A 72,089-nucleotide genomic window follows, 5' to 3' on the forward strand; every position below is an offset into this window, starting at 1 on the left:
ACTTTATAATATTCCTAATATAATAGCCACCTTAAGGTAAGAAAGTTTATATCACATACTGTATTAAGTACATTATACGTATTGCTTGATTTAAATATGCTCCAGTTGTCTTTTGCTTCATACCAAAATTTAGTGACTTAAATCAATAAAAATCATTTATTTCTCTCATGAATCTGCAGTTTGGGCTGGGTCCTACCCTACCCAATTCCAACTAAATTGAGGTGTGCAGGATCTGCTTTTAAGATGGGTCACTCACATGCTGAGCAGTTATTATGGGCCCCAGGGTGAGTTTTTCCCACCTAGACTTCTGGGCCTGTGATGGGAGAGACTGCCATGAAGGTCTCTGACTTAACTGGGGACATTTTCCCCATTGTCTTGGTGATTAACATTTGGCTCCTTGTTACTTATGCCAATTTCTGCAGCTAACTTCAACTTTTCCCCAAAAAACAGGTTTTTCTTTTCCATCACATCGTCAGTCTGCAATTTTTGCAAGCCTTTATGCTCTGCTTCCTCTTGAATGTTTTGCCACTTAGAATTTTTTTCTGCCAGATAACATAAATCATCTCTCTCAAGTTCAAATTTCCACTGATCTCTAGGGCAGAGGGGAAGGATGCCAGTATTTGCTAAAGCATAGCAACAGTAACCTTTACTCCAGTTCCTAACCAGTTTCTCATCTCCATCTGAGACTTCCTCAGCCTGGACTTCATTGTCCATATCACTATCAGCAATTTGGTCAAAGCCATTCAACAAGTCTCTAGGTGGTTGCAAACTTTCCCACATTTTTCTGTCCTCTTCTGAGTCCCCCAAACTCTTCCAACCTCTGCCTATATTACCCAGTTCCAAAATTGCTTCCACATTTTTGGGTATCTTTTACAGCAGCATCCTACTCTCTGCAGTACGAATTTCCTGTACTAGTTTCTTCTCACTCTGCTCTGAAGAAATACTGGAGACTGGGTAATTTATAAAGGAAAGAGGTTTAATTGACCCACAGTTCTGCAGGGATGGGAGGCCACAAGAAATTTAGAATCATGGTGGAAGGAGAAGCAAATAAATCCTTCTTCACATGGCAGCAGGAAGGAGAAGAATAAGAAATGAGCAAATGGTGAAGCTCCTTATAAAACCATCAGATCTCGTGACTATTTACTATCATGAGAATAGCATGGGGGAAACTGCCCCCATGATTCAATTACCTCCCACTGGGTGCCTCCCACCACACATAGGGGTTATGGGAATTACAATTCAAGATGAGATTTGGGTGGGCACATAGCTAAACTGTATCAATGGGGGTGGTTTCTAATGGTTTAGCACCATCCCCCTAGTGCTGTCTCATGACAGAATTCTCATTAGATCTGGTTGTTTAGAGGTATGTAGCACATCCCTTGTCCCTCTCTCTCCTGCTCAACAATGGTAAGATCTGCTTGCTTCCCCAGTGCCTTCTGCAATGATTGTAAGTTTTCTGATGCCTCCCTAACCATGCTACCCATACAGCCTGTTGAACTGTGAGTCAATTAAACCTCTTCATGAATTACCCAGTATCAGGTATGTCTTTATAGCAGTGTGAGAACAAACTAATACAGAAAATTGGTGTGAAATGAGGTATTGCTATAAAGATACATGAAAACGTAGATGCAACTTTGGAACTGGGTAATGGGCAGAGGTTGGAACAGTTTGGAGGGCTCAGAAGAAGAAAGAAAGATACAGGAAGGTTTGGAACTTCCTGGAGACTTGTTGAATGGTTGTAACCAAAATGCTTATAGTGATATGGACAACGAAGTTCTGGCTGAGATGATCTCAGATGGAGATGAGAAACTTGTTGCGAACTGGAGTAAAAGTCACTCTTGCTATGCTTTAGCAAAGAGACTGGCAGCATTTTGCCTCTGCTCTAGAGATCTGTGGAACTTTGAACTTGAGAGAGATGGTTTATAGTATCTGGCAGAATAAATTTCTAAGGCACTGTGTTCAAGATGGGACCTATTGCTTCTAAAAGCCTATGTACATTTACATAAAGAAAGAAATGATCTGAAACAGAAACATATTTAAAAGGGAAGCAGAGCATAAAAATGTAAAAATTTGCAACCTGACCATGCAGTAGAAAAGAAAAACCCATTTTCTGGGGAGAAATTAAAAGCTGCAGAAATTTGCATAAGTAAAGAAGAGCTGAATGTTAACTGCTAAGATAACGGGGAAAATGTCTCCAGGGCATTTCAGATACATTCACAGCAGCCCCTCCCATCACAGGCCCAGAGGCCTAGGAGGGAAAAATGGTTTTGTGGGTCCCCACTGCTCTGTGCAACCTTGAGACATGGCATCCTGCATCGCAGCTGCTCCGGCTCTAGCTGTGGCTAAAAGGGGCCAAGGTACAGCTTAGGCCACTGCTTCAGAGTTTGCAAGCCTAAGCCTTGGCAGCCTCCACATGGTGTCAGGCTTGCAGGTGTGCAGAAGACAAGAGTTAAGCTTTGGTAACCTCCACCTAGATTTCAGAGGATATATGGAAATGCCAGGATGTTCAGGCAGAAGTCTGCTGTAGAGGTGCAGCCCTCATGGAGAACCTCTACTAGCAGTGTGGAGGAGAATTGTGGGGTTGGAACGCCCACACAGGTCCCCACTGCAACACTGCCTAGTGGAGCTGTGAGTAGAAGGCCATCATCCTCCAGCCTCCGGAATGATAGATCCACTGACAGCTTGCACCATGCACCTGGAAAAGCCACTGTCAGTCAACACCAGCCTGTGAAAGCAGCTGAAGGGGCTGTACCCTACAGAGTTACAGGAGCAGAATTGCCCAAGACCATGGGATGGGCCATGGGATGTTCCAGCACTACCTGGTTGTGAGACATGGAGTCAAAGGAGATTATTTCAGAGCTTTAAGATTTAATGACTTTTCTGCTGGGTTTTGGACTTGCATGGGGCCTGTAGTCCCTTTTGTTTGGCCAATTTCTCCCTTTTGGAATGGTAGCATTTACCCAATGCCTGTAACCCCATTGTATCTCGGAAGTTACTAACTTGTTTTTGATCTTACAGGCTCATAGGCAGAAATGACTAGCCTTGTCTCAGTTGGGACTTTGGGCTTGGACATTTGGGTTAATGCTGGAATGAGTTAAGATGCGGTGGGACTGTTGGAAAGTCATGATTGGTTTTAAAACAGAAAATTACAGAGATTTGGGAGGGGCCATGTTGAATTGTAATCCCCAGTGTCAGGGGAGCAACCTGGTGGGAAGTGATTGGATCATGGGAGTAGTTTTGAATAGTTTAGCACCATCTCCCTACTCCTGTCTCATGAGTGAGTTCTCATGACATCTGGTTATTCAAAAGTGTGTATCACTTCCTCCTACCCTCTCTTTCTCTCCTTCTCCACCATTGAAAGATGGGCTTGCTTCCCCTTCACCTTGCACCATAATTGTAAGTTTCCTGAGGCCTCCCCAGCAATGTTACCTGTACAGCCTATGGAACTGTGTGTCAATAAAACCTCTTTTCTTCATAAATTACCAACTCTCAGGTATGTCTTCATAGCAGTGTGAGAACAGACTAATACAGATGATCATGACAGTTGCAAACAAAGAGAGTTTTGCTTATTCCTTTCGAATCTGTATACACTTCATTTTCTTTCCTTGTTACATTAGCTAGCACTTCCAGTAAAATATTGAAAAGTAGTAGTGAAAGGGGACATTCTTGCTTTCCTTTTGATGTTAGTGGAAAACCTCAAATTTCTCATTGTCAAATGTAATGTTAGTTGTAGAGCTTTTGTAAATATTCTTTATAGATTAAGGAATTTTTGCTTTAGACCAAATTTACTGAAAGTTATTAACACGAATGAGTGTTGAGTTTTGTCAAATGCTTTCTTTGCATTTATTGATATAATCATGTGACTTTTCTTGTTTAGCTTGTTAATGTGAATCAATTATATTGATTGATTTTCAGAAGTTGAACCAGCCTTATATACCTGTGATAAATCACCTTGGTAGTGAGATACACTTTGTTTTATACATTGCTGGACTTGATTTGCTATTTTGTTGAGAATTTTTGTATCTATGTTAATTAGAGATATTGATTTCTAGTTTTCTTTTCTTGTAATGCCTTTCTGATTTTGTATGAGGATAGTGCTGGGCCTCAGAGAATGAATTAGAAAGTATTCATTCACTTTCTGTCGTCTAAAAAACATTGCAGAAAATTAGCATGATTTCTTTCTCAAATGTTTGGTCAAATTCATGGTGAACCCATCTGCACCTGATCCTTTTTGTTTTGGAATGTTATCAACTATTGATTCAATTTTTTAAATAAATATGAGTCTATTCAGATGGTCTATTTTTTCTTGTGTGAGTTTTGGCAGATTATGTCTTTCAGGACATGGGTTCATTTCACCTAGGCTAGCATGTGAGATTAGAATTGTTTGTAGTATTTCTTTTTAACTTTTTAAAAACTTTTCAAAGAGTGTCTTGCTCTGTTGCTCAGACCGATGTGCTGTGGCATGATTGTATCTCATTGCAGCCTCAAACTCTTGGGCTCGAGGAATCTTCCCACGTCAGTCACCTGAGTAGCTAGGATTTCAAGTGTGCACCATCATACCCAGATATTTCATTAAATTATTTTTTTAGAGATAAGTTCTATTTTGCCTAGGTTAGTCTCAAATCCTGGTCTTAATTTATCCTCCTGCCTTGACCTCCCAAAGGGCTGGGGTTGCAGGCATAAGCCATCAAGCCGGGACCATAGCATTCCTTTGTTATCATTTTAACATCCATGGGAGCTGTAGTAATTTCTTTTCTTTCCTTTCTGATATGAGTAACTTGTGTTCTCTCTCTTTTGCTTTTTTTTTCCAGTTACCCTGACTAGAAGCTTATGGATTGAACTTTTCATTAGTTTCATTAATTTTCTCTACTGACTTTTTGTTTTCAGTTTCATTTATTTGTGTCCCAGCTTTTCTTTCTTTTTTTTTTTTTTTTCTACTTACTTTGTATTTTATTTGCTTTTTCTTTTTCAGTGTTGTAAACTGGTTGATCTATAATTGATTTTAGACATTTCTTTTTTTCTATTATACACATTTAGTGCTATAAAATTCCCTCTAATCACTGCATTTACTGCATTCTACAAGTTTTAATAAGCCATGTTTTAAATTTCACTTAGTTTAATTTCTCATGAGCTTTTTTTTCTTGGACCCATGAGTATATTGCTTAATCTCCACATAGTTTGGTATTTTTCAGCTTTCTACCTTTCTACTATTCCTCTCTAGTTTAATTCCATTGTTGCCTGACAGCAGATATTGTATGTGTTGTGTTTTTAAAAATTTGTCAAGGTGTATTTTATTGTCAAGAACATGGTCTGTCTTGGTCAGTGTTCCATGTGAGGTGGAGAAAAACGTGTATTCTGTTGATGTTGCATAAAGTAGTCTATCGATGTCCATTATGTCCAATTGTTTGGTGATGTTATGGAGTTCAACTATGTCCATATTGATTTTCTGCCTGCTGAATCTGTTCATTTCTGACAGAGGGCATTGAAGTCTCCAACTATAATAGTATATTCATCTATTTCTCATTGCAGTTCTATCAGTTTTTGCTTCATATATTTTGATTCTCTATTATTAGTTACATACAAATTAAGAATTATGTCTTCTTGAAGAATTAATCCCTTTGTCATTATGTAATGCCCTTCTGATATTTTTTTTTAACTCTGTGTCTGTGCTTACCCATGTAATGCACTTCTTTATCCCTGATGACATTCCTTGCTCTGAAGCCTGCTCTGCCTGAAATTGATATTATCAATTTCCACTTTCATTTGGTTAGTATTAGAATGGTATAACTTTCTTCATCCATTTACTTTTAATCTACATCTTTTTATATTTAAAGTAGATTTCTTGTAGACAACATATAGTTGGGTTTTAATTTTTTATCCACTATGACAATCTTTGTCTTTTAATTGGTGCATTTAGACAATAAACATTCAAAGTGATTATCGATACAGTTTTATTAGAATCTACCATATTTGTTACTGGTTTTTATTTTCTATGTTTGTTATTTGATTCAATTTTTGTCCTCCACTTATTTTTGCCTTTTGTGGTTTTAACTGAGCATTTGATGTAATTTTATTTTCTCTCCTTTCTTAACATATCACTTATACCTTTTTCAAAAACAAAACATTTTTAGTGGTTATCTCAGAATTTACAGTGTACTTTTACCATTACTCCAAGTGCACTTTCAAATAATGCTATACCACTTCACAGGTAGTATAAATACCTTATAATGACAAAATAGTTCTAAGCCCTCCCTCAAGTCTCTTGTATCATTGCTGTCATTTATTTCACTTATATATAAGCATATATAAGTGTGTGTGTGTATATATACACATATATATATACTTCATATATATATCCTTGTATGTGTGTGTGTAACACACACACAGAGACACATGTATACATACAATTGAATACAATTATGCTATTGTTATTTTTAACAAACTGTTATCTGTTAGATCAATTAGGTATGAGAAAAATAAGAGGTTTTTTTATTTTACCTTCACTTATTCCTTCTCCAATGCTCTTCCTCATGTAGATCCAAGTTTGTGACCTACATCACTTTTCTTCTTGCTGAAGAGCTTTTTAAAACATTTCTTGTAAGGCACAACAAATTCTAATTTTTGTTTTGCTGAGGAAGTCTTCATTTCTCGTTCATTTTTAGAGGACAGTTTTACAGGGTATAAGATTATAGGTCGATAGGTCAGTGGGGTTTTTAATCTCTCAAAACTTTAAATATTTCACTGTTCTCTCTTCTTGCTTTCCTTGTTTCTTTTTTTCTTTCTTTCTTTTTTGTTTTCTTTTGAGATGGAATTTTGCTCTTGTCACCCAGGCTGGAGTGAAATGGTGTGATCTCGGCTCACTGAAATCTCCACCTCCTGTGTTCAAATGATTCTCCTGTCTCAGCCTCCTGAGTAGCTGGGATTACAGGTGCACACAACCATGCCCAACTAATTGTTTTTTGTATTTTTTTAGTAGACATGGGTTTTTGCTATGTTGGCCAGGCTAGTCTTGGACTCCTGATATCAGGTGATCTACCCACCTCGGTCTCCCAAAGTGCTGGGATTACAGCTGTCAGCCACCACACCCCGCCTGCTTTTCTTGTTTCTAGGGAGAATTCAGATGCAAATGAAATTCTTATTTTTCTCCTCTATAGATAAGGTGAGATTTTTCACCTCTGTCTTCTCATGTTGTTGTTGTTGTTCCACCCCTACCCAACCCCCCAACTTCTTTCAAAATTTTATCTTTGATTTTCTGTATCTGTAGTTTGAAGATGATATGCCTAGGTATAGAAATTTTTTCACATTCATCCTGCCCAGTGTTCTCTGTACTTCCTGGATTTGTGATTTGGTGTCAGACATTAATTTGGGGGAAATCCTCAATCATTATTGTTTCAAGTATTTCCTCTGTTTTTCTTTATCTTTATTCTCCTCCTGATATCCCCATTATGTGTATTTATGCTTCTGGAATTGTTCTACAGTTTTTGGATATTATGTCCTTTCTTTCTTTTCCAGTCTTTGTTCTCTTTGCTTTTCAGTTAGATGTCTGTTGACATGTTCTCAAGCTCAGAGACTCTTTCCTTAGCTTTGTCCAGTCTACTAAAGCCATTGAAGGAATTATTCATTTCTGTTGTTGTTTTTTGTTTGTTTGTTTGTTTTTGTTTTTGTTGATCTCTAGCATTTTGGGGGTTCTTCCTTAGAAAATCCCTATTTCTCTACTTATATTGCCCATCTATTCTTGCATGCTGTCTACTTCATTCACTACAGCCCTTAACATATTAATGAAAGTGGTTTTAAATTCTCAGTCTGATAATTGCAACATTCCTGCCATATCTTAAGTCTGATTTTGATTCTTGGTCTGTCTCTGCAAACTGTAGTTTTTGCCTTTAGTATGCCTTGTAATTTTTTCTTGATAGCTGAACATGATGCCTTGAGTAAAAGAAACTGCTATAAATAGGCCTTTATGAATGTGGTGGTAAGGTGTGGGGGAAAATAAGTGTTTTGTAATCTTATGAATAGGTCTCAGTCTTTACTAAGCCTATGTCTCTGGGCTGTGAACTTCACACATGCTTCTCAGTCACATCCCCTCAACTCAGATGGGACAAGATAACTAGACTGAGCTGAAGTTGGGTGTTTTCCTTCTTCTACATGGAAGACCAGATAGGGTTGGGTACACCTCTTTCCCCAGGTCAGTTAGTTTCTGATAAAACTCTAGCAATTTTAATTTTCAGCAACTAGTTAAATGGTTTCCCCTGGGGACAGAACTTATTAAGAACAGAATGTACTGGTATATTTCAAAAAAGTTCCTTCCCTTTCCTCTGTCACAAGCACAAAGGAATCTTTTCTCCTGTAATCACTGTGAGAACTTGATAAGGATCTAGGAAGTAAAACCCATAAAAGCATGAGGTCTTTCCTAAGACTGAGTCCCCCAGAAGCCGTTAGCTCTCAGACCCATCCACATGAAACTTCTGGCAATTCATCAATTATACTTTAGGTTTTCTTCATTAGTTTCTGCTCAGGTAAGTTGTGATTCTCTATATGTGTTCGGGTAGCAGTTTGACCTGTAACCTTACTTCTCTATGAATCTAAGAAAGGTTATTGATTTTTCATTTTTTTTCAGCCTCTTATTTGTTGTTAGGAAGGAGTGGAAACTTCTAAGCTTTTTACATGCCAAACTATAAACTAGGAGTCCTTATTATTTTTTTTAATCCAGGGGGTTAGTCCAGAATTTCAGTGTATATGAATTGTACTAAATTGAGGGAGTTTTGCTATCTGACATTTTTTTTGTTTAGTGAATCCTCAAATTCCAACTAATTAATATATTTCCAAATTTTCTTTTAGGAGAAAAAGCATTTTAAAATTAAACCAAGTACTATTAGAAATTTATTTGTGAAAGCTTAAGTTCACCACATATTTTGAATTGGTCTTATATCTTACACTTTTTACATTTTCTATTTTAATTACAATTCTTAAGTACCAAGAAGAAATTTCAGAAATCATCACTGACCCCCTCCTTGTTTTATAAATAAAGAAACTAAATCTCAGAGAGTTTACCATTTTTTCTTTGGTCACTTAATGACAAAGCTTCAACTAAATCCAGGACACACGTTATTCACATTGAGAGCGAAGAATATAAAGAGGCAAAGGCCATGCCATGTCTAATGCTCTGAGGTGTGATCTGCTGCATATAAAGATGATCTTGGGTTGAACATAAACAATGGGGATGGACGTTACTGAAGCTGGCACTAGAGAGACAAGTGGGGCCAGTTCATGGAAGACTTTGGGGGCAACATCAATGAAGGCATTGTAGGATTGAAAAAGAGAGAGAAGTGGAATCATGAAATTTGTAGTCTGAAAAACCACTCTGACTATGGGAAAAGCCACAAGGATGAGAAAGACACAAAATACTCAGCAAATGAAGATAATTTATAAGGCTAGAGCTTAGAGCCTGCTGTGAGGAGTCACAGGAAATGTAGGCTAGAGTCAGATCCTGAAGGAAGCCCCATCTGTCTTGGAGTAAGACTTGTATAGTTAATCCACCAGGGAATGAGGTCACTTTGATAGATTATATGTTCAGAACGTAAGAATCATGCTAAAAAGATTCATTTGTAGTCGTAATATTGTAGTTATGAATGTAGATAATGGATTGACAGATTTTACAAATATTTCATAAAAAGTTGGAAAGAAAAAAAAACTATGCCTTTCAATTAACCAGACCTGCCTATTTTCGTTTTCTGTTTTCCAGTTGTTTGAGATTGATTGAAGACCTCAACTGTAACAAAAAACAAACTCAGAGAGGGCAGAGAAAAGCAACTGAGACCTCGCCATACAATGCCTTGGTGAGATGGACTTTCTGGTAAACCTTATGTTAACTCCTCAAGGAAATGCCTGGGCATATACCAGAATAGTGCCTGCCTGTGTGATGCAACCTAATGCTGCCTCTACTTGCTGGAATTTTACTTTGTGCCTCTGGGTGGTAATTAGGGATTGTTTGATCTTAGTCAATAAAATACTATTCAATTTCCCCTGCAGACATCAGAGATGCATTTATTATAGTAAAAATATTTTCCCATGCCACTATTTGAATTTAAAGCATACATGTCTGCTCATTTAATTTCTAGCTACTTACACAAGCTTTTTAACATATAGACTAAGTGCAAATTAAAAACCGAAGGACATTACTCATGTTTCTGGAAGTAAAGATGGATGGATGTTCAGTAAATTACACCTACTCCTATGGAAGCTGCTGTTGATGAAGCTTATGAAGTTTAATTTCTTTATTTATCTACACTGGCTGACTCCCATGACCGTCTATATTCTGAAGCTTAGATTAAACAGATGATGCAAGAAACACCTACATTCAGAATTTGAGAAGTTCCTTTGAAAATTCAATGGAATCCTTTGTAATAAATTTCTAAATCACACATGTCAGACATACTGTGGTCCAAATCCTGCCATTTCATTCATTATAAACGTTCACCTTAAAGCAGAATTTCTCTGTAAAGCTGGTAGCAATCCTTTTTCACATTTCCTGTGTTATTACAAAGAGGTGTTATTCTGTGTAAGAACTTATGAGGCTGCTAGTGGTAAATTCATTTGTTGCAGCAGTAGACTCCGGAGACAGACAAAAGATCTTGCATTTGTCTGATGATTAAGTGATAAGCACCATCAATATGTTCACAAAGAATAGGGGAGGAAATAACACCCTGACTCAGTACTGTTGCCACCTTGGGTGTGTGAATTCATTGGTATCCTTATTAATTTGGTGAAATACAAACTCTAAATTTAGAAACTGAATATTTTCTGTTTACTTCATTACATTGTATTATATGACATTAAAGAGCAGATTAAGCAAGTATGATGTTTAATATAAAAACTACTAATATTATATTTCCAGTTAAAAAAGTCTTCCAAACAAGTGAAGGAATTTATATGTTGTATTAAATGTCTCCAAACACCATAACTTCTTGATATTGTTGTGATTCTTATTAGTATGAAAAAGGATACAATTGACATAGTTTATAATAAATGTTAAAGTAATATTCTGAAAATGCATTAGTAATAGGATTTGAATTCACTGATAAATAAAAAGCATTAAAATATTTTGTTTTGTTTTTGAGAAATAAGGACTAGCACCAAGTCAAGAGTTATACGATACAGAGAAAAATAGCAGCCCCCCTTCAAAGGGCATATAACCTTAAGGAGATTAGATAATACGTGCATTAACAGTTAAATAATCGAGTGGTTGAATAAGGAGTTATAGGACATATAAAACCACAGAAAATGGATGTCAAGGTGCAAATGTATGATTAAATTAAAATCTAATTAGTAGTAAAGACATTAAATGCTATGAGGTCATAGGCTACAGAGTGCATGTGTGTTGGTGTGGTCAAGAAGGCTTCATGGGGAAATGAGAAATTAAGTGGCATTAAAGTAGAAGGTGGAAATGGGCAGAGGGAGAAGGAAGGGATGGGTTTTCAGAAGGGGAGAGGGAGACGTGGAGGGAGGTTACAGTAAGACTCCAGGGCAAGGAGGAGGCGGAATCCACCAGTAATACCAGGCAGTGACTATATCAATCTGGATATAATCAAACATTTATGAGGGAGAATAGTGGAAAATGGGCTGGAATGATAGGCTGAAGAAAGCTTCGGACTCCTTCAGTTGGACCTTTATTGAAAATTTCCCCTGAATGGTAGTCTTCCACTTCTTCTCCAGGTTTCTGATGGTATACTGACTTTGGTAGAATGTGCTGCATGTCATCAATGCCCTTGTTTGATTCATTGCCTCATATTCAGAATCAAAATGTAGAGATTGGTACAAACTGGCTTTTACAAAAGATGCAGATGACTGCAAAATCACAGTTTCTGGAATGTTCATCTGCTTGTCATTTTTTTCAACTGTCTGTTGGGCACTTACACTGAAACCCTGCTACTCTTCCCCCTAATCAGGTCTACAATGAAATTCTACTTCATTCTGAATGCCTATCTTCTGTATATTTGTTGGAGGCACTTCAAGGCAGTTCCATCATCACAGCTGCCTGAGCTGAAAGTATTCTCCAATACATATAAGATGACTAAATAATTTATCATCCAAGTGAAAGGAGTGTTATCAATAATTCTTCTGGGACAACAGATATAAATTGGATGATCCTAGGGAAACAGGACTAACAGTTACGCTATTTGATTTCTCCGACATTGTATCCTGTCAATTCCTTTTTTAAATTATCTGAATTTTTCTCCTTTTTCTCTCATCGCTTCTGTATCAGTCCCCACACTGAGTTCAATTGCACCCTCTGTTCTTTCTTGCTAGTCATCCGTCCCTCTCCTTTCATTTCATCCTGACACAGGAAAATGTACCTAAAACTCTATTTTGAGTGTTACTCTCTTGTTAAAGAACCTACAATGAGTCTTCTATATTTTTCCCTAAAACAATGAACTTTTCAGCTGGGCGCATTTGGCTCACACCGGTAATCCCAGCACGTTGGGAGGCCAAGGTGGGGGGACTGCTTGAGTCCAAAAGTTTGAGACTAGCCTAGGCAATCTAGTGAGATCTTGTCTTTACAAAAAAAATTTTTTTTTAATTAGCCAGGTATGGTGGTGTGTACTTGTAGTCCCAGCTACTTGAGAGGCTGAGGCGGGAGGATCGCTTGAGCTCAGGATGTCAAAGCTGTGTTGAACCAGGATTGCACCACTGCACTCCAGCCTGGGCAACAGAATGAGACCCTGTCTCAAAAAAAGTAAAAATAAATAAATAAATAAACTTTTCTTTCTGGCTCTTTAGGACCAGCTTGATCTGCATCTACCTACCTGTTGTTATTTTCTCCTGTTCTCAACTACAGCACTGGATTTTCAGGATTTTCCATAAATACTCTTCCTTCCTTCCTTCCTTCCTTCCTTCCTTCCTTCCTTCCTTTTTATTTATTTATTATTGCTTTTGCAAGTACTGATTATCCACATCTATACCATGCCCTTTTATTTTATTTTTTCCTAATCTAGTTACTGTATAATCTTTAGAGCCTTCCCTGATACTGAACCCTTCTTTGAACTTCTTAATAACCTTACATTGAATCTTTGACAAGCCACTAAGCTTTTGAGTTCCTGTTTTCTTTTGCTACCATGATTTCAGGTTTATTTTCTTAAACAATTTCTCTTTAAACTAGATTGTTAATTCCTTGAGGAGACAGAATAGGGGTGTCATATGTCATTCACATAAAGGTGTTTTGAATATATGATGAGAGATGTGTCTTTCCCATCAAAATCTCTTCTCTTTTTTTGAGACGGGCTGTGGCTCTGTTGCCCACGCTGAAGTGCAGTGGGGTAATTTCAGCTCACTGCGACCTCCACCTCCCAGACTCAATCAGTCTTCCCACCTCAGCCTACCCAGTAGCTGACATCACAGATGCCTGAATCTCTTCTTATTCCACTCCTGCCTAATTTGCCCTTGACCAGTTCTAAAAAGCAAAAGAAGACAAAAAAATTAAGCATCTGTTTTCATTTCACAAGTATCTACTCTATAAATCATAAAGTAATGGTATCCTCCCCTTACTAAGTGAAACAAATACATTCCAAGATGTGAGGTATTACTGTTCTGAGTCTTCAAAGTCTTTACCCAATTCAGCAGAATCATTCTCAGATGGCCACAGAGTTTTCTTTCCTATGCATAATGGATTCATATACAAAAATTTCCTGACCAGGATTATTCCTGGTAAAATGTAAATCTGGTGTTGTTCCCTGTGCTTTTATATGTTTCTATCTTTAAGCTTGAATGTGATGCCTTATGTAAACCTGTATGTTTAGGGTGGAGGGGATGGTGAATTTAATTCAAATGTAATGCAAATGTAATTCCCACTACAACATAGATCTTCAGAGGCCATGAGTAATATTCCTCCTGAAGCCCTCTTGCTGATTAATTCGGGGAGGGGGATTAAGGATTCAAACTGGTGTACTTAATGTGATTCAAAAATGTAAACAGTGCACTGAATGAGTGTTCTGTCTCTTGATTGGTTACCTGATATACTTCATTAGCTAGTGTCCTCTTAAAAGAGGAGATGGGAGGTGAGGGGTTTATAGGTGGTATAAAATAGCAGTACTTGGATGTGATGTTCTCTGCCTCTTCCTTTGTCCCCTTCCATGGTCCTCTTGGCCCAGTGAACACACATGGCCAATGCTGGAAACTGAGTCTACTGGGTTCTCCACTTGGTTTACTGGCCTGGCTGTTTACCCTCAGCCTTTCTTGCCTGGTCACGTTGGTCCTTGATTCATCATCTGTGATCCATGGAACTTGTGATACATGGTGATACATGGTGGGTCAGAAGTTTTAAACCTGAGGAAAGTGGGAGCCACAATCCCATGTCATTACAAGGCCATCACAACCTGGCTCTGTTCCAGTATACCTATGTGGGTTACAGGGAAAGTCACACTGCCTTGCTGTTTCCCTCAACTTCTAGGACCTGCCTTTTTCTTTGATTTCTATTCAAGAAAGAAAGGAAACCTTGATTTTCTACTTCTGACTACCATTTTCTTTTCTCTATTAACCTCTGAACAGGAGAAAAATAAAGTAAGCTTTTTTTTCTCTATCTATACTCCTTCTTCCTGGTTTAGCAGTGGACTAGGCACTCTAGGAGCTGGAGTCCCCAGGTCTGGGGCCTGGATGTGTTTAAAGAGAACGTAACCTCCCTGCACATAAAGCCAGCCTTTCATTGCAATTGTCTTACAAGGAGACCAAGTCCCAGCATCCTCCTGCCCCAAACCAGATTTAACAGCGCAAATTAACACCATAATGTTATTTTAAAAATAAATATCTTGATTATACACAAAGTCAATGGAATACCTCTTCTTTTTCATTGATGGAAAAAATTTCTCACAAAATATACTCCTGAGTGAAGGCATTGGCTTTCATAATTAGATCCTAATAGTATGTATTTATAAAATTATTTCTTACAATTCTACAGTCATATATTATATGTATGGCTATAAAAATGCAAAGCTTAAGCATCAATGATCATCGCAGATACCCCACATATCTTAAAATAAGTTAAAAATACCAGCTTCCTACATAACATCATTCTGAGCAATAATTATTACTACACTTTATTACTTATCTATTGTACCTTAAGATTATTTACTCACAACCATGACATTAATAGTATACTGCTTGGAATTTTACCAGATAAAGACAGCCTGCTAATTCTTTCGTACTCTCTCTTTTCTTTTTAATACAATATTCATTCAGTATTTATTAAAAAGCTGCTTTGAACCAAGCCTTTCATGGATAAAGCAACAGAAATAGTAAATATGGGTCCTCAACCAGAGGAGCTCACGTACTTTTGTATACCAAGTATTTTCTGTACTATCTTCCTCCTTACTTTTGTTTAATTTCATAATATAATAGTTTCCCAAATCTGTGGCAGATATTTCTCTGAAGTGATGATTAGAAATGAATAGCAGAGTCTAAGTCTCATAGTTACCTTTTGGATAACTATTTTATCCAAAAGAGTAATGGTTCCACTTTTCATTTATGTGCTTAGCTGTTCATTCTAATTTTTACATATTCATTTATTCATTCATTCATTCCATAAACATTTATTAAGCAATGACTGAGTCCACTGCTATAGTTGGCCTCTAGACATAAACCATCTATATTGGCCTTCAAAGTGATCTGCCTACTGAGTCATACATATGATAATGCTCTAATAGGGTAATACAATATGAAATAAGGGAAGGAGATTGAGTCTGCCCAGGGTCGGATGGAAATACTTTTCAGATAAGTAAATAACTTGCACTGAATGATGAAGGAGTAGAAGCACATGAAATAGTTAAGTGGGAAAAGGCAGTCTTGTCCAAACGAACTGTACAAAGGAGTGGAGGCTTGAGCAAGCAAAGTTTCTTAAAACTTGAAATAGAGTATGCCAAAGAGCCTACTTCAGTTTTGTTGGGCATACAAATGTGCCCAGCTACAAGACGGCAATTCCTGTCCTTCCTTACAGATAAGGGTGAACAGTGGCAATGTGCCCCAGGCTTGGTTAATGAATTATAATTGGTAGTTGTATAGTGAGGCTTCCCAGCAAACTCCTTAAAAAAGGAGGAGGCTCACCTGGACTGAACCTTTTGCCCTTTGTGCTTTGGCCTTCTGTTCTTCCTGCATGTGATATAAACACGATGCCCAGAGAAAGAACAATGCCCTGTGACCATATAGCAACAAGCACACTCTCAGAAGTGTCGAGCAGAAAGACGCAAGGAGACTGCAGCCCTGAGATAACATGGAGTAGCTCTGCCTACCAGCCCTACACTGTCCATCTGAGACTTCTCATGACCAGAGGAAAGGTTCCTTAGTTAAGCCACTTGTTTTCAGATGTGTTACTTGGGAAAACTGATGGAGTGAACCTGAACAGTCTGGAAGAAGCAGACATTTCTGAACAACACCCTCATACGTTCTGATTCTGATTCTAGTAATCTAAATGGCACCTAAGAATTCCAACTTTACTTTCTGATGTATGTGGTCCCAAGATAACCTGCATTTAAACAAACAAACCAAATTTAACAAATGTGAAAAATAAAAAACTCTCTCAAATTTGTGGATATGGAGCAATTGATGTGTTTGCTATAGTAGGCAGAACAAGTATTCTTTCTTTCTCTCTTTCTTTTCCTTTCCATCTTCATACAACACGTGGGGAGAGAGGATGGGTATTCACAGTCAACAAAATCCAAATCTATGACATCTATGTTATGGCATAAGACTGATGGAGAAAACATTGTATATTTAATTTAGCAACACTTAAGTAGTGCTTACTCTATGACAGGGACTGTTCCAATAACTTAACAAGCATCAATCCATTTACATATTATGAAAACTCTACAAGGTAGGAACTACCATTATCCCAAATTGTAGATGTGGAAACTGAGTCACGGAGATGTTAAATAACTAGGTCATAGAGCTATTTAGACACTATACTATATCTTGAATTTTTAACCATCATAGATTTATCATTTGTTTCAATTACTTATCAGTGACCATAAAAAATCCATAATAGTCAATTATAATGAGAACAAAGATATTATTGCCATATGTTGAGATATAAACATCTGTAGAAATAAAAATATTATAATGAGGGAATCTAGCATGAATGAATCTTATGGGTTGTGATCTTGGTTTTGAAAAAGCAAGTAACTTAGCGAGCCTAGTTAATCTCCAAACATCTGTTTCTTAGTTTAATTTCTGGGTTTTATAAATTTGGGAATTCTCAAAGGTCTAGAGTTGTAATCGATGTGAATATTATGGATCTACAGTAGCATTTTCTCAAATATATTATTTTTTCCTTAAACAGTAGTTCTACAAGATGTTAAATTTAAAAAGGGCTTCCTGTTTAAACAAATTTGAAAAATGTTAGGTTATACAAAGTCTTTATTGCCAGATTTATGGGAATCTTTGCTGCCAGATTTTTGGAAACCTTAATAAGAAAAATCCAATTGTAAATCTCTAAGAGTAAAATACATGTAGCATTTTCTGAAAAATTGACCATGCAATCCTTTTTTTCTCAGAGTATTTAATGACAGCATTGTTCCATAGAATACTGTGTATTCCAAATTTAAAATTGTATTTTGTACAACTTGAAGTAATATTTTAAGCAGAACTACTCATAAAAGGTTTTTTTGCAAGCTGCAGGTATCTTTGGTATGTGTAGTCATGTAGATCAGAGAGAGGAGGAATAAAAAACTGCTAAATGTAACTCTCCTTACCAGCAAAAAAGCACTATTTTATGAATAATTTGTAAATATTTACAATATTTTTTAAATTGCTTACAATTTATTTTAGCATTTTGTTCTAAAATTTTTCTGTTCCTGGCTTTGAAGAGTTCTGCTGTTTCCCCTTTGAGTTCTGCAAGATCTAGTGTTTTGGGTATTTTTGTGTTTCTTTTTCTTTCTCTAATCATAAAATTGTAACTATAAAGCATAACAATGGAAAATTCACCTTGTTCATCCAGCCAGTAAACATCTTTCATCATCTGAAATAAGTGGGAGAAACAATCTTAATGTATGCAGGATAAAAATCAAATTATATTTTTCTTAATGAGCTAAATAAGCAGATTAATGTTTGTTATGGATAAACATCTTGATACATAGTAAATAAATATGCCTGAACTTCTCTGCTAAGGAGAGTGCTCTCATTAATGTTGATGTTGTACTATTTTGGTTTCACAAAACATGAAACAAAACTTTAATGACTTATTTGATTGTGTTAAACTCAAGGCTCAGAAAAGATTGCTTTGCATTTAATAAGAGGTGTATTTATTTAGATAGTTTTCAATTTTTTAAAATCTTATTTAAAGATAGTAAAGGACTGCCTAAGTCAACCAATTCAGTCTGGCTCCTCTGTAGATTTTTTAATATCAGAACACTGACTTCTTGCATAGCTTGATTTAAAACATTTCTCAATTGAACTGTTTTTCTTCTCTCTGGAGAATATGTGTTTCTTAGGGAAGGAATATTTTGAAGCATTATTCTCATGTTGCTTACTCTTCCCTGTGTTTGAATGTGTATTTGTGTCTCTCTCTGTTTTAAAAATTTTTAATTCTTGGAAGTCAGATCATTTTTTTACTGTGTGATATTTGTGTCCATTATTTTATTTTTCAAGAAAGAAGATGGCTACATATTAATATTAATTACTACTGTTATTTATTTATTTCCAAATATACTACGTAAAGAGGATACGAAGATAAGTTAAAGGCATGCTTTAAGAATGTCCCATCATTTTGGTAGATAAGTGGTAAAAAAAAAAAAGATAAATTCTATCAAAGCAATCATAAGATCTATAATAAAGCAGAATTTTCACTTCCCCATTACCCTCCAACTAAAATTCCCAGTCTTCTGTTTTTTGTGCTGGAATAAAAATTAAGTGAATTCTGGATACTGGCATATTCTCCAAGTTTTTTTATATCCTTCTGCCTCATATCTTTGTATAGTTATCACCAAGCTGTGGTTTCTCTTTCACCTGAAAGAAACGAATAAAGAATTAGATATATATTCACCAAACTGTAAGCAAGCCTTTCATTGAGATATGTTATATTTATTATAATTAATTATTTTTTTGTAATGAGCAAATATTCTATACTCAGAAACAAATAATTTTTAAAAGTAGTAAATTAAGGGGCACTTGATATAAAATTCAATTAACGTAACAGCTTTTAAAAATCCAAATATGCATAATAATGAAGATGCCTGCTTGCAGAAATGGAAAGATGATAAAATGCAAGATAAAAAGCAGTTTTATAATATAATATCCCTTATTAATATGTTCAGTAAAATAGGAGTAACTCCATGTCACATAAATATTGCAAATGCCAATAATGATTATTTCTGGGTAGTAGAATTACGATTCAAGCATTTCTCTTTGTTTTACTTTATTGGCAGTTTTTTGTTTTTCTGTATTTACTAATTTCTTTTACAGTGGATATACAATGAATACATGACTTAAAAAAATTAACACGAATTGTAATAGACCTTATAACAAGAAAAGTGGCAGGAGATTGTGCGAGTAGGGAAGGCATGCAGGTGGAGAATAAGGGGAGAGGCTAACATTAGTGATAGGAGCCTGAGAATGAGAATGCTGACAGGAGAACCAATGTGTTCCCTGACATTTGGAAACAGTAGAACTGTGTTCAAATTCAAGTTCCATATGACAAATATGGACAAGTTCCTCGACATCTCCAAGGCTGTCTAATTGTAAAATTGAGATATCCCCAAGGCATATTACAGAAACTGGATGAGATAGTTATGAAAAACAAGTAGCACCATGTTTCTCACAAAAGTAATGGCAAACAAACGATAAGTAGGCTGATATAGCTTTTTATGATGTGATAAATCCTTCACTTTTCATCAACACCAGTGCCTTCCTATACTCAGTCTGAAGTAACTGCCACCACTATTAGCCCAGGGAACGAAGCCCTAAATTATCTAGAGTCAGCGGTAGAGAATGCATCCATTCTCCCCGGGGTGCTATCCAAATCCAGAACTCTAGATTAGTGTCTGCAAATAATTCCCATTTTCAATATTTATTTACATGAACCATTGTCCCATTTATTTTAGAAAACAATTCATCTAACTAGTTAATATATATTGGTTTTGTGTGTGCTACTTTTACAGTGGGCCAGAATTAACTAACAGAATCGACGGCACATTGGTACCTTGGATCCCGGGGGGAATGGTTAACTTATGAGGCAAAAATTGAAGGTGCTAAAAATATATTTTGGATACTTCCGAAAAGAAATTATTATGATGTATGAAGGAGAAGGTAGACGAGATGCCCTTGGAGTTCTTCCTAACTCTAAACATCCATGATTTCATTATTTTTGTCTTAAAACATAATTAAGATTTTGTTTGTTTGTTTTTGTTTTTGTGTTTTTTTTTTTTTTTTTTTTTTTGAGACGGAGTCTCACGCTGTTGCCCAGGCTGGAGTGCAGTGGCGCGATCTCGGCTCACTGCAAGCTCCGCCTCCTGGGTTCCCGCCATTCTCCTGCCTCAGCCTCCTGAGTAGCTAGGACTACAGGCGCCCGCCACCGCGCCCGGCTAATTTTTTTTTTGTATTTTTAGTAGAGACGGGGTTTCACCGTGGTCTCGATCTCCTGACCTTGTGATCCGCCCGCCTCGGCCTCCCAAAGTGCTGGGATTACAGGCTTGAGCCACCGCGCCCGGCCTGTTTTTGTTTTTGAGACGGAGTCTCACTGTGTTACCAGGCTGGAGTGCAATGGGCGATCTCGGCTCACTGCAACCTCCACCTCCCGGTTCAAGCGATTCTCCTGCCTCAGCTTCCCGCGTAGCTGGGACTACAGTCACGCGCCAGTCATGTCCGGCTAATTTTTATATTGTTAGTAGAGACAGAGTTTCACCATGCTGACCATGACGGTCTTGATCTCTTGACCTTGTGATCCGCCCACCTCGGCCTCCCAAAGTGCTGAGATTACAGACATGAGCCACTGCGTCCAACCATGACTAAGATTTTTAAACCGTATGTCATAGATTTTAGTCGTCAAGTATATGTGTGTTAAATACGTCCTATTCATCATTAATTTTTGTGTTTCTCTTTCATTATGTGCTAATGTGTGCCTTTGAGAGTCTCCTTTTTCTATGCTTTTGTACCTGACCAGCTCCCAGTTGACATGTCCTTTTTACTATGCTAACGTCTTCAATAATTGTCAAATTTTGCAGATGTATAAGTCATTTTTTCTTCTTTGCAGTGTCTTCATATCCTCCTGATGTGTTTCTAACTGCTTGACTCTGAGCAATCTCATTTCCCTTATTTTCAGGTGCTTACGGGACTGAGTCAGAAATAACTGATAAATTATTGATGAACAAATTCTATTCAGATATTCACTTACTGTGTTGTTCACTGTTAAATTTAAAATACTTAAATATGGTCTATATAGTTATGATTTTTTTCTTAGATATGAACAACATCCAAACAATAGAAATTAATGTTTCTTGCTTGATAAACTTCTTCACATTTAACATTTGGAGCCTTAAAATTTATTTTTGAAATACAAGAGTTACTACTTTGGAGGTAGGGAAGTGAGAAGCATTGAATTTAGTAGCCAAATGCCAAAACATTATGTGAAAATCAAATTAGAAATAGGAGGATTTTGTTGTCTTTCAACAGCTGGTAGAGCCTCACCCCGAAGAAGTCTTGGCAAATTTTTATGCCAAGTCTACAATTAAGGAGGAAGAAATAATAAATACTGCCACAGCTCCAACACACACTATACACACATTCATGCACAGCTCTCACACACATATACACACATTCATCCCCCAAACTTCCTCTGCCTTCTAAGTGATTCAAATTTTCAAAAGGAAAAATGAATATGATAAGAGAGATCACATTATCTTCAAAGATACTAAGGAAAATTCTCATAACAACAAATTTAAGTATATAAATAAATTTATAAAAGAACATAATTTTAAATGCAATTAAATTAATGAGTGCTAGAGTGGCAGAGTCCAAAGATATAGTCCACTAACTGATTTAAGAAAGGAATTACCATGCTTTTTTTTCTTATTTTTTTCTTTCCCTCCACACGAACGCTCTGAAATCCATAGAATATAATTGGTATTATAATTGATATATACAAGCCCCTCTAGCTTTATATTATCTTATTTTCTTCTGTGTCCTCTAACCTCAATATTTTTCCTTCATATTTATAGGCTTCCACCCTAGTGCATCTAATATGTGGCCTTGGACATATGTGTACTATTGAAACACACATACGCTGGGGAAGTTTTTGTAATACAGACCTTCTCTCTTCCTTAATCAACATTGTGTGTCTTAGCTGATGTGTGGCAGATCAAAAGTGGCCACAAATTCATGGACACTTCTCCCACAAAGAGATAGATGCAAGTTCCACACCTCAGTTCTGAGTGGGCTCTGTGAGAGCTTTGGCTAACAGAATATGGCAGAACTGACACTGTGTGTGTTTCAGAACCTGGGCCTTAAGAAACTGGCATTTTCTATTGCCTTAGATTGTCCTCTCTGGGAGTCCTGAAATACCATTTACGTAAGAAGTTTACCTAACCTGAAATGGCAATGCTGGGGAGGTCACATGTAGGCATTCCAGTTGACAGCCCCAGTTGGGTCTAATCTTGTAGCCATCTCTGCCAAGGCACCAGGCATGTGAGTGAAGCTGTCTTGTGTGCTGCAGACCAACCTTTCCACTATTAAATACCAGGTAGTGACCCCATTTAATACTATGTTGAGTAAAGGCATCATCCAGGGGGGTCCTTCCCAAATCCCTAACCCACAAAACTGTGAGATAATAAATCGTTGTTTTAAGTCACTAAGCTTTGGGGGTAGTTTGCTACTCAGCAACAGATAACCATGACAACATGATACTTCAAGTATTGCTAGCTTATATTTTCTGACTGCTATATAAGGTAGTTGTATATGTCTACTTTTATCCATGAGTTCTTTTTAATTTGCATCAATATAGGTATTACTCTTTAGGTCTACTTTTTTAAAAATTCTACTCCCTTGTAAAGATACATCCATGTTGCTCTTGGAAAATCTAGTTCTTTGGTTCCAAGAATCTAATTCATTGTGCTAAAATTACAGTCACCACATATTTCCATATCTTTAGAACCACAAACCATACCGTTACACATGCTTCTCTGTCACTCAATGTGAAAATTTATTTGGGATATATTCCAAGAAGTAGGACTGCTAGTGACAAGGTGCATGCACAATTCTTTTCACTTAATATTGCTACACAGCTCTTCATAATGATACAAGTTTATATTCATCATATTTACTGTTATTTAAAGAGTGCTATGTTTCTTTTATTTTGTGTTTTCTATTTTCAATCTTTTTCTCATTTTCTGCCTTTCATTGGGTAGATTAACTCTTCTTATGCTAATCTTAAAGTTATGTATTATCTTGTATTCTACTGGCAGTTATCATAATGTTATCCAGCATTTGTTTACTAAGAACAAAATTCTCTTTAGCTAGTTTCAGTTAATGACAGAGTTCTAAATGTTTTATGGATCACTAGGAGGACTGAGGAAACATTTGAATTACATTTTTAGAAATAATTCAGGGAAATTCTTATTCATTGTTTCTTCAAACACTTATTCCCTTCTATTTATACATTTTTCCTCCTGTGATTCCTATTATTCAAGTATGAATACTTTTTTAACCTATCAAGTCTTCTCTTATATTTTCCATTTCTGTCATTCCATAATGCCATTTGGATAGGTATGCCCATCAATTCGTGAAGCCTATACATTCATTTTCAGCTGTATCCATTTTGATATAAATCCCATATATTGGATTCTTTCAAATCTCATATTTTTCCAAACCAATTGATCATTTTTATAAATGTTTGTTTCCTGCTTCATATTTACCAATGTCTACTCTTAGTCATTTAAAGATATTAAGTTTATTTTAAATCCTTGTTTTCTCTGATCTATTGCTTTTCTTGTGATATAAGCTCTTCAGTTTGTTGGCTTTCTCTTCCGTTGAACTCCTCAGATTGTTCTTATTTTCTCTGTATGCTTATATTTCCCTAGGGGTAGAAGCTTACAATAGCAAGTGTGGTAGGCAGACTGTAAGATGGCTGCCAGTGATTGACATCTGCCTCCAGTATTCTCACATTTGTGTAACCTCCTCTCCTTGAGTGTGGGCTAGACCTAGCAACTTGTTTCTAGTGAGAATATGGCATGGGATATTCTCAGAATTGGATTATTTAGAAACTAAGTTGTGTCCTTTGTTGCTCTCTCACTTGCCCAATCTGATGGAAGTCATTTTTCAAGAGCTGAGCTTCCTTTTGGGGAGGCCACATGGCAGTGGACTGAGGAAGGCCTCTGGCCAACAGCCCATGAGAAACTGAATTCTGCCAACAAACATGTGAAGGAGTTGGGAAGCACATCATTGCCTAGCTGAGCCTTCTCGTAAGCCCACAGCTGTTGCTGACACATTGATTACATACCTATGAGGGGCGTTAAAAAAGAGCACTCAGCAAAGCCACACCCAAATTTATGATCCACAGAAACTGTGAGATAGTAAAAGTTTATTGTTTTCAGACACTAGGTTTTGGGGGTAATTTGTTACACAACAATAAATTACTGTTACAGCAGATGAAATATATCTCGTGAGAAGGTGCAAACCTACACGCTATTTCCTACATGCCTGAGGGGAGACAGTCTCTGGGCTACACATACATATACATGCTAAAATATAGCCTCAGCTTCCTACCTTGCCATCCCTCTACTAAGTTACCTTTCCCTTTAGGAGGCCATCCAGTATTAATGCCTAGGGGAATACTTTTCCCTCATTCTTCTTCCTCAAGTACAATCATCTACTTATTGGGGTGTGAGAGGTAAAAGGGGAACAGAGAACACTCACGTCTGAACTTATTGTTTTTCTGTCCTACCTCTGTCTTTTCTGTTTTCCACCTCATAGTGGTAGTAGGGCAGGCACTGACCCACCCTCAGAAATGTGAGCAAGAGAAATTCCCTTTTGTTCTTGCATTGGAATGATAGTTTGGCTAAGCATAGAACTCTAAGATCTAAATAGTTTTTCTTTAGCACCTTGGAGACTTTGTTTTCTAGCAACCTACATCACAGCCAAGAAGTCAGATGTGGGGTAGTTCTCCTTACTTTTAAGCAATCTCTTTTTCCCCTTGGAATCACAAAGATAAGTTTATTGTATCTTTTATTATTTATTCTTCTATATTTTCTCTATTCTCTCCTTCAAAAACTCTTAATATGAGAGAAATGTTCTTTTGGATCTATCCTCCGTGGCTCTTAGACCATATAGTTGGTATTAGGTCAGAATTGTTACTTATGTGGCAAGGTTGTAAAAGATAGGAGTTGGTACAATTTTTATGGAAATATCCATGTAATAACTAATAAAATTTAAAATAAGCTTACAAGTAGCTCAAAAAATCACCCAAAAAAGCTAGTACGTAAGAACACATATACAGATAATGAAGGATTTTGTTTGCAATAGCAAAGCCCATGAATTTTCACTAATGCAAGGATGGTTGAAAAAATTATGGCATCTACTATATATTCTATAGAATAATAGGCACCTATAGAATGAATTACATTTAAATATTTACTAAATGATTTTATTTAATATCTGTAAATATATTCAGTGAAATGTTATTGCTTTTAATTATTTTCAGGGAAGAAAAAATGGAAAGAACAAAGACTGTAGAGATGAATGTTCAAATAATAGACTTTGAGCTTTTCTGATGGAAAGCTCTTTATCTGGTGCTTTTGTGTCCCATTCTTGGAGGGATAAGGTTTTGGGCTATTTTCATAGATCTACAGAGCTGGGAGAAAAAAGTCCCTCCCAGATACTTATTAAAAATCCTGTTTCTACACCCTTCCTCAACAAACACATTCAGTAGGTAATTCTTTCCCTGAGTTGACAATCCTCATTTCCCCAGCAGCCAGTTTCACAAATCGCTGCAGAAACCTATGATATCTAGGTTTCTGAGAAGTGCTGAGAAGATTAAACAATATTTAAATTTTGTTAGACTGTCAAACACCTTCTTTTCACTGTCATTTTCCATATCAACTTGCTGAAATAGTTAGGACTGTTATTTTTTAGTATTCTGGAAACAACCAAAATGAGTGATTGAGGTGTAAGCTTCTAATCATTGAGGTTTATTGAGTCCACCTGAGAGCACACCAGGGAAAAATGCAAGCCTCAGAAGCATCTGTGGCTGTTTTTTCCAAAGACGTTTCCAGGAGGTTTCATATTCATACACTTTCCTTAAAAAAGAAAAGGTAGCACTGAGACTTTGGCTAGTGCCCAGTAAATCTACATTTTATATAGAATAAGGTGAATATTTGAAGAGAAAGGGAGTAGAGGAAGGGGTGAAGAAAGATGAATCTCATTGTGTCTTTGTTCTGTACCTGAGAGGGTAAGTTTACTTGAAGGATGCTGGCTTCTTTTTAGCGCTTGGGGAAGAAAACCTAACGACTATTAGTAAGAGAGGGGATATAATGAAGCTTATCTGATCTCCCATCCCGTCACAGACCTGAAATCAGCTTCCAAGATTTCTCTGGTGTTCTCTTGGCTAAGAGTGTATCCATTCTGTCAGTTGGGAAGCTTAGAATTTTGTTTTTATTTCCCACTGGTAAGCCCTGTCAAACTGGGGCTTAACATGAGTCTTACAAAGAACAAACAAGACAGTTTCAGAATGTCAATTTCTTGAAAAGTGACTCAAAAAGCATAAGAATGGAGATTTAGGAACTCTGCAGACTGTAAAAAAGCCATTTTAAATTTGGAGAACCTTTTATAACAACTCAGTTATATTTAACACTCTAATTTCAGAGAACAGAATGAGAAAAAAAATAGTCATATCTAGGATTGTGCTAATGTCAGAGGGATACTAAATATTGGCAGGGGTGGGAAATCATAAAATGCCAATGTGAGTTCATTTTAACTCTTTGGGTCAATCTAAGGGGAAAAAATGTATTTGAACAGAAACATTCCACTTAGAAGAATAACCCTTGTGGAAACAATCCCCTTACTTGAAAACGAGTCCAGGAAAGGCTTTGATAATGCTGATGAAAAGAGTCAAACTATAAAATATTTTAAAAGATTTATCTGTAGTCAAATGTGAGTGACCATGGTCCGAGGCATAGTCTCAACAGGTCCTGAGAAACTGTGTCCAAGGCTGTTGGATTATAGCTTGATTTTATATGTTTTAGAAAGATATTGGACATCAATTAGTATTCGTGAGGTATATGTTGGTTCAGTCCAGAAAAAGGAGACAACTTTAAGTGGGAGTGGGGAGGGGGTCAGTGTAGGTGGGGTGGGACTTACAGGTCACTGGTGGATTGAAAGATTTTCTGATTGGCAATTGGTTAAAAGAGTTTAGTTATTCTTTAAAAACCTGGAATTGGTAGAAAGGAATGTCTGGGTTAAGACAGAGGTTATAGAGACCAAGGTTCTTATTATGTAGATGAAGTCTCATATGTGTACACCTTTAGAGACAATAGATGGCAAATATTTCCTATTCAGACCTTTAAAACATGCTAGACTATCAGTTAATTTCTTCAGGATTGGGAGGGCCTGGAAGGGGAAAGATTTAGTTATATTAATAGAGAGTCTTTACAGATGCAAGTTTTCCCCTACAAAAGATGGCTTTTCAGGGCCATTTCAAAATATGGCAAAGCAGAATATGTTGGGGTAAAATATTTTGATTTCCTTCTTTATCCCTTATGTGATGTTATGCTAGAGTCAGCTTGGAATGTAAACCACATTATATAGGGTTACATAAAACCCATCTGATGAGATTTTATGGTTTGTAGGGCATGACTCTCCAGGCCCCTTAGATAGGAATTTGAGCAAGAGAAGAAAAAAGGTCGGAGTTTAGTCCTTAAAACCCTACTATTCTCCCTGGCATTCAAGTCCACAACAATATTTATTTCATCTGTCGGATACTTGGACTAAATGGAATTCACAAGATTGTTGAATTGTAGCCATATTTCTAAACAAACAACTGGTACCTTGGCAGGAAGATATAAACATTATGGAATTTTACATCCATCTTATTTGGGAGTTCCATTGAGACAAGAAGGGGTATCGTCTGCACCTGAGCTGATAGGCTTTCACATTTTTCCATTCTCCCAATAAAATGCAGCTGTTAGGTACTGATGAAGCTGAATAAGACACAGTTCCTAATCACATGGAATGCCCAGTTTAAAAAAAAAAAATAAGAAGAATAAGAATAACTAGCTGGGCTGGGCTTGGGCACACTTGTGGAGGGCATTTTAGATAATCCTTAGCTTGCCCATTTCACAACTGTCATTTCCTATAATCCTGTTCTTTCTGCCGCCCACATGAAAACCTGTACTTAGTTTGACCATCATCATCTTCTAGCATGGAGTAGAGCAGCAGCACAGGACAGACTGAAAATATTGGATCAACTCCAGAAATTTCTCCAGCTTTCTCTGGAAAATGGCATTCAGTGTCTTCCTGTGGAGGACCAATCTTAACTTCTGAAACTGCAGCTTCGGAGGTAGTATATGGTGTCTCAGAAGTGTAGACCTAGAGCTGGATCCTAGCCTTTCACAGAGCAGCGATTGTATCTGGAACTTCTTCCTGCATCTGTTCTTCAATCCTAGTGGCTCTTGGAGTGATCAAAGCCACCAGAGCTCACATGTAAGAACCAGCTGATGACCATTTTTCACCCACTTAGATTAGAGTGATGACCCTAAACAAAAGAAGCTTCCAGAAGGCGAGAGGGGGATCATGACTTTACTGTGGTAAATCAAGCTTTCTGGCCTGGCCACCACTCTTTCTTGTTAAAATGATTCTAGTGTCCAGCTTTAAAGGGAGCTGCATAAGGCAGAAAGCAAAGGCCTCTGAAGCCAAGACATAGGAAACAAAAAGCTGAAGCAAATGCAGAGCAAAATTGTCTCTCCTTGCTTGCCAGTCATCCTTTTAAGTGTTGTTGCCACCCTTTATCTGTAAAGGCATCATCATTTTACAGCAATCTTGGTCTTTTCCCTTAGGCCCTTGCCTAGCTGCACAGCTTGAAGGATGTGATTCATCCAGAGTAGAAGGAGAAGCTAAAGCTCAGAGGTGTGTAGAGCAGTGTCCCTGGGCACATACCAAGGTCATATAGGGCTGGAACTTTGTTCTCATCCTCAGTCAACATTGCCTACCAAGATGAAAGAATACTTTTGTCATGTGGCCAGTGCCTGCTGTTTGGGCATAGCTTTACCTAAATTTTGCTCCTGAGGTGTGAGGAGATGAATCCTGTTCAATAAAGCCTCTGCCTTCCCCCTCAGTGGTGCTTTTCATCCAACAGAAATACAACTTGTCTCTTAACTAGTCTCTGTGCTTCTCATCTTTCCCCCAGCACATTGATCTCACTTCTATACAGCAGCAGCCAGAATAATTTTTGTAAAGCACTGATCTGCTACTGCTTTTACTTCCTGCTTCTCCCCAAATGTTTAGCATACGATTTACATGGCCCTTTATAATCTGGGTCCCACTGACCTCTCTCCCCTCACATCATTTATTTCCCCACACTCCGTGGTTGATATGGTTTGGCTCTGTATCTCCACCCAAATCTCATCTTGAATTGTAATCCCCATCATCACCATGTGGCAAGGGAGAGATGGGTTGGGGGAGGTGATTGGATCATGGGGGCAGTCTCCCCCATGCTATTCTCATGATAGTGAGTGAGTTATCACAAGAGCTGATGGTTTTAAAGTGTGACACTTCCCTGTTCTCACTCATACTCTCTTCTGCTGCCTTGTGAAGAAGGTGCCTGCTTTCCCTTCTGCCATGACTGTAAGTTTTCTGAGGCCTCTCCAGCATGTGGAACTGTGAGGCACTTAAATGTCTTTCCTTTATAAATTACCCAGTCTCATGTATTTCTGTATAGCAGTGTGAGAACGGACTAATACAGTAAATTGTTTCTGGGAGTGGGGCACTGCTGTAAACCTGCCCGAAAATGTGGAAGCAACTTTGGAACTTGGTAATAGGCAGAAGTTGGAACAGTTTGTGGGTGGGGCTCAGAAGACGACAGGAAGATGTGGAAATGTTTGGAACTTCCTAGAGACTTGTTGAATGGTTTTGACCAAAATACTGATAATGATGTGGACAATGATGTCTGGGCTAAGGTGGTCTCAGATGGAGATGATGAACTTCTTGGGAACTAGAGCAAAGGTCACTCTTGCTATGCTTTAGCAGAGACTGGCAGCATTTTGTGCCTGCCCTAGAGATCTGTGGAACTTTGAACTTGAGAGAGAGTATCTGAAATTGGAACATTTGTTTAAAAGGGAAGAAGAGCCTAAAAATTTGGAAAATTTGCAGCCTAACGATGTGATAGAAATGAAAAAAACATTTTCTGGGGAGAAATGCAAGCCTGCTGCAGAAATTTGCATAAGTAATGAGGAGTCAAATGTTAATCGCCAAACCGATGGGGGAAAATATCTCCAGGGAATGTCAGCGATCTTGGTGGCAGCTGCTCTGATTATAGACCCAGAGGCCTAAGTGGGAAAAATGCTTTTGTGGGCCAGGTCCAGGGTCCCCCTGCTCTTTGCAGCCTCAGGACTTGGTGCCCTGTGTCCCAGCTACTCCAGCTCTAGCCATGGCTAAAAGGGGCCAAGGTACAGCTCGATTGTTGCTTCAGAGGGTGCAAGCCCCAAGCCTTGGTGGCTTCCACACGGTATTGGGCCTGTGGGTGCACAAAAAAGTCAAGAACTGAGGTTTGGGAACCTCCACCTAGATTTCAGAGGATGTATGAAAATGCCTGGATTTCCAGGCAGAAGTTTGCTGTAGGGCCAGAGCCCTCATGGAGAGTCTCTGCTAGGAAAGTACAAAGGGGAGATATGAATTGGGAACCCCCCACACAGAGTCCCCACTGGGGCACTGCCTAGTGGAAGAGGGCCTCCAGTCTCCAGCCCCCAGAATGGTAGATCCACCAATAGCTTTCACTGTGCACTTAGAAAAACCTCAGACACTTAACACCAGCCAGGAAAGGAGCTGCCCAAGGCTGTGGGAGCCCACCCCTTGCATCAGCATGCCCTGGATGTAAGACATGTAGTTAAAGGAGATTATTTTGGAGCTTCAGGATTTGGTGACTGCTCTGCTGGATTTCACCTTGCATGGAGCCTGTAGCCCCCTTTTTTTTTCTGATTAATTTCTCCCATTTGGAATGGGTGTAATTATCCACAGCCTGTATCCTTATTGTATCTTGGAAGTAACTAACTTGTTTTTTATTTTAACTATTCATAGGCAGAAGGGACTTGCCTTGTCTCAGATGAGACTTTGGACTGTGGACTTTCGGATTAATGCTGGAATGAGTTAAGACTTTGGGGGACTGTTGGGAAGGCATGATTCTGTTTTGAAATGTGAGGATGTGAGACTTGGAAGGGGCCAGGGACACAATGATATGGTTTGGCTCTGTGTCCCCACCCAAATCTCATCTTGAATAATAATCCCCATAATCCCTATGTGTCAAGAAAGGGACCAGATGGGAGGTGATTGGATCATGGGGACAGTTTTCCCCATGCTGTTCTCATGATGGTGAGTGAGGTATCATGAGAGCTGATGGTTTTAAAGTGTGACACTTGCTGGTTCTTGCTCACCCTCTCTCCTGCTGCCTTGTGAAGGGGCCTGATTCCCCTTCTACTATGATTGTAAATTTCCTGAGGCCTCTCCAGACATGTGGAACTGTGAATCAATTAAACCTCTTTCCTTTAGACATTACCCAGTCTTGGGTATTTCTTTTAGCAGTGTGAGAACAGACGAATACAGTGGTCCATCCACAGGGGACCTCTGTGTTTCCAGCTGACCCAGAATCTCACCTTCTGACCTTCACTGGGCCCTTCCCTCTACCTGGAACACTCTTCCCTCTGCCTGACCAGCTCCTTGGCCCCTTTCCGTTAAGGCCTTCCTAGGCCCTCCTTGGGCACCTGGGCTAGGTTGGCACCTCTTATCTTGTCTTCCATCCTACCTGTTATATCTTCCATCCCTGATGTCATCATCCTCTGTTTAAATTACCTGCATAATCATAGAGTATCCTTGTTAGACTCTCAGGTCTGGGAGAGCAGTCTGTGGCCCCAGTCCCTTGTTGCAGGCCCCAGTGCTTAGCAGGCTACTGGGTACATAGTAGGTGACCAGCAAACATATAAACAAACAAAGAAGTGTGCTGTTGGAGAAGGAGCCAAACTCATAGGTTTCTTATATCAGAGAGTACAGTAATTATCCCGAAGCTGTGTGGAAAGTCTGGGTTTGTATTGGCATGACCCATTTCTGCCAAATACCTGGAAGAACACTATAAGGAAAGCTGATAATTAAGATCTATTTGTAGCAATGTCAGAATCAAGACCAAGAACTCCCTTCCCAACTTTGTAGCATTTCTTCTTTTTTTTTTTTGTATAATAATGACTTATTTTTAGTTATCAAGTAAGATGAATTGGTTCTCCAAATACTGTGTTATCTCCATTAGAAAGCTCATCTTGGTGGACAAAGGATGCTTTGGCCTCAGGCTAAAAACTGGCCCATCTCTGGAAGTCCTCCTCTCCTGAAGACCTATAGGAGAGGAAGAGGCTCCTTAACAACCTTGGATGGGTTGGCAAGTGGAATCCCTTCCCCTTCCCCACCTGCTGGGTCTCCTATGGATCTGTTTGAACTTTACTAAATAATTATGTGGGGCTTTTTCCTTGATGGCTCTTTTTGGAGTCCATGAATCAGTGAAGAGTTTATCCTTATGTTCCATTATCACCAAATTTCCATCGAAGTTCTACTATGCTCAGGGCACTGGGGATGACCGAGACAGACAGGATCCCTTTTTGCCTGAGCTCACGTGCTGGTGGAGGGTGAGAGACATTATCCAAATAAGTAATTTAAAAGAATAGATGACTTCAAGGAGTGCTATGCAGAAAATAAGAAAGGTGATATGGGGAAAAAAATCCAAGAAGTTCTATTTACATATTACTAGGAAATCAGCAAGAATCCCTCTATTATAACTGAGATTATAACAGCTGATACCTTCTTATTTCTACCTTTCTTGATTTTCTGCTGTGGGGTAAAAACCTGAAACTATTTTCTAGAATCCGGTTTTCCTGAAGGCATAAATTATTAAGTGTGAGAAGAGAAAAACAATAGAATTAAATTGCTAAAATGAGGCCCCTATTCAGTCCCATTGTAAGAGAAGAATCTTGAATATTGGAAGCACACGATTGGACATCTAATGTAAAAGAAGATGTCCCATGTGGCATAGAGTTAATTGGGGTGTAACTGTCAATTGAAAGACTTTATAAAACTCCCTCAAAAGGAGTGATGCCTTACTCGGTTAGGTTTTTGCCATAAAGTAGGGATAGCTGCACTAAGTTCTTTTTCTCATAGGAAGGAAAAAGAATAATGCAGGGCAAAGCATCCCTGGTCTAAACTTAGAGGCACCAAGGACTGGTGCGAAAAAAAAACAAAAAAACAAAAAAAAAAAAGAGAGAGAGAGTTAGATGTCTTGTTCTCACAGAAATCTGTCATTTTCAACAGACCTGATATGTTTTGTGGATAGAAACCTAATCCTCATCAATTTCCACCTGAAGCCCATAAGAGAAAGAAAGTAAGAAGTCTCATTTCCAAGAGGATTCTCCTATTATGCTGACTACCTGAACTGTGGGTGACTCCAAGTAGTTATAATCATAAATCAACTTGATTTGAATTATCATTAGTATTCACCCTTCAAAAATAAATATAACATAACCATTGTCAGCCATTAGAAATTTTTAGGAAGAAGTGATTAACTTCTAAAATAATCAAACCATTCAATTCAATCACTTGTGAAAGAAATATTTATTGTCTACTATGTGCCAAGCAACATAACTTCAGTAGAAACTATTCTTAAGGATTCCTAGAATATTGTACTCAGGATAGTGACAATCTGGATTAATGATTATTATTAAACTTTTGCCTATGGTATGAGGAAACCTATGGGCCACTTTTCAGAACAATACATATATGTTGTATTGGGTTGAATGATGTCCCCCACAAAAGATATATCCAAGTTCTAACCTCCAGTACCTGTGAATATAACTTTGTTTGGAAATAAAATCTTTGCGGATAAAATTAACTTAAGGATATTGAGATGAGGTTATCCTGGATTTAAGTTGGGCCATAAATCCAATAACAAGTGTCCACAAAAGAGACCGCAAAGGAGAAGGAACAGAGACACAGAGAAAAGCATCATGAAAAGATGGAGGCAGAGATTGAAAGTGTGCTGCCACAAGCCAAGAAACATGAAAGATTGCTAAAAGCCACCAGAAGCTATAAGAGAGGCATGGATTTGATTTTCCTTTGAAGCTTCCAGAAGGAATCAACCCTGCGAGCACCTTGATTTCAGACTCCTGGCCTCTAGGACTGTGAAAGAATAAATTTTTGTAGTTTTTAATCTGCCTAGTGTGGTAATTTGTTATAGCTGGCCCAGGAAACAAACATAACGCTCTTACATGCATCATTTCGCATAATATTTCAAACTCTCTGCATGGACTCCCCAAGGGTCCATGAAGCCTAAGTTAAACAGATCTGAAATAGAAATGTCCAGGCAACTGTGGTCAACGTAGTGAGGGGACTGAGGGAAAACTTGTAATTTGTGACAAACATCAACCAGGAATACTTAGCCTGCAGAGGAGAGGAGAGACATGATGACTTTCCTCAAATGTTTGGAAAACTATTAAATCTATGTGTCCTCACAGGTGGGTAGACATATAATTTGTCATCTAAAATAGGGCATTGCTGAGAGTTACAGGGGGCAGTATTAACTTGTTGTAGGGACAAAAACCTATATAAACAAAGACTGTCCCAGGAAAACTAGGTCATATGATCAATCTACACACAGGAGAAAACCAGTGTCAAAGGATGGGACAGAGAAAAAAGACAGACATAATTTGGCTCAAAACAAGGAAGAACTTTGAAAGAAAATAATCCAACACCTCACCAGACCTGTTTTAGTAGAAAGTGGAGAATAATTTGGCAGAGAATTTTAGAGGTGCAGCATTTTACATTCAAGGAGACCTCTAAAGTCATTTCCTATTCTAACATTCTATGTTCTATCATTCTACTCCAAATTCGAATTTAACCATTTTCAACACATACTTCTGGAATGATAAAAGTATTGACTTTGGAGTCCCTCAAGAACCAATTTTTAATTCTGGTTCTGTTAATTTTCAGTTATATGATATTAGTAAATATATTTAGTTTTATTGAGTACAGTAATATCTATTTCAAAGGGTGATTGTGAGGTTTAAATAATATATGAAAAAATTCAGCACAATGTCTGACACATAATAGGTGAACAATAAATTAAAATTCTTTTACCCTAGTAAGTCCTAAGCATATAAGTATAGGTTTTGTTATTTTTTTTTATTGAGTAAATTAATGCAAATGAGTTCTTTAGAGATTATTATTGCTTAGGTTTTTTAGACCTTTGGAAGTAAAAAATGATGTTTTTCATATACGTTTGAGGGGAAAGGGTAAGAAGGAAGAAAGAAAAGAAAGAAGAAAGGAAAGAATAGAGCATAATAATGAACAAATGAATGAATGAGAGATGAAAGGAAGAAAGAAGGGAGAGAGGGAGGAGGGAGGAAGGAGGGGAATTAGGGAGGGTAGGAAAGAAAAGAAACAAGAAAAAAGTTCATAGTGATCCTTTTGTTACATGGAGGACAACTGCGCCATGAAGATTTTAACTGGCGTCAAAGGCATGTAATCTGATTCAGGCTGAAGTGTATAACTAATGTCCTTCAGAAACCTTGTGACAATTTCTGTAATGTTCTGAATAGATTAATATGTGAATGCCTCAGATACTGTGCAATAGTTTGTCCTCAGCTAAAATAAGACATAAATGCTTTGGGTACAATTTATTCTAGTTATCTGAAATACGTTTTTAGCAACTTAAATTTCTATCAACAAGTCTTTAGTGAGTCTACTGCTTTTAAGGGCTCTAATCAAGACAATAGTTATAGGGGGCATAGATAATAACATTTGTCCTAGTTTTCAGGGTTCTCATGAGGATCAGATGTGATAATAGAGTGAAAAAGCCTTAAAACCTTAATTGCTATAGAGTGAAAAATTCTATTAATAATAACGAGAGTCAATGACAACAATTCTGGTGAAAAAAGTCAGGTCTCCTTGGCGGTAGGGAAATGATGTATATACTGCTGACCCACGGGCATGTGGAGAATCCAGCTCTGATTTTGAAATATAGGGCACCTGGAGAACACATGGACTAACTTTGAACGTAATTCCAAAGTGGTAAACCAAAAGTCTGCCAATTTGAAAGAGATAAAGACATTGGGGATTTCAAGTACATGAAGTATAAAACCCCAAAGGCAGACCATTTTCAAGAAGCAGCATGTCAAGTATTGGTGACCTGTACCAGGCTTGCCAAAGGCTGCAAGATGATATCGTGCATTGTGCAGATGACCACAAATGCCCAGGGCACCGTGGCACTTTCCCAACTTTGTTAACTGGCACTGACCTCCTTCGGTTTATCCTTCCCATGGACCATGCTCTTAAAGGCAGAATAATTTACCGGAAGGTTAAATTGTACATGTTCTGCTTCTATATTTCTTCCCCCTTTATTGCAGGCAGCCAGGCTTTGTAATTATGGTCTTAAGGATTTGATCAGAGCCAAACAGAAGCATTGAAATGTTAATGGGTCTTTCTGCCTTTTATTTAAAACAAGATTTCTAGAAAAAAAAAAAAAATATGTGGTCTTGCTCTGTTGCCCTGGCTGGAGTGTAGTAGCATGATTTTGGCTCACTGTAGCCTTGACCTCTCAGGTTCAATCCTCCCACCTCAGCCTCCTGAGTAGCTGGAACAACAAGCACGTGCCTAGCTAATTTTGTTTATTATTTGTAGAGATGAGGTCGCACTATGTTGCCCGGGCTGGTCTCCAGCTCCTGGGCTCAAGTGGTCTTCCCAACTCAACCTTCTAAAGTGCTGGGATTATAGGTATGAGCCACTACACCCAGCCTGACCTCTGACTTCTTTTAAAGCCATGACCCTACTTGAGTATTTTACTCAATCTCATGTTCCTTGAAGTGTGATCCATTAAAATATTGTCCTTACCCTTCCTTTTACTTCCTATAAGAATGTAGCTGTCTCAGTATGGCAGATTCCAGCGTGGAGACAGCTGCTTAAGGAGAACTTTTTTTTTTCTCAAAAAAGTCTACTCTCCACTTCCACGTTTCCAATGATGTGAGAATGAATGAACATGAGACTGAACTTACTAAAATGCTTGAATCCCTATTTATTTGGATTTTTATGTAGAAATTTCACTCTTTTTCAGGACTCAGCTCAGACATTCCCTTCCCAGTCTTCCTTTATTTCCTAATACTAAGTTAGGAGATCGCTGTTTGTTGTTCTGTGGAACCTTACCTATCATGAGTCTTACCATCATATGCAATTGCCTGTTTGTTTCTCAACTTCTCTGTCTTCCCACAGAATTGTGTGCATCCCAGGGGCAGGGGCTGTGTCTTAACTCTGAAACCTGTAGGTAGTGTCTTATAAACAAATAAATATAACATTGTGACTGCTGATACTTCTGAGAGATTATCGACTCATGGATTGGAGTTTTGAGAAAAAGACTCTTCACCAAATGGATCTAGAAAGAATTCCTGTCACAAATAGCCTCTCAATTTGAGGGAATGGTACTTATCTTTTTGCCTAACTTGAAAACCAAAGAGAGACTTGAGAAAGAAATATATACTAAACTTAGTAAATATTCAAAGAAGAAAAAGATAAAATAGCAACAGGAGAAGGAGAAGTATATACAATATTATTCTCATAATTTTAAATTAACTTTCTTTAAACATAAACACAAAATTACAACTTAAAACTCCAAAGTAGTTAATAAAATTATTTGTAGCACTTCATCGGTCATGCCACCAAATATAATTAATCTAAAAACTTTTTTAAATGACCCAAGTGAAAATATCGTATTTCCCGGTGTGAAGTTCAGATTTTCAATGAAATTGAATATAGGAAAAATAAAGTCTGGGAATTAAATTTTTAAAATCAGAATTTAATAGTGATCTAGAGCATAATTTTTCATTGCTTATTTTTATGGAATATTTAGTTCTTACATATTATGGATTTTTCAAGGTCTTTGTATTGGCATTCACATATTACATGGATATATTTTTCCCTTTCAACACGAGTGAACTATAAAAGGAAACCTTATGCTCTTCAGCAACTGATTATAACACCACATTTGCTGCTATTATTAAAATTGTTCATTTTCACAGCGTTATATAAAAAAATGTGATCCAGGATGAAACCTGGCTTACAAAGTCACAACTCACAAGTGAATTTTAAACAGTCTAGAAGAATCTATTCATTTGTTTATAACATGCAATTTTATGAATCAAATATAGACATGATAATTTTAGATACCTTTTACAGTTGCATCACCAACAAATGGTTTGTTTAAAAATATAGTTGTGATTTAAAAAGGACATGTGCTACCACAATATTTTAACACTTCTTTCCTTGTGAGCTAGAGGGGGACCAAAAAAAAGCAGTCCTTTTCTGTTTTCCCCAGAAAAACAGACATCCTCCATTTCTACCTTTTTGTTTGTGAACCTTAAACTATTGCCTAGGCCAATGGTTTTCAACTTTTCTTATAGTAATCTAAACCATTTCTCAAATTATGTTTTTTTTTTGCAGAACCATCACCCATACAAAACATGAAAGAAGAGCTGCTCTGGTTGAGGCAGAGGATTTGAATCCCTGCAGGAATAGCTGCCTCTGTCTCGTTATCCCCATCCTCCTCCTGTGGTCTCTGAATAGAGTATAAACCTGGAGCCCCGTTGCTCCAAGGTAGTCCCGGTTTACACCAGTTGTTCTGGCATAGTTATAAATAGCTTCCCCTTTCACCTTTATTAACTGCATGGCTATCATACCTCTGAGGCACTGCTACATAACTAAACTGCTTACAGAACGCAGATGAAAACTGCTGGTCTAGAGCCAATCTAGAGGTCAGGTGACTCCTCTCCTCGTGCATCAGGCAGTAGCTACACGTTCTGCCAGCAAAACCAATTCCACCAGGCTATCTTACATTCTAGACAAATTTGGCTACCCAGTAAGCAAAATAGAGTTTGTGCAAAACAAAAATCCATTTCTTTCCCTACCAATGTACTGTTGTATTCAGTGTTTCTGCTAATCTTACCAACTCCCTAGTCCTTGAAGCCAAAACTCTAGTTAATTTTTAATTCTCTTTCCTCTTTATGCCAAAAATGCATTTTGTTGTCAACTTCTATCAATTCTATCCCCAAATGTCTCTCCCATGTGCTTTTTAACCTCCATTGTCACTGTTATTTCTCTAATGAAGTCCATGTTTGTTCACACATTGGTGGGCCAAGGCAAAACCCCGTGCACCTTTTAATTCCTACTTCAAACATCTCTTCATCAATTTCCCTCCTTGATATTTACCGTCATCCCCACAAACTTTTCCCAATTTCTCTCGCTTGAAGGAATCTCTTTGTCTTGTGAACATTATTAGCATTTTATCCACACCTCACTTATGACTCACGCAATTTTCCACTTTCAATTACAAGTATTGTCATGTTTTGTTTCCTCTTTTAGCTTATCAGTTCTTTAAAGGCGAGATGTATAATTAACTTTGGTGTTTTGAATAACATCTTGTACTTTGAACCTCTATGAGTATTTATCAAATGAATAAATAATTGGATGGATGAACAAATACATACAAAGATATAAGTTGCTTCAATGTATTCATTGCTTCAGCCTTTACAATCTGACAAGAATTATGATACACTATTCACTATCTTCCCCATTCCAAACAAAAAAATCTACTTCATTTGTCCTGAGCTCAAACCGCCTTCTATGATCCTTTTCACAAGTGACCTACATACAGTGCTTTCCCCCTTACCTTCTGCTACTTTTATATGCCCTCCAGGTTTTCAAAATTCAAGTCACAATTAAGCTTCTCTTCACCACTAGCTTAATTAGATAGCCCCGCTGAGCAACATTGTTACGCTATATCATTTAACCGTCCCTATTCCCTGGTACCACCAACTTTAAATCATGCAAATAACACAAAGAACAGGTAAAACTAATTCATAGTTGTCTATACCATGCATTTCTCCCAGACTTTTCTAATATTTCACAATTTTTTAGTATTTACTATGTACCAGGTACTGTTCTGAGAGTTTTATCTGTAATGACCCATTAATTTTCAGAGTTACCATAAAGCAGGTCATATCCTTCTGTTAAAAATTAGGAAACTGAGGCCAAGAAAGAACAGGCAAATAAGAATAACTGGACTTCAAATACAGGTAGTATTAATGTGGTGTCAGCTTCTATGCTTATTGCTAGTACATATTTCTGCTTCTCAGAGCTTTGAACATGCTGTGCCTGATATCCTGAGGTTAATCATACGGTGTAATAAAAAGCCTTTAAAGTTACTCGAGGTCAAAGTCTACATCTGCTACCCCATAGCTCTGAGACCTGAAACAAGACACAAGATACATAACTGAACTCTGTTTTCTTATTTCTAATATAGGGAAAATTCTAGTGCTATGAAAATGGAATGAGTTATATTTCATCAAAAAAAATCCAGCAAAAACAATATGTGGTGGGTGTTTAATAATACACAAAGTAAATCAGAGTGGAGATTGGTAATACGAGGATGATTCCAACAGAACCAAGGTGCCAATCATATTGTCGTCATGCTTGCCACATGGTCCTCAGCCTTCAACAAAAGGAGGCCAGGTGGTATGATGGTTGAGAGCCTGGGGTCCAGAGTCAGTCTTTCTGGGTCTAAACCCCAGATCTATAAAATACAAGTTGTATGAAGTTGAGCACATTTCCTCATCTCATTAAGCTTCAGTGTCTTCAACTGTTAAATAAGAAAAATAATAGCACCTATGTCATAAGGCCATTGTGAAGATTTGATGAGTTGAAATCATAAACAAGCTATAGTGCATAGCAAGCTGTGATTACTAACAAACTAGAATTTTTTAACACCTCAGCTCAAATTGCCAGAACAGCTCCTGAGTGGTCCTCAAGCATTTAGGAACTTTCTTTTACAATCCTGTACGTCATTGCAAGGATCATTGTGGTAAGCTAAGCAGAAGACTTCTTATGGATTTATCTATTTATCTATTTATTTATTTATTTTAGAGGCAAGATCTTGGTCTGTCACTCAGGCTGCACTGCGGTGGCACGATTACAGCTCACTGTAGCCTCTAACTCATGGGCTCAATCAATCCTCCCACCTCAGCCCCCTAAGTATCTGGGACTACAGATGTGTGCCACCATGCCCAGCTAATTTTTAAAAAATTTCTATAGAGACCAGTTCTTTCTATGTTTCTAGGCTGATCTTAAACTCCTGGGCTCAAGTGATCTTCCCACTTTGGCCCTCCAAAGTACTGGGATTACAGGGTTGAGCCGCTGCACGTGGCTGGTAAGCACAATTCCAGATGACTTCCACGTCCTTAGTGTCCTATTGTTACTCCTGTGATTATGTTACCTTACATGGCAAAAGGGATTTGGGAGATGTAATTAGGAAAGGTTATCTAAGTGGGATAATCTAATTACATGAACCCTTTAAAGCACAGAGTTTTCTCAGGCTGGTGGTAGAACAGGAAGTCAAAAAGATTGGAAGCACAAGAAGGACTCATTGCTGTACTGCTGCCCTGGAGGTTGGAGGGAGCTATAAGAGAGGGAATGTGGGTGACTTCTAGGAGCAGAAAATAAACCCCAGATGACAGCCAGGAAGGAAACAAGACCTTAGTCCTATAGCTGCAAGTAATTGAAGTCAGCCAACATCCTAAATGAACTTGGAAGCAGATTCTTCTTCCAAGCCTCACGACAAGAGCCCAACCCAACTGACAGATAAAGGTCAAGCTGACCTTGACTTCCTCCTTATATGACCCTGAGCAGAGAATCCTGTCACCCTGTGCTGAATTCTATCTTACAAAACTGTGAGATAATAAATGGGTATTGTTTTAAGCTACTAAGTTATTTCTGTTACTGTGCAGAAATAGAAAACTAATAAAATCATTTTTCTAAATGATTGTTCATCATGTCAGTGGATTCTAATTATTTTAACCTGCTGTACAAGACCTTCCGAGGTCTTACTCCAATCTAATCTTTCTGACTGTATCTCACATTCGTTAGTTGCTTCCAGGTAAAAGTCACTCTCATCAGGAGACAATTAACTGATTTTACACTGTGCCTTTCATTTTCCAACCTCCTGCTCTTATTAATTGTTCTCAGTCACCAAGGCATACCTCCTCTCTACTTCTCAATTCCTTTGCGCTTTCCGTTTAGCATCTCTCCATGTGTCTTAAATTCCCATGTAGAGGGAATGGCAGACTCCACGCTTTAACATTTTCCATTTCTGGTCCTTTTACAATGGGTTTCCTGATTCTTGATGGTGAGAATATTTGATAATGAAGATATTGATGAGCATATTGATAAGAGCGATCTTACAGAAATGACAATAACAATAACAGCAATAGCACAATACATCATTTTATTAAATACCTAGAATGTCCCAAGCTCTGTGTTAAATACTTTACACGCTTTCTTTTACTTCCCTTCATCAATCCTATTAGACAGCTTTAAATAGCCCCAGTTTATAGATTCAGAAAGATGGTTTAAATGACTTGCCTCAAATTATATAGGTAGCAAAGAACACACATTCATCTATTTGACTCAAAAACTACTTTTGCTGGATTTTAGTCTTATGTTGTTTCAAATGCTAGGAGAGACTGAAGAATTTGGGATTCTGAACTCATATGGTGCCTTGGACAATGACATTGTTTTCAGTTAAAAATTTAATCAAAATTTTTTTGCAATCTACTTGTGCCAGGTACTGTGTAAGGCACCAGAAACATAAAGAAGAATGAATAAGCTGACGCATCTTGTGGAGTTCACCGTCAAGGTAGGATTTCTTGAGAAAAAGAATCCCTTAAAGGGCAGAGTAAGACTGTCAAAGGCAAGGGGTGTTCCATTAAGAGGAGACAGAGTATGAAATGCTATAGAAGGCCTGATGAGCTTGGGAAACAATGAGTATTAGGGTGAAGATGCAGACAACCAAGCAGTGAAAGAGGTGAGAGGCTGGAGAGGCACAGTGGTCAAACTTAGAGGGCAGATTGCACATACTCAACAATTATACGCAGCACAGAGGCAGTTGATTAGACTTAAACAAGATTGGTAATATTAATAAGAATAGATAGCACTCATTGCATGGTCACTTCTTGGCACTGAGGCAAGAGCTTCACATATATGTTATATTTTCTAATCTTTCTAATTATCCTATACGGCAATATTTTAAGCCCATTTTACAAATGAGGAAAGTAAAGTTTTGAGAGATTAATCTATTTGCCCCATTGAAAGCTATTAATTGGTTGATTTAAAATTCAAACCCTGTTTCCCTGAAACCAAAGCTCACATTCTTAACTACTACATTTGATCAGGTCCCAGTGGTAAAGTGGAAATTGTAGGTTAGGCTGTATTTTAGAATTAGAAGGACTCATTAGCTAATTGAATAGTTTTGTTTACTTATGTGTTATACAGTAATTATAAACATATGTTCACTCACCTAAAGGTTTATGTTCTTATGATATTATGGCAGCAGTGTGAGAGAGAGTATGTTTTCCATTTGGACTTATAAGGGTGAATTTGAAATTCTTGGTCTTCATAATTTTTTATTATCTGGAATCACTTAAAGATACTCTTTAAAAAGCTCTTTCACGTGATTTATCTTAAAACCTTATTGGCACATCTGCATACCTTGAGTCTTAAACATGCATATTTCTGTGAAGTCCTCAGATGTGAGAGACACACCCTTCTCCGGTAACTTATTGGTTCTGAGGAAAATGATAACATAAACATTGAGTTTAAACATTTACTCTTTCCAATACTTGGAGAATAAAGTGCTCCTATCTTAGCAAAAGTATTTCAGATGTCACAGGTGTTCTTTCCTTTACCAGATTAGAGAAATCATATCATATCTCAAATATTGTTTATTAGTTGTCCCAATGTTTAGAAAACCTTTAAATGTGAAAGGAACACAGCTAGAGGCTTCATTAGGAGGTAATTCCTACCAATGGCGAGTTGGCCATCTAGATGGGAAAATGCCATGTATTATAAAAAATAAAACCAAAGCATTATTACATGATCAATACAAAATGAAATAATTAATGCTGTCAGAATTGAGAGGAAGAAGAGATTTGGCAGTAATTCATAAAAGAGAAGGAGGAGAATATGATCTGAGTCTTCAAAGAAGGATCAGATTTTAATGATTTCTGTTGAAAAGAGGAAAGAGAACATTGAAAGGAAGATGATTAAGCATCAGCAATGGCAAGAAGATTAGGACATGGTTAATTTTTTTCTAGATAAAGATGGAAGACCAGCTATCTGGAGATGAAAGTTTGTCTAGAAAAGGAGATGTTACTATTTTGGCAATCACCTATGTGTTTGAAACTCTAATGAAAGCTATGAACTCACTTCAGAAAACTACACAAATGCAAATACGCTAAATTATCCCATTGTACCAACACAACTACTGTCAGTACGGGGGTACACATCGCTTAGACCATGTCTAGTTATGGATATATAGGTGCATTTCTACAAATCCATCTATTAGTTTTATGTGTGTCTATTTATGTGTATCTGTGAAGGTGTCTCCTCCTTCCCATAAGGACTGATATTTGGTCATTTACAGCAGCAGATTCAAGTGCAGAGACTGATGACATTCCTTTTGAAACCAAAGATGCTGTTATATTCAGAATTATTTTATTAGAGTAGGCGTTTGTTCCTTCGAATATCTGAATATCTTTTTGGAATAAAACCAGCTTTTTTCTTAATTATATCTAAATAAAACTACACACTCATACTAAAAATTTTAAACAATATATAAAAGGCTAAGAAGAAATATGAAAAATCAGGTGAAATTCCAACAAGAGCCCTGTAACATAATTAATGCAGTCATCCAATTTAGTAGTGCTATGTGAGTTAAATTGGAAAAGAAAAAGCCTAGAAACCAGGAAATCAGTTAGACAACCATGCAATCATCTGACAAACAAGGCTATGAGGAAAACTCACCAGCAGTGATAGTCAGAGCCAAGTTGTGTTGAGCAACTAATTTGTGCAAAGCAGACACACTCTGAAGAAATAAAAAAGACATGACCTGTGTGCTCTAGGAGCTCAATTTAGTGGAATAGACCAGTTCTAGCATAATTGAGGTTCACAAAACATGGCCAGGGAATTTGTGTGAATAAGACTAATTCCTGGTACATGTCCTTTTCCACCTTCATGCTGTGTTGGGAAACATTTCAAATCCACATTTTAGATTTAGGGTTAGGGGATATGTGATAGGCAAAAGAGACTCACTATATCAAGCCTATAGTTGTACCAACGTTTAGAAAATCTTTAAATCAACATAAATCATTTCATTTTGAAATGCAAAGAAGGACACAGGTTTGTACAAAAAGAAAGGTTCCAGGGGTATAGGTACCTGAGGGTGGATGTAGTCTCTTTAAAAGGTGAATTCTCAGAAAATATTTATCTCTACTAAAAATACAGAAAAAAAATTAGCTGGGTGTGGTGGCAGGCAGCTGTAGTCCCAGCTACTTGGGAGGCTGAGGCAGGAGAATGGCATGAACCCGGGAGGCAGAGCTTGCAGTAAGCCGAGGTCATGCTACTGCACTCAGCCTGGGTGACAGAGCAAGACCCCATCTCAAAAAAAAAAAAAAAAAAAAAAAAAAAGAAATTATCCCTTGATGGCTGTCTGGCCAGAAAGGTCAGACTTGGGTAACATTTGTTAATGATTATCTAAGTGCCAGAATTATTTTGGAATGTGCCTAAAGCTAATTTTCAAAGCAGGAGTAAAATATGAGATTCATTGAGAAGATAACAATTATTTGAAAACAAAAGGGAAAAATAATGAGTGAGACAGAAAATATACAATTCTACAAGTAGCTGGGGCTTTTTCCCCTATTATTTTAGTTTCTGATTATCTGGAATATTTTCCAATGAATTCACTTTTTTGTATTAACAAGCAACATAAAATAGTGCATTCATTTTATTATCTGTGCATTTGTCTGACAAAAATTAACTATAATGACATGTCAAACATAGTACAATTAGAAATGAAAAATTAAATTGATAGTATTACTGTGACTTTATTTTGTATTTTATTATAATGTACTTTTCAAACAATTTAGGACAATATAAGGAGGGAATATGGAAAACAAAACTTTGAGAATGCACACATGATTAAATCATTTCATACTAAAATCTGCATCTGATTCTTCCACAACTATTGAGGCTAGATCACTTTCTAATGTCGCTATTCTAATAATATATATAATATATATAAATCATACAAGATATGCAAATAAGTATTAATATATGATTTACTTATGGCAACTTATATAGATTTTATATTGAACTGGCACTGCATATTCCCCATTCTAATTTCACTAACACTAGCTAAGTCTTCTTAATAATCTAAACACAACTTCTAAGCTGGGAGGGGCTGCAATTCATTTTCTGATTCAATTCCAAAGTTCCTTTCAGAGTAATAAAAACATTTTCTAAGGAAACAGAGGATGACCTTGCTTCATTATTTAAGCAGCTCCACCTCTGTTTTTTTTCCAAACTTACCATGGAGTTAGCTTCAAGGACACTTTTTTTCATAAAGGTTTTTTGAGAAGGAATGATGTCACCATGGGAATTGTCAAGCTTGATTCTTTCCCAGAGACATTACTCTGAGCTAGATATTAGGAGAAGGGGCCCAAATAGAGAACTCTTCAAAGACATACCTAGATTTAGATCTAGATCCACATCTGGTCTTTCTTAGGAAAAGACTTTGCTTTGAAAGTAATTCAGAGGGACACAAAAAATTTAAAAGTAGCTATAGATATCTTTCAGTGTCAAAAATACTGAGATAATAAATCACTACCATCAATTCAGAAAAAGATGAAATTGGGTGTCATTACATTATATTTTTAATTTTAATTTTGTTTTAGTTTTCTTCTGGTGAAGACATTATGGCTCACTAAATCATATAAAGTAAATATGCTAAAGTTATATTGAAAGCAAATGGTCAAATAGTATGTGAGGAAAAGATTCGAATACACGTATAATTTCTCCATCTCGTCCCAAGTTGATGGATTACAATACATCATCCAAATTCTGTTCCAAGTTTCAAAAGTGTAAAGATTATGGGTAAATTTAGAGAATAAATGTATATAAAAAAGAGCTTTTGTCATATGATTAAAAACAAAATGTCAGTGTAGATTGGGTCTGCATTCTACACAATGCAACTCAATTATTTGGGTCAGATGTTCATTTTAATTCAAGTGCCTCCAAATCCCAACTCTTTTTCATTTTTTAAAAAGAATTAAACTACACAGCCCTAAATTCCATCTATTTCTTTTTGGAACTATGGTAAGAACCTTGATTATTTTTTCACCTAGAATGCTCTAATTGCATTTTAGTTTATCTCTCTTTCTAGGTTTTATCACCTTAGTCCACCACCCTCCTCACAATTTGACCATGCAATTTTCTTTCTTTCTTTGTTTCTTTCTCTTTCTTTCTTTTCTCTTTCTTTCTTTCTTTCTTTCTTTCTTTCTTTCTTTCTTTCTTTCTTTCTTTCTTTTTCTTTCTTTCTTTCTCTCTTTCTCTTTCTTTTTTCTTTCTCTCTTTCTTTCTTTCTCCCTTCCTTCCTTCCTTCCTTCCTTCCTTCCTTCCTTCCTTCCTTCCTTCCTTCCTTCCTTCCTTCCTTCCTTCCTTTCTCTCTCTTTCTTTCTTTCTTTCTTTCTTTCTTTCTTTCTTTCTTTCTTTCTTTCTTTCTTTCTTTCTTTCTTTCTTTCTTTCTTTCTTCTTTCTCTTTCTTTCTTTCTCTCTCTCTCTCTTTCTTTCTCTTTCCTTCCTTCCTTTCTTTCTTTTCTTTTCTTTTCTCTTTTCTTTTCTTTTCTTTTCTTTTCTTTTCTTTTCTTTTCTTTTCTTTCTTTCTTTCTTTCTTTCTTTCTTTCTTTCTTTCTTTCTTTCTTTCTTTCTTTCTTTCTTTCCTTTCTTTCTTCTCTTTTTTTTTTTTTTTTTTTTGTGAGACAAGGTCTTAATCTGTCACCCAGGCTGGAGTGCAGGGCAGCTTCGACCTCCTGGGCTTAAAGGATCCTCCCTCTTCAGCCTCCCAAGAAGCTGGAACTACAGGCATGAACCACTGCACCCAACTAATTTTTGTATTTTTTGTGGAGACGGGGTCTCGCCATGTTGCCTAAGCTAGTCTGAAACTCCTGGGCTCAAGCAATCCTCCCACCTTGGCCTCTCAAAGTGCTGAGATTATAGGTGTGAGCTACCATGCCAAGCCTCACGTGACTTCCTTAATGCCAAGTTCTTCATTGACTTTCTTTGGCTTTCAGCCTAGTGGACAGGCCGTTGATCTTCTGTGGCACACTTTATTGGACCCTTCTGTTATGATGTCCTCATGTACACCCTAAGCTATCCCTTCCAGAAAAACCTTTATTCCAGTTCACTATCTAAAATGCTTAACAGCTTTGCTAAGCTAAAATGTCGGTTGCTTAGGCTTAAAACCTGGGATCTTTTTTTTTTTTTAAATAACCCTCTCTGTCAGCTGTTAGTTTATCAGTACAAAATATTACATATTAAAATTGTAAGACATGAACAAACACAATCAATTTTATGTAGTCACTTTTATTTCAAATTTTAAAATATCAATCTATTTAACAGCAGTTGCTAAAGGATATTCTTTGCTCTTCAACTTTTTTATACTCACAAAAAGAACTACATTCATTTCAAGCTCAGTGTCTTCACAAAGTAAAAACAGAGAGAGTCAGAAAGTCAATCTGAATTTGAAAAGATCTTTATTTTTCAAAGTTTTAAGGTGGATCCTCAATTATGTCATGTTGAGAAGAATTTTAGTCTAGATGGCTAACAGAAGAACTTTTGTCAGTAGAACCGACAAAATGTGCCTGGAAAATGTTCAACTATTTTGAAAATAAATGTCAGGACGTCAACTCCCGTTCCTCTTGCCACAGGCTATCATTATTTGGCCATATAACTAACTCATTAGCCCTGGCCCTATATATTAACCCCATGAGGGAAGAGTAAACAAAGTGAGGCAGAGTCTGCTAATCAACTTTCAGTGCTTTAATGTCACACACACATAAAAAAAAAAAAAAACAAAAAAAAACAAAAAAAAAAACCTACTTTGTTTTCTTCTTCAATGTTACTTTTTCAGTTGGGCAATTTACAATAGATTTACATTCACAGTCATAAAAAATAACAATAAAAGAAAAGTAATTCTACTACTTTTCAGTCAGTAATGCTGGTAAACGAAATCTGACATAGACAGGAGAGAATGCATACTTGCTGGAGGAGAGAGGAAGTTAGCATTCATAAAGCATTTATCATTATCCCAGTAATAGTAACATTCTAAAAGGCTCTGTCACTTATGTTCTGTCTTCATTTTGCAATCTTCTAGTGTATAGAGTACATCTAGTGTATACAGTAGTAATAACTTCAAGGTAATCATGGAATGTTCAAGAGCAAATGGGCTTTAATGTATTTGTATTTTTTTAATTAAGTTACACCTGGCAACGATATGAAAAAAATAATCAAAATTATATAGTCAGTAGTTATATAATTTTCATTTAAGGTCCCGTTGTCATGTACATTATTTAAAGTAATTCAGCTTATTTTTTAAGCTACCCTAGAAGCCAGTTTGAAGATGGTTTGAGTGCATATATGGAAAGAGGGAAGGGAATTAGACTTGGGGATTCTTTTTTCTAGCCCATATAGTTCTATAAGTTATTTACGCAGTGAAATCAAAACTCCATCTTCAAGTTGGGACTTCAAGATTTCTCTGTAAGGAGTTTATCATGGCACTGTACGTAACAGCAAAAAAGTGGAAATAATTGGATGTCTAACCTAAGGGATTAATTGATCAATATAGGATGCTGATATGGCAGAATGTTAAATAGCCATTAAAAGATACTGAAAAATATCATTATAAGTAGGAAAAGATCATAAAATATTACCTTATACTTATAAAATAAATACACGTATATATATTTATTGTGTGTATATATATAGAACATATATTTGTGTATATATATAGTAGAATATATATTTATATATAGGATAAATACTGGAAGGACATGCACAAAAACAGAAACATGGTTTATCTTTATGCCTTGGTACTATAGATGGTTATTAGTGTCTCCTTTTTACTTATAGCATTAAAATTTCCTATAGTAAACATGTTACAGTATTGCTTTTCTAATAAGATAAGGAAATAAGATAAGGAAATTATCTTTTCTAATAAGATAAGATAAAATATATTTTAAGATTTATGTCATTCCAGAAAAAACATTTTTTATATATATACACACACACATATGACTGCATGTATGTGTGTATATATATACATAGATATATATGTTCATATATAATTTAAGATATATCACTGAAAATGTCTTGTCACACAAAAATGCATCTGAACCTGGGTTGAAAGGATTGCAAATAAATGATCAATGAAATAATTTTCATTTCTATTTTGTACTCTGATTACTTTGCAAAAGCAGAAACGAGCTAGTGTCTTGAAAGTTTGAGTTCCATAGCCTTGCCCTAATCTTGTAGGCATTAATTCAAGGTTGGATACATTTTCAATTTTCCTTTTAATCAAGTCTATGAGCCAGAAACCATGAAAGGAGATCATTGCAGCTAAGTTGCAGCTGTAGCTCCTCACCTTCAAAACTGAAGATCAGGCATATTAGGAGTACAAAGTTCATTTAGCCCAAAACAAGAAAGAAAAAAATTAATTACACCCCCACAACATACTCACATATTCACCCCACAGTGTTTCCCAAGATTCAGTCAGAGTTCTTAGGAAATGTCTTAATATGTGAGATCATTTCACATCTACTTAAAAAATATCATGTAACTACACATATATTTTAAAAATAAAAAACAAAAAAGAGAAAAAATCTATAATCTCAACATTCTAATAAATCACAAATGAAATTAGGAAAATATTTGTATTTATAAGGATTAAAAAAAATCTCAATTATATGAATTTATCCATATCATTATTACATCCTCATTACAAACCTGAATATTCAAATGTACATAATAGGTAAAATTCTTTTGTGTTTTCATAATGATTTTAAATTAGTTCTCTTGTAGCAAATACGTGTCCATATCTCCATTTTATAATTTCAATAGTCCCTCATATTTTTCCATTAAAACCCAGATCACAGTAAGTATATGTAATTTCATAATTTTATTTATTAATATATCTCCACAATAAGATCCTAAGAAATTACAGGATGAGGACTATTCTAGCTTTTGATTACTCTGGTACCCCTGGCACCCAGCTCAATTATTGTCACGCAGTAAGGCTGAAAATGAAGGAATGACAGTTATCCAATGAATGAATAGGAAGTCTCTTCACTTAATCAGCATCATTTGATCCACTCTGAATCTGCTGTCTACTTTTGAATCAAACATCTCTTTTCACAGATTTTCCTTACATTCTTTCTTTGAAAATTTACTGTAGGATTATTTTATGTGTTTAACCCTATATTACAGAGTTATTTAATACATATGCATTTTATAGGATGAATGCATAATTTACATCCAGTAAAATTTACACTTACAGGAAGTCTGGATTTCAGGGACCATGATAGACCTCCATGAGTGCATAATACTTGCCATTGTGGTATAATGGAAACACCAATATACCATGATATGCCATTGTTGTATATTAGAAACACGTATTCTGGAATAAAATTAACCTGGGTTCAAATGCATGCTTGCTTATGTACTTGTGTGATCTTGGATAGATTATCCTAATTTCTTTGAGTGTCAATATAAACATCGATACATTCAAAATGTAAGCAACCTAACTGGCCATGGTTGTAGTTGTAAATAATAAATAACACATATATAGTACCCGGTACATAGAAAGAATTTTCGTAATATTAGTTCCAATCTTTAACAAACTCAGACATTAATGCTAAATAGAGAACAAGTGACTTTGGTTTTCTACTTTTTACAGGATTTCACATTTTATATCCTATTTAGGAAATCATAACTGTGAATGAAATAATTCATAAAACTCATGTTATCTATGAAATTGTCTCAGGATCATGAACTGCCTTTACCAAAACAACAAATAGTTTGCTCCTAGAAGAATTTCTTTTGCAGCATAACATCACTAATACAAGCCATCTCCACAGAAAAAAAAAAGGAAGCTACAGATACAGTTCAGGATAAACATAATTTAGCGAAGCAACAAAGTTCACACATTAATTTATGAGAGTGTCTACAGTTTGCCATTCAAAGCAGATGGTCGAGATCTTGGAATCACCTTACAAGCAAAGTAACAACATGCCTGCCTGTTATTATGGCTATGTGCTGCCAGGGATTTGAGTCAACTGGAAGAAAACATGATTTATTCAATGATACATTTGTGTCATACCCAATTGTTTTATCCATAATTAGTAGAGACGTATACTTCACAGGTATTCAGCTGAAGTTAATTGGGGTCTTGGCATTAAAAAAAACACTGTAGGGTGTATAAAGCAATTAGACTGCCTGTGTGTTTCTTACAGTCATCGACCCACTGAATTTTATTTTTTAAGTAACCTCTTGTTTTATTCAGGGATAATAGGAAAGAACAAGTAAATAAATGAAATTCACACACAAAAATCCAAATATCTGAAACTTTGAACGTATTTTCCCACAAAACTAACAAAAATAATACTTATTATTAGTCAATAAATGACTACTACTTTACATGCATTATCTCATTTAATACTTACCACAACCCTATAAGCATGGTTCTATCATTAACCCCAACGTACAAATGAGGAAATCTGGGCTAGTAGAAGTTGAGAAACTTAACCGAGTTCACATAGTTGGTAAATTGGCAAATTCCAGTGAATGTACCATTCAACCTTTCCAAAGCCTGTTCTTTTAACCATTCTCACCCAGGAACTGCTAACAAGGATTCAAATTAAATGATTAGAGAGTGTTAGGCCATCATAGATGTTGATCACTGATGATCAACAAAATAACTAAAAGACAAGTAATTGGAGGAAGATATATCAAAAAGCAGGATAGCGCATAGATTTTACAGGTGAGGGTGACCTTCAAGATCACTTTGTTCAGTGTCCTCATGATAAGAGTCCAAGATAGAGAAGATAAGGAAGATCAAGCCCAGGTCACTTTCTATGGCCTGACATCTTCTCATAATATCATTGTATAAAAACCTTAATAATATTTGTCTTCTTATACAGCTGGAAAAAAATTCTATTCTACTTCTGACCTCTACCTTGATTTTGTAAGAATTCAGTAATTTAGATAATGTGCTATGTAGCTTTCTTCTTCTTGTTCCGAAATAATCGCCATGTCAGTAAGACCTATGCTTTAGTGATTAGCTCTGTGGAAAAGGAAATGAAACATTCTATAAATGGAGTAATTTTCTTCTCTAATGAAGTAAGAAAATACGCAGTTGGTGAACTGATGTTTAGCATATTTATAATTATTTCCATACTACTATAAAAGACACAATATCACATCTGCTTCTGGCTGCAGAACAGGTTAAGAACACAATTTAACTCTACAGTCAACGTTAGTTCCAAAACACCTGGTTGCATAAGAAGAGGGAATTTGGGGATTCAGAATTTGCTCCAGGAAATATCTTCAGTTTAACTTCATCTTCATCTCCATTTTACTCTGCATACTCTCAGCAATTACATGTTCAATTGTCTTTCTTGGGCTCTTTTAGCTTTCTAAATATATCCTTTTTTTCTATGAACATATTTGATCTCTTCAAACTATTTTGCCTCATGGATCAACTCTATCCTTTTTTGCTATATAGTATGTTCTCACTCCTTCATCTGTAGCTGCAACACTTTGCATACCTGATATATAATTCTAATCTGTTTTAGAACAACTTGATATGTAGGGAACTCAATCATGCATTCATTCAACAAATATTTATTCTATGACAGGTCTATGTTAGGAGCTGACCATACAAGAAATCAATATCCAATTCTTCCACAGTTAAAAGTACTTAAGAAACAGCTATGTGCAGGGTGTTATGGAAGAAATTAACCCAGTCTGGCTTCCACAGATGTCTCCTTCAGGGAAGCAATCCTGAGCTAAGACTTGAAAAATTAGTAAGAAATTTAGCCTGGTAAAGTATTGGCAGGGAAGGGCATTCTAGCCAGAAGGGGTAGCATGTATTATCTTGATATATAAAGAAAGCAGTACCAAAGTACCAATAATTAGACACACTTTAAATTTATTTCCATTTTTATTTTTTACTTTTTTTTGCAATCAGTTTGCCCAGATTGAATACACTTTTATAAAGCAAACAATGGTTTGTCTTTAAATTACTGTCAGCTAAAGTGAACAATGGCAATAGATTTCAGATCATCAGCACTATCATAGATTTCCTCTAAAACCTTGGCCTAGTCCAGTTTTTCATCTGTAGATGAGAATGTACTGTTTCAACCCACAAAGAGTAGTTGTAATGGTTATGTGAGAAGAATCCATGTTGTACCCTAAGCATTATGCCTTGCACAAATTATTTTAACTGTGATTAATTAATTTCCAAGTCTAGATCTGGTTATAGAAAGAGACAAGAAGTCACTTAAAATTTTAATATATTTAAAAATATAAGTATATATTTATATATGTACACACACATACATATTTACATATAACCCTGAACACAACAGTTTAGACTGGGATAAAAGAGCCAATAAATGAAGGAAGTTCACAAAGTTGAGGAGTTAAAACAGGTAAGGGAAGTGCTAAATGAAAGAATGCCACTCTTGGGTTTTTAACCATGACCTGAAATTACATTTGTTCTCAGAACTTGATATCCTAAATGGCCTTAAGAGTCTGGGAACTCGGTATCCCTTTTGTGCCCTCAGTTTAACTCTAGAACCCATGTTGTTCTTTCGGCCTACGTATATAGTTATTAAGTCTTGACTGAAAAGCACAAGTCCTTAACCAATCTGCAATAGGTTTCCTTAAAGATGCCCCCATTCCATTCAAATGCAAGCAGTGTTTTACTTTAAAAAGGCACTTTCTCAATGGAAGATTGATTTTCTACAAGCAAAAGGAGCTGTGGCATTTCCTTCTGTAAGCACGAAGAGAAGTGTTAATTATTTACTAGAGTAAGAGGTAGCTGATTAGGCTAATACGTTTAATATTTACCAGAATCTAACTATTTTTTAAAATAAATGACTACTCTGTGATAGATCCAAGTAGAGGATACTTAATGTTTCTGTTTAATCTCATTTTTATCTTAACTACTTACGGGAACAAGTCTTGAGAAGGAAAAGCAAATAAATAAAAGTTTATCATATAAAGTTGTTAGCCTTATGCAAGTTAATATCTGCAATACTTGTCAGAGCACTGTGGCTCATGCCTGTAATCCCAACGCACTGGGAGACTGAGGTGGGATGATCTCTTGAGCCCAGAAGTTTGAGACCAACCGGGGCAATATGGTGAAACCTCATCGCTATAAAAAATACAAACATCAACTGGCTGTTGCCTGTAGTCCCTGCTACTTAGGAGGCTGAGGTGGGAGGATTGCTTGAGGCTGGGAGGTGGAGACTGCCACTGCCTTCCACTCTGGATGACAGTGTGAGACTGTGATCTACTGTATTTCAGCCACCATGATCCTTGCTAAACTTTGAGTCCCTCTAGGACAAATCTGTCTTATTTTCCTGTAGGATATGCTGAGTCTTATTCTACTGACCGTTCTGTGCTAATGCCATGCCTACCACTGAAGGATCTTTGGATGGATAAAATAAGTAGACAAACAAATGAATCAACCATACATACATGCATAAAGAAGCATAAATTATTTACAAAGCACTATAGAGCTAAGTATGAAAAAATAAGTGGGATACACATTGTGTCTTTAGTTCATAAAAAATACAACTGGCTGCTGACTGTGGACTCTGAAATAAAATTAAAATAAGAGTACTGTTTAAATTAAAATAGCTGCTCGGATAGAATGGTTCTTTAAGAGAAATTACACTAACTGTTTCTATCAACACATTTTAGCAATCTTATTATTTTTCTATCCTAACATTTGATTTAACGAACACTTATTGACCAATAATATGTGTTATGAATAAGACTGTTTCTTGCAGTTGGCAGGAATTGCGGCAATTTAATGGTAACTCTAGATATTTCATGCTTACCAGAATTTCTGATTCATATATGTAAAATTAATTTAAAAAATGAAAAAAAAAAAAAACACTTTATTATCTGGTAGTGTCCAGGCTTTTTCTAAATGTGGTGTCTACAAAAGGAGGAAGCAGTAATCGATGATTTAATAAATTGAGAATTAGGTTTTTCTAAATAAATATTTTCCGATAATGAGCTCCTTTCTTTAAAACATTTTCTATTTTTTGCCGGGCGCAGTGACTCACGCCTGTAAAATCCCAGCACTTTGGGAGGCCGAGGCGGGCAGATCACGAGGTCAGGAGACCGATTGGTATCTCCTGGCTAACACGGTGAAACCCCGTCTGTCCTAAAAATATTTTAAAAATTATCTAGGCGTGGGGGTGGGCGCCTGTAGTCCCAGCTACGCGGGAGGCTGAGGCAGGAGAATGGCGCGAACCCCGGAGGCGGAGCTCGCAGCGAGCCGAGCCAGTGACACTGCACTCCAGCCTGGGTGACAGAGCCAGATTCCGTCTCAAAAAAAAAGAAAAAAAAATTCTATTTTTTCCTTCTTAAAATGACACATGCACATTAATTGCTCAATATTTACTCTAACATTTAAAACATATAAGATTATTTCCAGAAATGTACAAAAATGGAATGCATATGTGCATATGTATTATTTTAATAATCAAACATTAGAAAAGTATATATTGTAGAAAGAAGAATTCCTCCATTAGACTTCAATACAGTGAAAAGTGCTCATCCTATGATAACAGAGAGATGTGGGGGCTGGAAGAGAGGGTGTAGGTCAGGCTGTAGCTCTCAAAGTGGCTGTCCTGTTCACCTGTCAGCAAAGTTAGTAATCCAAACAAAGATTTACTCCATCATTTCATCCAATCTATAAATGCAAAACTAAAACAGGATCTCCCAATCTATTAGATACAGTCATCTGATTGGATTATGGTAATTGATATGATTAGATGAACAGTCAAATTAGATAAAGTAACCTATGTGCTGACATCATGATTTTAAAGCCTATGATTTTGTTAATTCCACCCTTCTGATTACTATTGGTGGCACTTGAATACAGTGGTTGCCTTTATTTGTGGTTTCGCATTCCAAGATTTCATTTACCTGTGGTCAACTGCAGTCAGAAAATGGGTGAGTACAGTACCATATTTTGAGAGAGAGAGAGAAAGAGAGAGGGAGAGAAAAAGGGAGAAAAGGAAAGAGAGACCCCATTCACATAACTTTTAGTACAGTATATTGTTATGTTTGTTCTATTTTGTTATTATTGATGTTAATATCTTACTGTGCTTAATTTATACACCAAACTTTATCATGGGCATTTATCGGTAGGAAAAATCTGTATATAGAGTTTGATACTATCCATGGTTTCAGGCATTCACTGGGGGTCTTGGCAACTATCCTCCAAGAATAAGGGATTACCACTGTGCACAGAATAATTGAGCTTCTTCAGACGCTAGTCCATTTGGGGAGGCAGCCTCAAGAGAAACACCACATAGCTTGTAATAACCCTACCTTTTTCTTTAAATGTAGGATTTGCCAGTTTTATCTCCAAGAATGATGACTTCAAACAAGAACACCCCAGAACATACTGGAACAATTTGACCTGATGACAATTCCTCTTATTCAAGACTCGCTGAACCCTTCTTTGATAAGTGAGAGTGCTGGTTGATCCATGGCCACAGTGTCCTTTGCCTAATTAATGACCTTTATCTTACTAGATGTCAGACTGCAAAAATGTCCACTTACACGTTTTACCCAGTTAGAGGTCCCCCTCTTTTCTCCCCCAAACTTCAATTCTCTGCTTTCAATTATTCTCAAAATATTTCCATGTTTGTTTGTATCACCTAAAAGCATTTTTTTTTTTCATTGAACAAATATTTCTTTATTTAATACCACCATATGCATGGCATGGCTAGGGATGAGAGAGGAGGGAGAGAAGGAGCCTTAATTTAAAGAAAAAACAAGGGGCAGGCGAGGTGGCTCACGCCTGTAATCCCAGCACTTTGGGAGGCTGAGGCGGGCAGATCATGAGGTCAGGAGATCGAGACCACCCTAGCTAACACGGTGAAACCCTGTCTCTACTAAAAAATACAAAAAAAAAAAAAAAAAAAAAAATTAGCTGGGTGTGGTGGCGGGCGCCCGTAGTCCCACCTGCTCGGGAGGCTGAGGCAGGAGAATGGCGAGAACCCGGGAAGTAGAGCTTGCAGTGAGCCGAGATCGTGCCACTGCACTCCAGACTGGGTGACAGAGTGATACTCTGTCTCAATATAAAATAAAATAAAATATAGAAAAAACAAATATTGATCATGTTCTTGAGGTGATTACAAACTAGCATAGCCATGTACATAACTATTATAATGAGGTTTTTAAATAGTAGTTATTACCAAAATAAAGAAAGAAAAAGAACATTTAGAAAACTCAAGGCAGAAAGCAATGACAAACACTCAAAGAGCTCCTGTTCTGCTTCGTGGAAGAATAGAAATGAACCTGGCGATGAAGGACATGGAGTAATTGAACATGGTGTGATAAACAGAAAGACTTCAAGGCAGATGGAAACATTTAGTAGCAACTTTTTTCTTTAATTACAAAAGCAAAATGCTTCATGATAGACCAGAAACCAAACTTGTAGGCAGAAAAGCTAAAGGTTTTAGTGTAGAGATAAATGGGGGTGGGGGTGGGAGAGAAACCGGAGAATAACATCATTTGTAGCACTTCCAAGTATATGTCTACAAAATCTGTTAATTCTTTAAAATAAATAGAATTAAAAGGCAGCAAAATTCCCCCAAGGTTTCTAATTTTAGTAGCCTATGAGACATCAGGCACAGGCCGTCATGACATACATAGACAGCCAAGAGAGATGGCATTGGGTAGTGTGCCTCAATCCCTGGATCACACAGTGTTAAAGGGCAGTAGAGGCAAACGACATCCTCTTAATGTGACATAATGAATGGCAGGAAGGCTGCGGTGTCCCAGATAATCTCTCCCATAAAAGAGTGAGAGGGACTGAAACTCTAGAGTTAATTACTGTGTATTGAGAGTGTACTCCTGGGCACATTCATTCATTCATTCAGTTGGCCCTTGGACACCTACCTACTTTATGACAGGTATTTTACTATGCCAAGAATGCAAAACTGAAAAAGATAATCTAGCATATACATGTTCTTCCCTCTTCCATGAGTTCACTCTGCCTCTACCACATGCATACATTGCAGTGTCCTTCAGTTGGCTTTTTAAAATGTTTTAGGCCTCAGTTTTAATTTATATCATATCCTTTTATTCCATAAAGTTGTTCTCCCCTTCTATTCTCTCTCAAAGAAACGTGTTCTTTTTTTTTTTTTTTTTAAATCTTGGATACATTTCTCCCAACTTGCCATTATGTTCCTATTTGTTGATGTCTCTCTGCTAGAATAGAATGACTTTTTTCTGAGGCAGAAACCCAATTTGTTTTGTTTGCTATTGTATATTCAATGTCTCACAAAGTGCTGTTGCACTGTAGATGTTCTGAAAGTTACGGTAAACTTATTAATGAACATGCATTCAAGAGGGAAACCACCACCGAGCTGAGAATTAGGTATGCTGTGAACTCTTGTCTCCTACTCATTATAGGTGATCAACAGTCCCAGTTTGGCCAGAACTTAGGCACTTCCCAGGAACATAGGATTCTCACTACTTAGGGTTAACTGAGATGGTTGGTCATCCTTGCCAATGAGAGGCATGATTTGCAGGATAATAGACATTAAAATGTATGACTGGAATTGTTCTAATTATAACTTACATTTGGATCATACTTTCTAGGTTTTAAGAGATCATACAACAATAACATCTCCCTATTCCTTCACAATCCTTTGAGATAGAAAGGCAAGAGACTATGACTTTTATGTTATAGATGATGAAACTGAGGTTCAGAGAACTTAACAGATTTCTCCAGAGTCACTTGCTTAATAAATACAGACATAGTACTGTAAGCCAAGCCTTTGGAAAGATTCCTACTGCTATGCCTGATCCAACCAATCACACTAAATAACCAACTCACATAGGAATAAAACCTGTGACCTTGGCCTAATTAGCATCACACTTCTAGTAACTATGCAAACTGAGACAAGTGGATATTCATAGCCAACAAACCTGAAATATAGCTACATAAGGTCTTTTATCACTTCTGTAACAAGCGCGATATGTCTGTATCAGGAGTATTTTCTCTGAACTGGTATATTCTCCAGATCTTTGAAATGTTTTTAGCTGTATGTTTTAGATTTTCAGTGTAATGTTGTTGTTGTCGTTAACCGTTTTCTTGCCACCATCTCATTATATGTGTGACCTGTGTCTACTCTTTGAAGCTCACTCTATCATTTTGTGACCCCTGTGTATACATAGGGCTTCACTAATGATAGGAATGTTTTCCTTTACCCATTGTTCAGCTCTGAAAGAGCCCTGAGAAATGACCAACTGTAGGTAATTAGAACTTACTGAAATTAAATACAAGAAAATGTATTCCCCTAAAAAAGCAGAAGGCAAAAAATAAAACTTAGGCAAGGATCTAAAAGGATGTTTTTTAAGCAGTTAGAATGTAATGGATATAAGTAAAACTAGCCATATTTTTAAAATGTGGATGTTTACTAATAAAATTTTTCCCTGTGTGGCTACTTAGGAAAATCATCACTCGTTAGTTGTCTTCTGGATCTAAAAGGATGTTTTTTAAGCAGTTAGAATGTAATGGTTATAAGTAAAACTAGCCATATTTTTAAAATGTGGATGTTTATTAATAAAATTGTTCCCTGTGTGGTCACTTAGGAAAATCATCACTTGTTAGTTGTCTTCTGGATGAGGTAGGACTATTCTGACAAGAGAGTCACTAAGGGTCAAAAGTAAAGATCTATAAGCTAAAAAGACATAGCATATTAGAATGAGTCAATGCTTTTTCATCTTTATGTTAGAAAACTTTAACCTCTAGCTTACCCAAGTGAAGCTACAGTAAATATGAAACCCATTAAGAATTAAAGCAAAGCATGTAGTGTGTACAGTGAACACCTTCCATAAATAAATTGGTTGAGGGAGATCTATATCCTTTTACTTCCAGTTTGGGTGGGAAAGGGAAATACAGAAAGACAAAGTTATTCATTTGGAACTCAAAAATTATATTATACTGATCTCAGATTTGAAAAGAAGATATCTATTTGGATAATCGCGATCTGGGAATAGGTATAAGAAAACGTCTTTCTCAATGGTGAGCCTGGTTGTAGCTCTTGCTGACAAGTATAATAAAGGTTTTCTAACCAAGAATGAACCTCTGCCCTCATCCACTTGCTTTATTTTATGCAGACCTCACGGGGTGATCCACACATTTGAAAGCAGATGGGGAATAAAAAGCAGTTCACTCCCATTCTAATCCTCCTGTTTTTCTAGGGCATCTCTCTTCTTTCATGGGTGCTTACTTCTTTTTATTTCAAAGGACTAAGTGTTTTTTAGCTTCCGGAATGATCATTTTTCATACATGGATGAAAAGAAAACAGTAAGAATTCTTGTCATTAAGGCTATTTTACTTCAAGGCCAAGAAGAAAATTGTCAAAGAACCAAAGGCCTTCTGTCAGTAAATGCTTTTAATTTAAGTATTCTCCCCAATATTAATCTTATAATAAATCAAAATTAAGAAGCAGGCTGTTGACAAGAAAACAGTTGAAAAGTGCTGAAATTGGGATGGTTTAGATGTATTCAGATATGGGATGTTTAATAACACAGCATGTGAAAAGCAGGGGAAACATTTAATAAGCTTGCATTCATGGTAGCATTTTTGTTCTTTAATGAATAATGAGTTAGATTATGCATGGAGAAAACTCATTAAAGTAAAGGAAAAACACTCAGTATAATTTGAAAAGATGATCATAAATATTCAAGAATTATAGCAGTAAATAATTACGCTCTCCAAATAAAACAGAAACAATATTAATGTTAAGCAAAGTCAAGCATGTGGTATAATATAAGGCCATTTTTGATTGTTAAAAAGCAACATATAAACTGAAAACATAATAGATCCACTCTTATAGGTAAATAAAATAGCATTAAAATGTTTTTAAAAATCCATTTCTAAAAAAGAGAAATATACATGCAGACAATAGTAATATTTTAACAATCTACTATCAGCCCATAAAAAGTAAATGAAATACATAAATCAAAACATAGAGAAAACCTCTATTATTATTAATAAAACACAATTAGTAAGTTATAATTTTAAACATTGTGCTGTTTTAGCAACAAAAATACAATTGCATCTCAAGTGTCAGTGGAACACTTAAAAACACTGATCAAATATATGGTGGCAAAATGTTATATATTTTATAAAGTGGAAATTTTAGGTAAGTCTAACTAGAATAATTTGAAAAGTAAATTGCTTAGAGATTTAAAAACTTAAATATTTGGTCAATAACAAACATGAAATTAACAAAAATGAACACCACATCTTCAATCTAAGAAGTACAATAAAATGTAGTTATAGATCATTTCATGCTTTTAATACTTTATTAATAGAGTAAATAAGTAGTATTTATAAGTAATTGATATTCTTAAATATTATTATTTTAAAATAGAGAAAATAAGTTGAAATAATATCCAATTCGAAAATTTTAAAAGAGAAAAAAAAGACCCAAGGGAAGTAGAAGGGAGTAAGTACCATAAGAGCAAAAATTAAAAAGCAGAAACAAAGAGAAATTAAAAAATACACATGCAGTAGTTTTTTTTTTTTTTTTCCAAAGAAAAGCAGTGACACCACGGTATCTGAAGTCTAACGAAGAAAAAAAATTTAAAAGGAACGAGGCAAACAGCAGAAAAGAAAATTTAAAACATTTAAGGGAATATGTACATAATATGTACATGCTTACAAATAATTTTTAAATTTCCATGAAATAGATTGTTTTCTGAAAATACATAAATTATTAAAATTGGCTGATAAGAAGTATAAAGCCCACATAGATCATTTATATAGGGAAAAAACCTGATAAATATGTATCCACAAGAAAAACTCTAGAGCCAGTACTAATACTCATTGATTTTCTCACACTTTTAGGAAATAATTTTCGTTTTCCTTAATTCATTTCAAAATTTTAGAAACAGGAGACAAAGTTACCTGCTGAGCATGGGGCAGAGCTATGACACAGGCCAATTATGTTCTACTATTTCTTACTGTATAGCAAGTCTGATTCTCTCCCGTATGACAAAGCTTATGTTTCTATAAAAATATGGGTTTTTTTAAGCCCATGTTATGGTGGGAGGGATACAAAAGTTCAGTGAAACAAAATAGTTTACTCAAGGTGATCTAGTGGAAGATTCACATCTGTCTGTTTTAAAGTTGATACTCATTCTGCTACTTTCCACTATTCATGAGCCCTGAATCATCGACGTTTAGCCAGCACTCACATCCTGAGAGTATCCTGAGAGTAATTCTGCAGTTACCACCCCACTAACAGTTCACCCTCATTTGTATTCTATAACCATACTTAGCTCTCAAGCCTCAATTCTATTTGATAGTGCAAAACTGAATTCTTTTAAGTCAGAACAATTTAGTTACTTCCGGTTTAAACTGGATTTCTTCAGAGAAACTACTCAATCGCTTCAGAATTTCTCTCAGGACTTTTCCCTCTTTTCTTTTTCTCTCTCTTCTCTTTAGGGTGATGAAGCTCTGGGGGTTCTGGGGTGAGGGTGAGGGGTTTACACAGACTCTGGGTGTAGGCAGAGGGGGACCTGGTTCATGACTGCTTCTTTGCTAGTGCACATGCCTCAGGATACTTCACTCTTCCATTGGCTCAGGCAAGGCAGGAAATGACCTGCAACAGTTGAGTAGAATAGGTATCAGGATAGGACAAATGAACACCCCTAAATTCCCCTGAGTTCCACATGAAGGGCAGGATATTTCTGTCCTCTGCAGTTTTACTAGCTTTTGACTTTCAGAAGGGGCTAATGAGTAATTTTCAGAAACCCAGTGCATTGAACACTAACACCTGCATGTTGAAATTTTCTTTCTCTAACCCTCTGAACAGGTCCTGGTTTCAGCAGTAGCCTAGAACAAATCATGATGCCTGAGACGGAGTTAGGATGACCCTAAGACCCCCAGAGAATTCTTAGATCAAGAATGAGTCCTCAACAGCCCTTTAGTGTTTAGGATACAATAGAGAAATCTCATGGGATTCCAAGTCTGTATCCTGCATTCTGCAAACATATCCACAATTTAGAAAGACGGACTCATATTTTTAATGCCAGATTATGTAACCATCATCTCAGACCTTTGAAAGAAAAGATTGAATAAGGAAAAAAATGTATCAATTTATTGGTAGCTTCCAAAAATTCTTTTGATCAACTTAATCTAAAAAATCTTCTTTCAACCTTCACAGTATAAGATTATGATGCTGGATCACTGCAGTGAGGAGAAGTTTTGGTAGCGAAAGATGTATAAAAGATACTCAGGAATTTGCAATTTTTTAAATAAAAATTTTAGTGGGAAGAATTAAGGAATCATCCCTTGGCTAATTCACTTAGTTCAGTAATTAGAATAATTTATTTGGCATCTCAGCTACTCTACTTCCATAGTAAATACAATTCAGATAATAATAACTGCACAGTTAATCTATTCACTTCAAATTTTCATGACACATAGGCTAGTAGGCAGTGTATGTAGCTGATTTAGTTATATCACATACACATGCACTTTACACAAAATCAAGAAACCATAAAAAGTTTCCAGAAACTTGGAAGTCATCCTAAAGTCCTCTTTTCCCCTCAGCTCCTTCAGCTTATCATTTACCAAATATTGTCAGTTCTACTACCTTCATATCTTTGATTCTGGCAAATGTCTTTTATTCTGGCAATCAATGATTTAGTTTGACATTATGTTGTGATATTTACCACAATGACTTTATAAGTTATTCTTCTTCCTGCCTTCCACTTCCAATTTGATTTTCATATTTACCAATCTTTCTGATCTTATGTTTTAAGGATCCTTTTATAACTTCTTATTGCCTTCAGAATAAAAAAGTCCAAACAACTTAAGATGCATCCTAGAAGCTCCATGGCCTCATGCCTTCTTATTCCTTCTGCCTCACCTCTACCTACTATCTCCTCATTATTCTGCTGGCTACACTGGTGACTCCTAGAAATTGTCAAGCTTTCATCTCCAGACTTTGCACATGCTTTTTGTCCCTCTTTCTAGAATATTCTTTCTCTTTCTCCCTCCCTTCACCTAGCTAATTCTTCTTTATCCTTCAAGTTGCAGTTCAAGCAGCATTTCTTCTCAGAAGCCATCTTTCTCCAAGCCATCCCATGCCCTATCTGAATTAGGATACTCCTTTCTAATGGCTTCTCATAGGCCACTGTGGGTATCTCCTCTATTAAGCACCATACTGAATGGTTTATTTCTCTTTAGGCAGTAAATCCCTATAGGATGGTGAATATATATGTGTTACCTTTGTAAACTCAGAATCTAGTACCATTTTCAATGACATAATAGCCATTCAAAAAGTGTTTTGTTCACTGAGTCATCCAATAAATACAGAGTGAGTTACTTGATGGGTATGTAATTGGGAGTGTGTTAGTTCATTTTGCATTGCTGTAAAAGAATACCTGAATCTGGGTAATTTATAAAGAAAAGAGGCTTATTTGGCTCACAGTTCTGTGGGCTGTACAAGAACCCTGAACCAGCATCTGCTTCTGGTGAGGGCTTCAGGTTGCTTCCTTGATGGCAGAAGGGGAAGGGGAGTCAGCACGTCACATGACAAGATAGGGAGCAAGAGGGAGAGGAGGTAGTGCCAGGCTCTTTTTAACAACCAGATTTCCTATGAACTAATAGAGTGAGAACTCACTCCTTACCATGGGAGGGGCACCAGCCAGTCATGGGAGATCTGCTCCATGACTCAAATACCTCTCACTAGGTTCCACCTCCAACATTGGGAATACATTTCAACATGAGATTTTGAGGGAAAAAATATCCAAACTACATTACTGAGCAAATACACTTAACTGTCATTGTTTCTTCATCTATAACATTGGCATAATGTTATACTTAGCGCCTAAGATTTGTAAAAGAATTAAAGGACATCATCCAACACAGTTCTTTGCTCAAAAAAGGTTGGATGATAGACTTGTGTTTATATCCCTATTCCTCCACTTTTATTGGCAGTGCCACCTACTTTCATTGTTGCCTAGAGCAAGTTTAATAATCTCCCAAGCTTCATATTTCTTATCTATTAAGAATTTAATGTTAGTATCTGCCAACAATTAAATGAGATAATGCATATAAAGGATGTAGCAGCAATTAGCACATAGTAAATAATAGTTTGTTGCGGTTATTATTAATAATTTTTGGTGCGAATAATACTTATTATTAATGATATACGTTATAAGCAAACCTGTGATTATGACCCTAGAAAGCAGTATTACAAAGAAGGTTCCAGATCTTCATTACACATGTAAAGGGATAACTTCTCCAAAACAAAAATTTACACTTTTGAGAAAAATAAAATACATAACAAATATGAATTGATTATTGTTATTAACATGTGGAGTATATTTGAAGCTAATATCAATAAATTATTCTCAAGATTTATATCACTTCTTCCTAGAATTAAAAAAACTTTGATTTCAAGGCAATAATAGTTAGCAATGTACATATCTAGGACAATATAGTTTGACATTCCTCAACTACTTTGGAACATTAAGCATCAAGGGAAGCAGAAATAGCTCAGCCAAAAAGGAAAAGAAATTAAGAATGACTTTAGAGAAAGCAAAGGAAACATGATTTTCATTTGACCTACATTTATAAAGGAAAGTACTGTAAGATAGAAATAATGAAAAAAGGTTGGGAAAACGGAATATCCAATACTTAAATCAAAATTTTGCTACAGTTTGGGGAGATTTTCAGCTTATTTTTGAAATTAGTAATTTGTTAACTATATTTAAAGAACAGGAACGTATATTATAAAACAGAAATTTTACAGATTTGGTTATTAAAAAAGAGATTTTGTCTTTAATTATTGCTTATAATCAGTCTTGACAGGGAACATGTCTTCTGGCTGCCACAGATAACCTAAGGATTCATTATTTTCTACATATTTAACATGACTGATAAAGTTAGTACTGCATCAAACAGAGAAAGCTTGGTGCCTGCCCTAAGGGTAGAAAAAAAGAAACTTCAAAATGGGAGGAGAACACAGCCTTAATAAGTACATTATATTTATCTTTTGACTTTGGCTATATTTGGCAGCTTCTCAGCACGAATGACTTTTTCTCTGTAGTATCAACTAATACACTGCAGAAAGGCTAACACTGTTACTTTCAAAAGAAATTAAACACTCTGTGCTGATAAAGCTGCTTTCATTGTTTTCCATTTACCTAAGTAGCTTAAAACCTTTTTTGGAAGAAGCCAGGGAATGAAGTATAAACATTTTCCTTAAGCAAAGCACATTCCTTTCAGAGCGAGTACTGGTTATATTGGGATATCCAACTTATCTAGGTACAATTTTGAGGTGCTTAGATTATGGTGAGAGGGGCAAGGCAGATAAATTTTAAATATTTTTTTTGTGACAAGATTAGAAAACCAAAAAAGGCAAATCGTTGAAAGAAAACTTGTTTGAATCAAAGCACACCTATTTAGTTAATGAGCCTCTAGTTCTATGATCAGAACTACAGAAGGACTGGATCACTCCATTAAACAAAATCAGAAGTGTGTGTGTGTGTGTGTGTGTGTGCGCGTGTGTGTGTGTGTGTGTCTGTCTGTGTGTATATAGGGGAGGAAGGAAAATGGGGAAAAAAGGACCAAAAAAAAAAAAAAAAGGAGAAGAACAAGGAATTCAGTACACATACAAATCCTAAATGGGAGAAATGTAAGAGCATTAAAGAAAGTATTGTGAACAAAATGGCCAGTCCCCTGCTCCCAAATTGGTCTTCCCAATTACATCACATAAATTCTCAGGAGCTAGGAACACAACATTTCTCTCTTACATTTGCATCTCACAATGACTTTCGCAGTTGCTTTTTATAAAAGCATATCATTTAGTGACCTCTTGTAAGTTTCATCATTACTTTATATATTTTCATTTATATGTTATATATTTATTATATATTTAAATGCATTTCTTTCTATTTTGAAAAATATATTACCATCTGCAAACTTTTGATTCTATAATATCTAAGTGTGAGACTCAGAAAGCAAGTTACTTTGATCATTAAGTATTTTTGCCTCGTGATAGTTCATCAAACTTTTGGTTTAAAATGATACTTACTTATATCACTTGTTAGCATCTAACTTTTTATCTGCTAGTCTTCTATCATCTTATATAGATACATATAGATGTAATGTAGTTATATCCCTAACTACATTGCAAAGCCTTGTGTCTGATGTTCCTTGTGTCCTCCCTAGGGCCAAGCCAGTGCCTTGGATGTAGATTATAATTGGTGTTAATTTGATTTAATTAGAAACAATCTTAGGATAGAAATCAGTAATAAATAATGGCTTCACTTTAAAGTTAACTTGAACCACCTGGGAAGAAAATAAGAAATTATAACAGGAATAGATAAGAAATTAATACTTCACCCACTCATTTATTTATTCAAAAATATTAGAATGACTTTCATGTACCAGGTAGTGTCGTAAATCTTTGGGGAAACATTGGTGAACAAGACAGACAAACATGCTTACCCTTGATAATTAATATCTATGTCAGAGGGTAGTAAGTACTATGGACAAAGCGGAAAAGAGGTAAAGTGAGTGTTGGGAGAGAACTGCTCTGAGAATGGATTGAATTTTTAGTAGGGTGGTCAGGGAAGGCCTCACTCAGAAAGTGGTATTGGAGTAAGATCTGCTGGAGGTAGGCAGTGAGCCAGAAAAGTATCTGGGAGAAGATTTCCAGCAGGGGGAACAAGTATGAAGACCGTGAGGTAGAAACATGTTATGTGTGCTCACAAAACAGCAAGGTGGCCCCTGTGGGCCAAGCACTGCGGGAGAGACAGTGTTGTAGGAGATGAAATCAGAGAACCAATAGGTTTGGAGAGAGGTAAAAGTAGAGACTTGGAGGCCACTAGAAGGACTATTTATTTTTATTGTGTGGGAGCAAGAGAGTGTCATGTAAACTTATTTGATCTTAACAAGAGAAGGGTCATGATGTGACTTATTCTTTAATTCTACTTTTTCTGAAACTAGATATAAGGCCAATAAGGAGGAATGTCAACAATTTAGGCAAGAAATTATAGTTGTTTGGACCAGGGTAATAGCAGTAAAGGTAGTGAGAGTGATAAGATTCAGGTTATATATTGAAGTGAGAGTCAGCAAGATTTGATAATGTGAAGTATGAAAATAAGACAGAATTCATGGATGACTAAAGGTGTTAGGAAATATCCACAGCTTGGAAATAAGACAAAATGATGACAGCGTGTCTTTTTGTATCAGATCATTGTCTCACAGGCACTGGCAAGGATGATTTAATTCTCTAAGACATGCACCCATGTTGACTTACTGTTTACTGTTGTGAAATAACTTCACTACTGTGAAGTTTTATGTGGAGCTGTATGTTCACTTGGAAACTTTTGCCCAGTAGAGATGAAAATATTTTTCATCCAGTAGAGAAGATAATCTATCTCAACAGTGTTATTTTCCTGAAGTTCATCAACCGCTTTGTTCTCTAACTTAGCAAACTTACTTTGCTTGTGTTCCTGGCTGATTCCATAAGGTCTGCTTCTCCTTTGAATCAGCTTTACCTCTTTTGAGTCCTTTGCTTTTTCAAATCAACTTTTCCACTCTGCTGGCTCCCCTACATGCGAACTGACCCATTTTTGACACACGCTCACTTTACATTTGTATAAGAGTCATAATCCTTTGTTTTTTAAAAATTATATTGTGACAAAAGTTGTGGGTGTGAACAATTGGAATAATGAAGTTACCATTTACTAAACTGGGGAAAACTGTTAGAAGATCAAAGTTTAGGGGAGGGGTCAATAGCTCAGCTTTGGACAGGGTGATTTTGAAGTATCTACTAAGTATTAAGTGCCTATATCAAGTGGGAAGTTGGGATAAGGGATGGGAGCTGACTTCAAGAAGATGTAAAGTTGGGAGACATCAGTGTTACAGATGGTTTTAAAAGTCATGTGATGTTTAAGGAAAATCACCATAGAAATCTGGCTACAAATTTTTTTTCTCATTTTGGGAGGCCAAGGCGGGCGGATCATGAGGTCAGGAGACTGAGACCAACCTGGCTAACACGGTGAAACCCCGCCTCTACTAAAAAAATACAAAACATTAGTTGGGCCTGGTGGCGGGCACCTGTAGTCCCAGCTAGTTGGGAGGCTGAGGCAGGAGAATGGCATGAACCCGGGAGATGGAGCTTGCAGTGAGAGGAGATCCCACCACTGCACTCCAGCTGGGCGACCCAGCGAGACTCCGTCTCAAAAACAAACAAACAAACAAACAAACAAACAAAACCTTTTTTTCAACACTGAGCCCTGATGCATTCCAACATTTAAAGTTAAGGAATTGGAAGGAACAAGAAAAAGAGTGATTTGGAAAACCAGCGGCCTATATTATCCCGGAAACTAATTAAAGAAAGGTGTTTTGAGCAGGAGGTAGGAATCCACTCTGTCAAATGCAGTGGAGTACTCAGGTAAGATGAAGGTTGAGAATTGATCACTCAATTTAGAAACATACATGGCCTTGGTATCTTTAGCCAAAGCAGTTTTCGTGGAGTTATGGAGTGAGACCCCTAATTGGAAAGAGCTCAAAGAGAATGAGAATAAAACAACTGAAGAGAAAGAATATAGATAATTCATTGCAGGAGTTTTGCTACAGAGAAAAGGAAACTGACCTTGACAGGAATGAGAAGAACTTGGGGGGATATTTTTTAAGATAGAGAAACTGTTATTCATTTGTATGATAACATGAATGATCAAGTTGATAGGAGTTCTTTGGTGACAAGGCAGATGGCCTGATGCACTAGTTAGAGGTGACCTTATCTCTTAGTAGGAATTGTTTATCCACGGTAAGAAGAGAAAAGGCGAAGTATGTAGGCACAGATTCAGACTCAGATTCATGGTCGTCTATTTAATTAAGAAGGTGGGCCTGATTGTATGCTTTTCTTCAGTCAAGCTCTATGGTGAGGGTGCGGATACAGGGTATACCAAAAGTTTGATTGAACAGCAGTTGGTCTTTTTCAAGGTGATCTTGATTCAGGAAGAGAGTCTCAAAAGACTTGAGGGTATAGAAAGAAGTGATTATAATGATGGTCCAGAAAATTAAGTGTAGAAGGAGAGCAGAAAGGATATGAGGGCCTGATGATAGTGAAAACGTGGATTGTGGATGGCAGCATCTAGTGAAATGAAAGAAATGCTGGAGTCAGGGACACAGAGTATGTCCAGGCAGGGAAGGAGTCTCTAGAGTTGGTTTTGCTACTATCCTCTATCTGCAAGATGGAGTTACAGATTTAAAATGTAAATGTTTGGTTACATAACCACTCTTCTCTTGTTATAAAGCAAAGTGTTCATTCAAGATCTTGACTCAATTTTTTTCTCAGTAGAGCATTAAAAAGATAGTGATCTCAACTAGATTACTATCACTAAATTTTCTCACTGTGATAGCATAAGTGGAAGAAAAATCTAAGAAAAACAAATAAAACAGGAATGGCTTTGATTTATATTGCATCTGCCCATGAGATGTCAAGTGATTTCTTAACAACTTATTCATACCCTCATTATATAAAAGTGATCCTGTCACGTTTTCATTTTTTTAAAGAAAAAAATATACTGAGAACAAATGTTAATTACATAATATCAATTTTATAATAAAGACAAAAAGACTTGGGACTCAAATAGTGTTA

At 36.6% G+C, this 72,089-nt stretch overlaps 1 long non-coding RNA gene across 1 annotated transcript; it reads left to right on the plus strand.

Annotated features, from left to right (window-relative positions):
- Window positions 1–8,429: 8,429 nt before the first annotated feature.
- LOC105483763 (uncharacterized) lies at window positions 8,430–58,340 on the plus strand. Its single transcript, XR_988571.3, has 4 exons — window positions 8,430–8,516; window positions 9,743–9,836; window positions 42,863–42,934; window positions 57,781–58,340. It is a non-coding gene; the product is annotated as an uncharacterized lncRNA (long non-coding RNA).
- Window positions 58,341–72,089: the final 13,749 nt, after the last annotated feature.

This window comes from Macaca nemestrina, chromosome 10 (genome assembly GCF_043159975.1).
Source record: "Macaca nemestrina isolate mMacNem1 chromosome 10, mMacNem.hap1, whole genome shotgun sequence".
Taxonomy (NCBI): Eukaryota; Metazoa; Chordata; class Mammalia; order Primates; family Cercopithecidae; genus Macaca; species Macaca nemestrina.